The sequence below is a fragment of the Amblyraja radiata genome, chromosome 24 (assembly GCF_010909765.2).
Source record: "Amblyraja radiata isolate CabotCenter1 chromosome 24, sAmbRad1.1.pri, whole genome shotgun sequence".
NCBI lineage: Eukaryota > Metazoa > Chordata > Chondrichthyes > Rajiformes > Rajidae > Amblyraja > Amblyraja radiata.
This window is the reverse complement of record NC_045979.1, coordinates 34,624,454-34,687,619: the sequence shown is the minus strand read 5'-3', so window position 1 is coordinate 34,687,619 and position 63,166 is coordinate 34,624,454. Positions and strand designations below refer to the sequence as shown.

Here is a 63,166-nt window from a genome sequence, read left to right as displayed (position 1 = left end):
TGAGAAAGTGGTTACGTTTTGTTCAAGAAAGAACTGCAGATGCTGGAAAAATCGAAGGTAGACAAAAATGCTGGAGGAACTCAGCGGGTGAGACAGCATCTATGGAGCGAAGGAATAGGCGACGTTTCGGGTCGAGGCCCTTCTTCAGACTGTGTAACAGAACTAATGTTAACGGGTGGTACACAAAATTGCTGGGGAAACTCAGCGGGTGCAGCAGCATCTATGGAGCGAAGGAAATAGGCGACGTTTCGGGCCGAAACCCTTCAGTCTGAAGAAGGGTTTCGGCCCGAAACGTCGCCTATTTCCTTCGCTCCATAGATGCTGCTGCACCCGCTGAGTTTCCCCAGCAATTTTGTGTACCTTCGATATTCCAGCATCTGCAGTTCCCTTTTGAACACCTAATGTTAACGGGTGATTGATTGACGGTCGGTGTGAACATCTCTGGGCTCCAAACAAAGCCCACTGTGCCGCTAAGAGGGAGAGAAATCCTCAATGATATTTAAGAGCCCTGTCCCAAATAACAATAACAAGTTCAGATTTGTTACCTTTGCTTTCTCTTTGATGTATTTTGTTGCGGGATTAACTGGTTTATGCCAGTCAATGTGCCAACTGCATGGATAATGTTTCCCCATCTCTGCTAGACGCTACACATGAAACAACTTGCACAACTCTGAAATGGGACCCTCGATCTGTCACCTCCAAGCTAAACCTTGTACTCTGATCTAGTTTGCCTGCAGTCGGTCCATTTCACGGTCTAAATATAATACAGTAAACCTTTGTTGTAACGGGGAGAATGGTGTCCGGTATAGCTGATTGTCTGCTACAACAGAGTGTAATATGTGGCGTTTCATGTGTAGAGACCCAATAATAACATTTAGGCTGAGCAAGGACTGCACTGACAGAGGCGCCTGTTCTTCAGCGGCAACATTAAAGCACGGTGGCGCAGCGGTAGAGTCGCTACAGCGCCAGAGACCCGGTTTCGATCCTGACTACGGGGTGCTGTCTGTACGGAGTTTACAACTTCTCCCCGTGACCCGCTTCGGTTTCCTCCCACATTCCAAAGACGTACAAGTTTGTAGGTTAATTGGCTTGGTATAACTGTAATTCGTGTCGTGTCGCGTGTGTGTGTGTGTGTGATAGTGTTAGTGTGCGGGGATCGCTGGTCGATGCGGACTCGGTGGGCCGAAGGGCCTGTTTCCGTGCTGCATCTCTAAACTAACCTAAACTAAGCAAAGCTCCAAGGCCGAGGAAGTGGCATGGGGTGGCGTCGGCAGCCCGGCCTCGGTCAGTCTCTCCGCTATAATCGGTGCGATATAAAGAGAAGGGGATCTCATAGAAACATATAAAATTCCTAAGGGATTGGACAGGCTAGATGCAGGAACAATGTTTCCCCGTGTCGGGGGAGTCCAGAAACAGGGGTCATATTTTAAGAATAAGAGGTAGGCCATTTAGGACTGAGATGAGGAAAATCTTTCTCACCCAGAGAGTTGTGAATCTCTGGAATTCTCTGCCACTGAAGGCTTGGAGGCCAATTCACTGTTCTTGGTTCTTGGTTTCTTGGTCCTCCAAAATATTCCAAATGGAATTTAAACTGGAGGTGGATGTATTCACTGGATGTATTCAAGAGAGAGTTAGATATAGCTCTTAGGGCTAACGGAATCAAGGGATATGGGGAGAAAGCAGGAACGGGAACTGATTCTGGATGATCAGCCATGATCATATTGAATGGTGGTGCTGGCTCGAAGGGCTGAATGGCCTACTCCACCTGTTTTCAATGGTTCTATAAAGAGGTCTGTAAAAACGAGGTGTTTCCTGTAATTGTATCGGACTCCGCCACTCATTTCTCATTCAAGTCAGGATGTGTGTGACTTGATGGGGAGCTTGGTGACCCTGTGGTCCATCAACCACTTTCTTCAAATCAAATTAAAGAACAATTTTCAGGAACTTCATAAGTTCCCCAAATTCAAAACCAAATGACACGTCTTTAAAAAAAAAATATTCATAAGGTCATAAGTGCAAGGAGTAGAATTAGGCCGTTCGGCCCATCAAGTCTACTCCGCCATTCGATCATGGATGATATATCTCTCCTTCCTAACCCCATTCTCCTGCCTTCTCGTCATAACCTCCGACACCTGCACCTATTCCGCAGAATCAGAGTGAACATTAACAGCAGAAGAGCAGAGAACTCAGATGGTTAATTGGAAATTAGGGAGTTAGCTGTGGCCCTTGTGGCTAAAGGGATCAGGGGGTATGGGGAGAAGGCAGGTACAGGATACTGAGTTGGATGATCAGCCATGATCATATTGAATGGCGGTGCAGGCTCGAAGAGCCGAATGGCCTACTCCTGCACCTATTTTCTATGTTTCTATGAAATTATGGATGAAAGGAGGATGGTTAACTTTCGATGAAGGTCTGGTTAAAAAGGTAAGTTGGAAAACAAATGAGCACATTAACCACAGTGGTCTTTTTTTCTAAGAGTTCTTGAACAATTTATTTGTTGCTTTGCTGGTACATATGACAATTAAACACACAGGAGGATAAGGGGTGATTTTACAGAGGTGTTTAAAATCATGAGGGAAATTGATGGGATGAATACCCCGAGTCTTTTGCTCAGAGTAGAGGAATCAAGAACCAGCGGGCATGGGTTCAAGGCAAGGGTTCCCAACCTGGGGTAAAATTCGCCTACCCAGGGGGTAAATTTGTTGATTCTGGATATATTTGTACATATTTGTTCTCATTGACCGACTGTGTTTGGTTCTGGTATACCGGTATCTGTTCATCATTAGTTGTTCATAAATAAGTGAAATAACATTGTTATGTGCTATTAAAGTTGCCAGCGGGGTGGAAGATTGTAACCTTCACGTGATCCGCCCTGTTTCGACCAATGCAATCAACCTGGCGTGCACAATCAAATAAGATCAAATAGACCAAGTTGTCCTACAACTTTAGGATGTGCGTGCCATACACAAGTAGAAAAAAGTTGCCAGGGGTAAACGGGACGAAAAAGGTTGGGAACCCATGGTTTAAGGTGAGAGGGGAAAGGTTTAATAGGTACCCGAGTGGCAATTTATTCACTCAAGGGGTGGTGGGTTACATCGAACGAGCTGCCAGAGGAGATAGTTGAAGCGGGTACTAAAACCGGAATGGTACCATTCGGCGCCTCCGTTTCGGGGTGTTAGGATTAGGGTTAGGGTGCCACAGCGGTGGGCCAGTGCAAACCAATTTCCAAACCTGTTAACATAAAGCTGATCTCACTTGCAATATCCTTGGCATAGGAACTTATTGCAGAGGGCGATGAATCTCTGGAATTCACTATCCCGGTGTGTACTGACGCATGGAACACTTTAATTTATCTGGAAGTATTTACAGAGGTTAGGGTTAGGGTTCTGATGAGTACAGATATTATAAACGGAGGCACCGAAACAGCGGCGCCGAAAAGTACCCGACCCACTAAAACAACATTTAAAAAACACTTGGACAGGTACATGGACAGGGCAGGTTTAGAGGGAAATGGATCAAACACAGGCAAATTGGACTCGCTTCGATGGGGCATCATGGGCAAGTTGAGTTGCATGGCCTGTTTCTGTTCTTTAGGATTCTCGCACTTGAGTCGTGAGCACTCTGTTTTGTCTGCTCAAAACCTAGATTTATCATCAGGCTGGATATAGACAACTTTTGTAGCCTCTCCATACCTCTTAATTACAACCTGTTATTGCAGAGATCGCTTTGATCCTTGTGGAAATCTGTCTTGTTTAGTCATGTGATTGAACTTTGATTTCTTCCTGCTGCTCCTGATATTATCTCATGGTGTCAGAGTTGACCTTCCACGTGACAAATAGGGATGACCAAGGGTATGCTTGGCTGCCATTCTTGCATGATAGAAATAATCCTTCCTCGTATTTCTAAGCCTTTCATGTAGACCAGGAGTACTGCAATAGTGTGTATGAGTGAAGCGTAGAGTAGATGTCTTGGTTTATGCTCACGTGTACTGACTGAGATACAGTGGGGAACAAACGTTGTTTCCTTCCTCATGTTCCCCTCAAGTAGAATCGTTCATAAGTTCTCGGAACAGAATTAGACCATTCGGCCCATCAAGTCTACTCCGCCATTCAATCAACCGGGTTCGGTTCTGACTGTGGGTACTGCCTGAAGGGAGTTTGCATGTTCTCCCCATTGTCACACACAGCAGTCGTCATTATTTTATTTGTATCTTCTTTTCTCCAGCATTTCAGAGCCACGAGTTATATCGCTGTTTATTGTAATATATTTTTTTTTAAAACACTTTCTGTTTTGGGTAAATCCTCTTGTTTGTCAAAGTTATGCCTGAGATTTCAAGCAGGAAGTGCGTTATCCATGAGGCAATTGTTTTCATGTGGGTTTTTTCTCCGGGTGCTTGGGTTTCCTCCCACACTCCAAAGACGTGCGGGTTTGGCTTCTGTGTAAAAATTATCCCGAGTGTGTAGCTTAGAACAAGTGACCAAAGATGATCCATGCTCGGTGTGGATTTGGTGGGCTGAAGGGCCTGTTTCCACACTATATCTAAAACTAGAAAGCCAAACAAAGATTACCATCCAAGCAAACTTCAGTGATCTCGACTCTAGATCTTGGACATACTTATTTTTGCCTGTAAGTAATTTCTTAAGAACTCTGTTGAAATGTGAACGGGTGACCGTGGCTGACGTGGACTCGATGGGTCAAAGGGCCTGTTTCCACGTTGCAAATGTAAATGTTTACGAGAATGGCGTTAACTTGAGATGTTTATGGAAGATGGAGCAATGACATTAAGATCGGAACACCAGAGCAGAATATTCCACCGATTCTACCGAATGGATCTTGACGTCTTCATTTTGCTCTTTTAGATCCTTAATATTGGAATAAATTGCAGGGCTTGCTTCGGTCTGAGCTGACGACTGAATGGTCACGGTGGAATATGCAATCGTATCTTCAGTTTCTCCTTCAGACTGAAACGAAAAAACGTCAGTTAGATGTTTAAGTACAAAAGCAAAATACTGTGGAAATCTGAGAATAAGGGTGGCGCAGCGGTAGAGTTGCTGCCTCACAGCGCCAGAGACCCGGGTTCAATCCCGACTACAGGCGCTGTCTCTACGGAGTTTGTACGTTCTCCCCGTGAGCCGCGTGGGTTTTCTCTGAGATCTTTGGTTTCCTCCCACACTCCAAAGACGTACAGGTTTGTATGTTGTGTTTAAGAAAGAACTGCAGATGCTGGAAAATCGAAGGTACACAAAAAAGCTGGAAAAACTCAGCGGGTGCAGCAGCATCTATGGAGCGAAGGAAAACGGCAACGTTTCGGGCCGAAACCCGCGGATTTCTCCAGCTTTTTTGTGTACCTCAGGTTTATATGTTAATTGGTTTGGTGTAAATGTAAAATTGTCCCTAGTGTGTGTAGGGCCGTGTTAATGTGCGGGAATCGCTGGTCGGCACGGGCTCGGTGGGCCGAAGGGCCTGTTTCCCCGGTGTTTCTCTAAACAAATAAACTAACTGCAGGAAATGTTCCCAATGTTGGGCGAGTCCAGAACCAGGGGCCACAGTCTTAGAATAAAGGGGAGGCCGTTTAAGACTGAGGTGAGAAAAAACTTTTTCACCCAGAGAGTTGCGAATTTGTGGAATTCCCTGCCACATAGGGCAGTGGAGGCCAAATCACTGGATGGATTTAAGAGAGAGTTAGATAGAGCTATAGGGGCTAGTGGAATGAAGGGATATGGGGAGAAGGCAGGCACGAGTTATTGATTGGGGACGATCAGCCATGATCGCAATCAATGGCGGTGCTGGCTCGAAAGGCCGAATGGCCTCTTCCTGCACCTATTGTTTATGTTTCTATGTGTCTATGAAATGCTCAACAGGTCAGGCAGCAAACGTGGAGAGAGAAACCGAATCAAAGGGCAGTATTGCGTTGTAATTTGTTAAAGGACAGGACACAAAGTGCTGGATTAACTCAGCGGGTCGGGCAGCATCTCTGGAGAATATGAATCGGTCAGGACCCTGCTTCAGGCTCACAGGTCCCGACCTGAAATGTCACCTATCCATGTTCTCCAGAAATGCTGCCTGACCGGCTGAGCTACTCCAGCCCTCTGTCTTGTTCTGTAAATCAGCCTCTACAGTTCAACACGTGTAAAGAAGAGATGTATCGTGTTCAGAATTTGTAAAGAGAAATAATACAGAATGGTTTCATACAGCTCTACATTCTTACCTTGGCTGTGGTGGGAGTTTCTGAGTTTTTGCAACCATCTGCAAAACAGGTAACAGCATGTAATTTAGAATAACAATAGTTCTCATATTTCCCCGAGTAGCAGAAAAAACATTGAACAATACAGTACAGGAAACAGGCCCTTCGGCCCACATTGTCTATGCCCGACATGGTGCCAGGTTAAACTAATCCCCTCTGCCTTCAAGTGATCCACATCCCTCCATTCCCTGCATATCCATGTGCCTATCTAAAAGCCTCCTAAACACCACTATCGTATCTGCCTCCACCACCATCCCTGGCATCACGTTCCAGGAGTCTCCGAATCTCCCCGCACTTGCCCCTCGCGTCTCCTTTAAATGTTGCCCCGCAGTGCTGGCCATAAAGCTATGGTAGAGTTGCTGCCCTCACAGTGCCAGAAACCCGAGTTCGATCTTGACTACGGGTGCTGTCTGTGTGGAGTTTGTACGTTTTTTACACAGAGAGTGGTGAATCTGTGGAATTCTCTGCCACAGAAGGTAGTCGAGACCAGTTCATTGGCTATATTTAAGAGGGAGTTAGATGTGGCCCTTGTGGCTAAAGGGATCAGGGGGTATGGAGAGAAGGCAGGGATGGGATAGTGAGTTGGATGATCAGCCATGATCATATTGAATGGCGGTGCAGGCTCGAAGGGCCGAATGGCCTACTCCTGCACCTATTTTCTATGTTTCTATGTTCTCCCTGTAACCATGTGGGTTTTCTACGGGTGCTCCGGATTCCACCCACACTCCAAAGACGTACAAGTTTGTGGGTTAATTGGCTCCTGTAATATTGTACCTTGTCCCTGGTGTGTAGGATAGTGTTCGTGTACAGGGGTGATCGCTGGTTGGCGCGGATTCAATGGGCGCAAGGGCCTGTTTCCATGCTGTATCTATTCCTCCCACGTTACAAAGTCGTGCAGGTTTGTCGGTGAATTGGCTTCTGTAAATTGTCCCTAATGTGTAGGATAGAACTAGTGTGTGGGTGAGTGTTGGTCGGTGTGGACTCGGTGGGCCAAAGGCCCTGTTTGCACACGGTTTCTCTTAAAAAAATAAATACTGTAGCTCTGGGGAACAAGGAGATGGTGGGCGTCTTGATGGATGTGGTTGGAAGCAGGTTTGTTCCGCTTGTGATGAGGTGCCAACCGCAGCACACATCTCAGTTCCCCACTCTCTTCCGCAACTCATGCTCCCTCCCCCCTCCCACTAACCAACCGAGAACTTTACCAGAAGCTGCAACCACATGTTACTTTCCGGTCTCAGCAACCGAGTACCACTTCCTTTTCACACTCATACACTGAGGAGACGCTCGTGGATGTGGGTTCAAGACCCACCACTGAAACCTGATTCTTCAGACTGAGAGTCAGGGGAGAGGGAAACGAGAGATATGAAAAAGTACAGAAAATAAAGGCATGAAAGGCTCGTAAAAAGACGGATCAAAGCCAGCACCGATGATCAAGGAAATGTGGAGCCCACAATGGTCCATTGGTGGCTGTGGGGAAAGTGACAATGAGAGGAGATCTTATTGAAACATATAAGATTGTTAAGGGTTTGGACACGCTAGAGGCAGGAAACATGTTCCCGATGTTGGGGGAGTCCAGAACCAGGGGCCACAGTTTAAGAATAAGGGGTAAGCCATTGAGAACGGAGACGAGGAAATACTTTTTCTCACAGAGAGTTGTGAGTCTGTGGAATTCTGCGCCTCAGAGGGCGGTGGAGGCGGGTTCTCTGGATACTTTCAAGAGAGAGAGATAGATAGGGCTCTTAAAGATAGCGGAGTCTGGGTATATGGGGAGAAGGCAGGAACGGGGTACTGATTGGGGATGATCAGCCAAAATCACATTGAATGGCGGTGCAGGCTCGAAGGGCCGAATGGCCTACTCCTGCACCTATTGTCTATTGATACAAACAGTGAAACTCAGCAGGACAACAGTGAAACTAGTGCGACAACCAGATGGGGAGAGAGAAGGAATGCAAAAGTTACTTGAAGTTAGAGAACTCAATATTCATACCGCTGGGGTGTAAGCTGCCCAAGCGGAATATGAGGTGCTGGTCCTCCAATTTGCATTTGGCCTCACTCTGACAGTGGAGGAGGACCGGGACAGAAAGGTCAGTGTGGGAATGGGAAGGGGAGTTAACTAATGGCAACTGGGAGATTGCGTGGGTCAACGCCGACTGAGCGAAGGTGTTCAGCGAAACGATCTCCCAGTCTGCGCTGGGTCTCGCCGATATCTTGCAGATCGGCGTATAGCATCCAGCGACACTATTTGGAATATGTCTCGGTGGCCTCTGGTGTCCCGGCCTTCCATCACTCGCACGGAACATGTTTAGTTTAGTTTCGCGATACAGCGCAGGAACAAGCCCTTCGGCCAGCGATCACACGTACACCAGTCCTGCACGGTGGCGCAGTGGTAGAGTTGCTGCCTCCCTGGCTGTCCCACTTAGGAAACCTGAACGGAAACCTCTGGAGACTTTGCGCCCCACCCAAGGTTTCCGTGCGGTTCCCGGAGGTTGCAGGTGGTTGCCGGAGGTTGCAGGTAGTGGAAGCAGGTAGGAAGACTGGCAAAAACCTCCGGGAACCGCACGGAAACCTTGGGTGTGGCGCAAAGTCTCCAGAGGTTTCCGTTCAGGTTTCCTAAGTGGGACAGGGGTTACGGCCCAGAAACCCAGGTTCAATCCTGACTGCGGGTGCTGTCCGTACGGAGTTTATACATTCTCCCCGTGACCTGCGTGGGTTTCCTCTGGGAACTCCGGTTTCCTCCCACACTTCAAACGTCTTCAGGTCTGTAGGTTAATAGGCTTGGTAAAATAGCAAATTGTCCCTAGTGTGTGAAGGATAGTGCTAGTGTAAGTGGATGGCTTGTTGGTGCAGACCCAGTGGGCCGAAGGGCCTGTTTCCACGCTGTATCCCTAATCTAAACTAAACTAAACCTCACACTGGGGATAATTTATTGCAATTTACGCCTCTTTGCAGTCCTTGGACATGTTTAGTGGCATTGTCTCCGACGCTGTAACATCATATTATTTTATGCACCTGATGTACTCGTGTACAGAAGATAGACACAAAAAGCTGGAGTAACTCAGCGGGACAGGCAGCATCTCTGGAGAGCAGGAATGGATGACGTTTTGGGTCGAGACCCTTCTTCAGGTGGGTCGAACATCCGACTCGAAACATCACCCATTCCTTCTCACCAGAGGTGCTGCCTGTCCCGTTGAGTTACTCCAGCTTTTTGTGTCTATCTTCGGTTTAAACCAGCATCTGCCGTTCCTTCCTACACGTACACGTGTTCAGTGTGATTTGACTGGGTGACATGCAAAACAACATTTTTTCACTGCACGACAATAATAAATCCATACGCAGTTATTGTTCAATTATCATTTTAACTGTAAAATAAATATTTTGTTGGCTACTTACTTTCACGAGGGATCGTTTCTGACTGTTTCCTCTTCTTTACAAGTAGAACTATCGGTATTACAATCAATAGTCCCAACACGAGTGGAAGTATAATGTGCCATATCTGTGGGGTGCCGCTATTAAAACATGATTGAGAAACATTCAATGAGACAAGGAACAATATCTCTAACAGTAAATTGAACCAGAATGAGGAAGGACACAAAGCGCTGGAGCAGCTCAGCAGGTCAGGGCAGCATCCCTGGAGAATGGGAACAGGTGATGTTTCGGGTTGAGACCTTTCTTCAGATCAAAGAAGGGTGTCGACCCGAAACGTGAATCTGAGGAAGTGTTTTGACCTGAAAGGTCACCCATCCATGTTCTCCAGCGATGCTGCCTGACCCGTTGAGTTACTCCAGCACTTTGTATCCCTTTTCTGTATTCACCAACTTCTGCAGTTCTTTGTGTTGACAAACTAGAATGTGGATGAAACTGGAAGCAAGATGCGAGGAACTGCAGATGCTGGTTTAGAATAATAGACGGGGTGGCACAATGGCGCAGCGCCAGAGACCCGGGTTCGATCCTGACCACGGGTGCTGTCTGTACGGAGTTTGTACGTTCTCCCCGTGACCGCGTGGGGTTTTCTCCGAGATCTTCGGTTTCCTCCCACACCCCAAAGTCGTGCATAAATATATTGGCTTGGTATAAATGTAACTTGTCCCTGGTATGTTTAGGATACTGTTAGTGTGCGGGGATCGCTGGTCCGTACGGACTCGGTGGGCCGAAGGGCCTGTTTCCGCACTCTATCTCTAAACTAAACATGACGTATTGAACCAATACCAACAACAATCAGTAAATAATGATTAGATTGAGGATGACTGCAGAAATCTTACCTTGCTTTGTTGCTTGGTGCCTCTGGTTTTGTTATCGTTCCTGAGGTGGGTTGTTAAAATCAAACATATTATACCAATTCATATCAATTACAACACAATATAACGTAATCTCAAGGAACTGCAGATGCTGCAAATTGCCCTTTAGTCTGTAAGGAGTAGGTGCAAAAATGGACTAACATAAATCTAGTGTGAATGGATGATGGATGGTTGGCATGGACTAGATGGGCCGAAGAGCCTGCTTCCATGTTGCATCTTTCAATTCAATCAATATGTATATTAACAAGAGGGTTAGAAAGTCTGTCTCAGAGTAATAAACATAAGAGTGAAATATTTAGTAATAAATTCCATAATCAGAGCTTAGAAAGGAGGTAAAACTCAGGTGAATATCAGGAATATTAGGGAAAGCTTTGAAGATATGAGGTTGGGAGAGATGAGAAGAATTAGAAGGCTGTGGAGGCCAAGTCAATGGATATTTTTAAGGCAGAGTTTGAGGGATTCTTGATTAGTACATGTGTAAGGGGTTATGGGGAGAAGGCAGGAGAATGGGGTTGAGAGGGAAAGATAGATAGGCCATGATTGAATGGCGGGGTTGACTTGATGGGCCGCATGGCCTAATTCTACTCCAACAATTTACGAGAATGGAGAGAGATACATGGAATATAATATCAGTAAAGACAGTTTGCTGCTGAATATCTACATAAATGTTGAATCATTGTAATTTTATGTTGATTTATACCTTTAAACATCACGGTTTGAACCTGTGAGATCTCAAAGTCGACTGGTGTCCTGGCCCCACACCAATATTCCCCCACATCTCCTTCATCAGTGTGCCTGATCGTGACAGCAAAGTTGTTGACTTTGTCCGCACTGATTGATAATTTGCTGCTGTTGTAGTCGTGAGGCACCGCTATGATGCTGCAACTATTCACAGAGACGACTTTACACAAGAATTTCTCATATGCTTTAAATTGCGCTTTGTACCGGCAATGTATAGTGGTGGCATTGCCCTTCACGCCCTTGACTGTGGTACGGTTTAGTATCCGTAAATCTGCTGTAATTAAAACAAAATGAGGGTATGAGAGATCAGAGATGCTGACTGTTGGCTTTAGTAGGGAAGAGCCAAGGATGCACAAGCCTTACTTTAGATTAAAGAAACAGTCCACCTAGTCTGCACCGACCAGCGATCCCCGCACATTAACACTTTCCTACACACACTAGGGATGAGCTATAATTTTACTGAAGGCAATTAACCTACAAACGTTGGAGTGTGGGAGGAAACCGGAGAACCCGGGGACAACGTACAAACTCCGTACAGACAGCACCCATGGTCAGGATCGAACCCGGGTCTCTGGGGCTGTAAGGCGGCAACTCTTCCACTGTGCCACAGGCTTGCACCCTCATTAATGGGATGTTGAAGATGGAGAGATAACGAGGCGAGACCAAACGTAGACTTGGTGACCGTTTCGCCGAACACTTGCGCTCGGCCCGCCAAGGTCTACGGGATGTCCCGCTTGTCAACCATTTCAACTCCCCTTCCCATTCCCACATTGATCTTTCTGTCCTGGGCCTCCTCCATTATCAGAGTGAGGCCATGTGTAAATTGGAGGAACAGCACTTCATATTTTGCTTGGTTCGCTTACAACCCATGGGTATGAATGTTGAATTCTCTAATTTTAAGTAAATTCTACTAACACTCCACTCCATTCCACCCCCTTGCCCCCTTCCACCCTATTTCCACCAGCTCTTCCCCATCTCCCTACTTACAGTCTGAGGAATTGCCCCGATCCAAAATGTCAAGTATTCAATTTCTCCTGGGATGATGCTCGTCCCGCTGAGTTATTCCAGCATTTTGTGTCTATGTTGGGTGTAAACCAGCATCCTTCGTACACACCTTTGTAAGTTAAACTCGCTTAACAATCGGCAGACACATGGAACTGCAGATGCTGGAATCTTGCGTAGAAAGTGCTGGAGTAACTCAGCAGGATGGGCAGCACCTCTCCATAACAATCAGTATGCTCATTATGGCACAGCAGTCCAAGTGTATATTATCTGTGAAGCATATTATCGGTCTTAAAATCTTCGTAAAAACTCTTACCTGTGAAAACATCCAGCATGACAATGTCTGATGCAAGGATTTCATGTGCCTGAATTGTTCCACACCAGTATGTTCCTGTATCAATCTTCTGAAGTTGACTTGTTACAAAAACAGACCCGTTGATTCTTCTCATAGATATCCTTCCACTACTGTCCTCTTCATTCTTAGTGTTGACTATTATATGGCACCTCTCTCGAGAATAGGCTTTGCACCAGCTGACGTGTCCTGTTTTCGGAGCGTGTGGACATTCTATAGTCACTGTTTCTCCCTCGCCAGCTCTTATCACCATCAAGTGAAACTTTGCTAAGGAACCTGTTGGGTGAAATTTAATGCTGGAAATTTTACAGAATCACATCAAAATATTCCCATAACCTCCTGAGTTATAAGAGAACATTTAGGCCATTTGGTTCATCGTCTGCCCCACCATTCAATCATGGCTAATCTATCTCTCCCTCTCAACCCAATTCTCCTGCCTTCTCCCCATAACCCCTGACACCCGTACTACTCACCAAGAATCTGAGAATCTCTGCCTTAAAACTACCCAATGACTTGGCCTCCACAGCCATCTGCGGCATCTTCACTAAAATCATATAACAGTACAGCACAGGAACAGGCCATTTGGCCCACAATCGCCATGCTGAACATGATGCCACAACCAACCCCTATCTGCCTGCTCATCATCCATATCTTTCCATTCCCTGCATATCCATCTGCCCCTGCCAACGACTCTTAAAAACTGATTGAGGTAGCGGGGCAATCCCCCCACCCCCCTCCCCCCACCACAATAAGTCTGAAGAAGGGTCCCAGCCCAAAATATCACATATCCATGTTCTCTAGAGATGCTGCCTGACCCGCTGAGTTACTCCAGCACTTTGTATATTTTTCCTCTTACATGCATGTGCCAGTCTGAATGTCTCTTAAATCCTCTGCTAAATCCCATGCTCTTGTCACAGTTCATTTTAACCCTTGCTAAAATGTAAAGTTAGTTGGTTCCTTTCTCGGCTCCTGGTCCTTTGGCTGAACAGCAGTGTATCATCACTGATTTAATTAACAAGAGCTAATCTTCACGTTAACATATAACTGCGCTATGGTCCATGACCATAAGTTAATGGGGCAGAATTAGGTTGGTCGGCTCATCATGTTTACTCCGCCATTCAATCATGGCTGATCTATCTCTCCCTCCTAACCCCATTCTCCTGCCTTCTCCCAATAACTCCTGACACCCGTACTAATCAAGAATCTGTCCATCTCAGCTTTAAGTGGAAAAACTTACTTGAAGTCACAGTCAGAAACAGCAGAATATAAAACATCGTGGTCCCAGAGAGCGAGAGGTCCATGTTTGCCGATGAAGCGGTCTCCAATTCATGCTGTTCACGACTTGCTCTTGTTTGATTTAACCACTTGTTCCGTGTGCAAACTTCCTCGCGAATGAACAAATGCTTTGCAATGTGACATAGAATAAGGAACATTGACCCATATCCTGTTTTGCAATCTGTTGCGTGCACATTGTCAACGGTTCCACTTTGGGGGATGAACTGTGGTTAGCTGAGTTTTGGGCAGAAGACAAGCTGAACTGTAGCAGGTTCCCAGTGAGGGTATCCACAACTTGCATGGTCATATCCCAATCCTGTCCTCCTTGAAGATCAGTGTTGGGAGATGCACTTTTTAAAATTAATACTTTGCAATCCAATGTAGAATAAGGAACATTGACAAACATCCTGTTTCACAACGTGCTGGACTTACAGCACCAGAGACCTGGGTTCAGTTGTGACTATGGGCGCTGTCTGTACGGGGTTTGTACGTTCTCCCCACGACCGCGTGATTTTCTCCGTGTGTTCCGGCTTCCTCGCACCATCCAGAGACTGTGGATTTGTAGGTTATCTGGCTTCGCTAAGTTGTAGATTATCCCTAGTGTGTCGGATAGTCCTAGCGTTCGGAATTGTCTCATTGGGATTCAATAGGAACCTGAGGGGCAAGCTTTCCACTCAGAATGTAGTGGGTATATGGAATGAGCTGTCAAAGGAGTTAGCTAAGGCAGCTACTGTTACAACATTTAAAAGACAATTGGACAGGTACATGGATAGGAATGGTTTGGAGGGATATGGATCAAATGCTGCCAAATGGGACTACTCAGGTGGGGCATTTTGGTCAGCATGGATGAGTGAAGGGTCTATTTCCGTGCTATATAACTATGAGTCTATGATTCTAATTCATTACCATAATAACCTCTATGATTCTGCGGAGACGTGCTGCACAATGGTCAAATCCTACGACTAGGAAGATGAGAGTCAATGTGATCTTGACCTCCATGGATGGAGTAGACCAGGTATGACGGTCCTCATGTATCTCACTGTAGACAGACTTGGAATATCATGAGGTATCATAATATCTTGGGGCGCAGTGGTAGAGTTGCTGCCTTACAGCACTTGTCTGTATGGAGTTTGTACGTTCTCCCCGTGACCTGCGTGGGTTTTCTTCGAGATCTCCAGTTTCCTCCCACTCTACAAAGACGTGCAGGTTTGTAGGCTAATGGGCTTGGTATAATTGTAAATTGTCCCTGGTGTGTAGGATGGTGTTAGTGAGCGGGGATCGCTGGTCGCCGTAGACTTGGTGGGCTGAAGGGCATGTTACAATAGACAATAGACAATAGGTACAGGAGTAGGCCATTCGGCCCTTCGAGCCAGCACCGCCATTCAATGTGATCATGATTCAGTACCCCGTTCCTGCCTTCTCCCCATATCCCCTGACTCCGCTATCTTTAAGAGCCCTATCTAGCTCTCTCTTGAAAGTATCCAAAGAACCGGCCTCCACCCCTACTGTTCCTCTAAAGTAAACCAAACTTAGAAATGCCAGTGTTAGCTGAGTGGTCTTTCAGTAATAACGAGAGTACTGTGCCTTAAATTTCAATGAGACAGTTTGGGTTTGGTTTGCAGTTTTGAGCTATTTTTTATTGTTATGAGTAACAATGGTGGTTGTGCAATGAATGCAATCATTTACTGCATGTCAGCGATGCTGGGAAAGTGTCAAGCATAGTGTGACCAGGAACACAAGCTCCAATTGCAGAACTTTACATGGCGAGGATTGTAAGCATGATTGACTCAGGGTAAGAGAGTCAAAGGTTACGGGGACCACTCGAGAATGTGAAAATGAGGAATTATAGACCAGTTAGTCTTACATTGGTCGTGGGGAAGTTGCTGGAATCAATTATTAAGGATGTTATAGCAGCACATTTGGAACGCAGTGACAGGATCGGTCAAAGTCAGCATGGATTTATGAAGGGGAAATCATGCTTGACTAATCTTTTGGAATTTGTTGAGGATATTACAAATAGAATGGATAAGTAAGGGAGAGCCAGTGAATGTGGAGTATCTGGACTTTCAAAAAGCCTTTGACAAGGTCCCACACAAGAGATTAGTGAGCAAAATTAGAGCACATGGTATTGGGGGTAGGGCATTGACATGGATAGAGAACTGGTTGGCAGACAGGAAGCAAAGGGTAGGAATTAATGGGTCCTTTTCAGAATGGCAGGCAGTGACTATCGGGGTGCTGCAAGGCTCGGTGTTGGGACCCCGCTTATTTACAATATATATTAACGATTTAGACGAGGGAATTAAATGTACCATCACTAAGTTTGCGGATGACACAAAGCTGGATGGCAGTGAGAGATGCAAGGAGGATGCTTTAAGACTGCAGGGTGACTTGGACAGGTTGAGTGAGAGGGCAGAAGCATGGCGGTTATAGTATAATGTGGATAAATGTGAGGTCAACCACTTTGGTGGCAAGACCAGTGAGGCAGATTATCATCTGAATGGTGTCAGATTAGGAGAAGGGGAGGTGCAATGAGACCTGGGTGTGCTTGTACATCAGTCACTGAAAGTAAGCATGCTGGTACAGCAGGCAGTGAAGAAAGCCAATGGCATGTTGGCCATCATTGTGAGAGGATTTGAGTTTTGGAGCAAGGAAGTCCTACTGCAGTTGTACAGGGCCCTGGTGAGACCACACCTGGAGTATTGTGTCCAGTTTTGGTCTCCTAATTTGAGGAAGGACATTGTTGCTATTGAGTGAGTGCAGTGTGTGTTCACCAGGTTAATTCCCAGGATGACAGGACTGACATATGATGAAAGAATGGTTCGACTGGGCTTGTATTTGCTGGAAGTTAGAAGGATGAGAGGTTATCTATAGAAACATATAAAATTCTTAGAGGATTGGACAGGTGAGATGCAGGAAAAATGTTCTCGATCTTGGGGGGAGTCCAGAACCAGGGGTCATAGTTTAAAAATAAGTGGTAGGCCATTTCGGACGGAGATGAGGGAAATCTTTTTCACCCAGGGAGTTGTGAATCTGTGGAATTTTCTGCTACTGAAGGCAGTGGAGGTCAATTCACAGGATGGATTCATGAGAGAGTTAGATTTAGCTCTTAAGGTTAAGGGAATCAAGGGATATGGGGGAAAAGATGAAACGGGGTACTGATATCAAATTGGTTCATTAATTGGTGCATGTGACAATAAATATGACCTTGAACTTGATTTAGGATGATCAGCCTCAAAGGGCCGAATGGCCTACTCCTGCATCTATTGTCGATGTTTCGATGTTTCTATATACTGTTCAGTACAAGTATCACTATACATAGGCACTTGGATACATCTTAGATAAGCATCTCAGATGCAGAACAAGTGTAAAGGACTGGTACATTGAGACAGTGTGCAGAGTTAGCTCCCATACCTGCAGGAAAACCACAGTGAGGGTGCTTTGCAGAAGTGCTGCACTGATAGTGAGGCATTTTTTAAATGTTTTGAAAACATGAAAAACTGTTAAATGCAACTAAATGTGTCCGTTCTCCTTCTGTTAGACGAACAAGAACAATGAGAATTGCCAGCGGAAATGTGTGTGTTGTTTAAATATTTAATGTTGATTTGGATGGTCAGTAATCAATAATTGCATTCAATCAACCCCCCCCCCCTCCTCTCCTCACCTGTATCCACCCATCACTCGCCACATTTTGTGCCGCCCCCACATCTCTTCCAGTTTAATAACCAGAGGCTTTTTCACGAGGCAGCACGGTGGCGCAGCGGTAGAGTTGCTGCTTGGAGGACATTGCAATTGAAACAACTTATATTTCCACATGCGTTGTGAATCTCGATTGTACACCGATTGTCCTCTGATGCAGCTGACTTTGCTTCAGCTATTGATTTATCCCATTCCCCATCTAATATGTAATGCTTTAGTTGAGTTTAGTTTAGAAATACAGTGTGGAAACGGGTCCTTCGGCCCACTGAGTCCACATCGACCAGCGATCACCCACACACTAGTTCTATCCTACACACTAGGGACAATTTACAGAAGCCAATTAACCTGCACGCCTTAGGAATGCAGGAGGAAGCCGGAGAAAACCCACGCGATCACAGGGAAAACGTACAAACTCCACACAGACAGCATCCGTGGTCAGGATCGTACCTGGGTCTCCTGCGCCATGAGGCAGCCAATCTACCGCTGTGGCACTCTTTGCTTTAGACTTTGGAGATAGAGGCCCTTCGGCCCACTGAGACTTTTAGATAGTATGGTATGGAACTTTATTTGTCATGTAACGAGGTGCAGTGAAATTCATTTTTGTATACATTTCAGTATAAGTATAATATAGGCACAGAGATATGCAGGGGGTGGAGGGATAGTGGACTATGTGCAGGCAGATTCAGATTCAGATTCAATTTTAATTGTCATTGTCAGTGTACAGTACAGAGACAATGAAATGCATTCAGATGAGATCAGTTTAACTTTGCCTCATGTTTGGCATGGACAATGTGGGCCGAAGGGCCTGTTCCTGTGCTGTTCTGTGTTCTACGTCCATCCGCAAAACAACCTTCGACAAAGTCGGGAAGATCTTGGGCTCACCAGGTATTCAGAGGACCAGTGTACTTTATTGTATGCTTACAACACCTCCCATGTCATCTGTAGATGTTTCATTACAAAACGTTTGTACTCAAAAACAAGATTGAACACATTTTATCCAAATATATCCCACATTTGTGATAAATGTTTATCCCAAAACGCAACTATAACACACTCTTTTGTTTCCTGCATAAAACATTATAGATTTTGGAGTGATATTTTTGAAATATTTACAAAATTATTTAAGATAAGAATGGAACCTAATACTGAAATTATTATATTTGGAATAATGGAAGATGGGAATAAATTGAACACATCTCAAAATTTATTTTTAAATTATGGTTTAATAATCGCAAAAAAATTAATACTTAGATTTTGGAAAAATACATCAATACCAACGCTTAAAATGTGGATCGCAAGCATGTTGGACACCGCACATCTTGAGGAAATGCGATTCCTCCTAATGGATAAATCAGACCAATTCATAACGAGTTGGTCTCCATTTGTCGTCTTTTTGGAATCATATGGTGCAACACAATTGTAAAAGCTAACTGTTTCAGGACTGGACGAGGGATGGTCAAGACTATAAACAATTATCTCCTTACTTCTTTTCTTTATATCTTATTCTCTTTTTCCTATTTTCTTTTCTTCAACTTTCTTCATTCATTTGTCTTTTTTCTTTTTCTTCACACACTATATATCTCACGTCTTTCTATCCCTTACGATCTCATTTATTTTTCTTATTCTTATCTTTCTTTATTATAACAAAAAAAAATAAGAAGCTGTACATAAAATGTATTATGAAAATATATATTAGGCACTTTGGTGCCATATGATTGTACTTACTTCCAATAAAATGAAATATTAAAAAAAACAACAAAAAAAACGTTTGAACATATTTACACAATCTCTCACTTGCGATTCCTGTTCCTCAGACACATATTTGCAAGCCACTGTGCTTCGCGTAAACATTCACAAAATACAAGGAAATGAAAGCAATTGGCTCGAAAGCACGTGGAAACCTTCCCAGGAGCAGTACAAGAATAGGTCCACAACCCTGCAACTGACTTCTCAAACAACTGTTGATCTAGTCTGGGATCTTGGGAGGAGTTGAAGGAACTTTTAGTTTCGAGATACAGGGCAGAAACAGGCCCTTCTGCCCACCGGGTCCGTGCCGACCAGCGATCCCCGCACACTAATCTACACACACTGGGGGCAATTTACACCCTGCTAATTATCTTGTAAAGCTGTAAAACTGCAGAGTGTGGGAGGAAACCTGAGCACCAGGACAAAACCCACGCAGGTCACGGGGAGAACGCATGATCCCCTTGCTACACATGACCGTATCTTTGATACACATGATATTAAAAAACCCATCGGAGATGGTCTACAAAAATGGACAGAAATATATCGCAGATGGTTTAGTTTAGTTTTTTAGTTTAGAGATGCAGCGCAGAAACAGGCCCTTCAGCCCACAGAGTCCATGCCGAACAGCGATCCCCGCACATTAACATTATCCTACACACACTGGTGACAATTTACATTTATACCAAGCCAATTAACATATAAACCTGTACGTCTTTGGAGTGTTGAAGGAAACTGAAGGTCTCGGAGAAAACCCATGCAGGTCACGGGGAGAACATACAAACTCCGTACAGACAGCACCCGTTCTGGATCGAACCAGTGTCTCTGGCGTTGCAAGTGCAGTAAGGCAGCAACTCTACCGCTGCGCTACCATGCTCCCCTCATGGTGCTTAATCCAAGCATGTGTGAGTTGCCTGGAACGTGCTGCCAGGGATGGTGATGGCAGCAAATGAGATAGTAGCATTCTTTAGAGGCTTTTAGATTGGCACGTGGATATGCTGGAAATGGGGATGGGAGGGATGTTATGGATCATGTGCAGGAAGATGAGTTTAGTTCATCTTGACATTATGTTCAGCACCCGCATTGTGGGTCGAAGGGCCTGCTCCTGTGCTGTACCTTTCTAAATTCCATACTCTATATAGTAGGTATGTTGCAAAGCGTACCTGAAGCGTCTTTGAAAATCTGCCGTTGCGGGTGTGCGCGATTTTGGCGCCGTTTAGAGGGGGCGGGTTTAAAACGCGATTTTCTCTAGGCTGTTCAAATCGAAGATGTTCAGCCTAGTTAATTATTAACGAAAAATCGCTGGAAGACCCCGTCGCAAAAGCTATTATTAGGTTTAAAGGCCTCGTATAATAGTTATAGTAGTTTAAAAATCAATCTCTAAACCCGCGACCGCCAGCAACCGCAGAGTCTCATAAAGCAAATAGCAGAAGTTAGGTTGTATATTTTTACATTAAAAAGGGCTTCTAAAGATCCCTTTATACAAAGTTTAATATTGCGAGTAGCTCAATTTGGCCCCATTATATCGCGCAGTATTTTTCTGGGCATTTGGGGCACAAATCTACCGCAATGTGAACGTTCTAAACCAGCGCGTTCCACAGGGACCCACTAGAAAGCTGATTTAAATGGGCATTTATTTACAGCAATTGAACACTGAATTCCTTCCATTTGGTCTATAAATTAATGTAAATGAGATTTAAAAATCATGTTTTATTGTGAATTATTTGTGAATATTATTTGGACATTTAGGCTATTTAAAAATGTTAATAATTTATTAAGAAATGGATAGATGTTTAGATCTAGTAATTGAAGTCTGAAATTAGCTACAATTAGGTAACTAACTAATTATATGCTTTAATTTCAGGTCATCCAAGTAAGATTATTTTATATTTGTTTCAGAATGCTTCAATCTATGATAACTGAAAATTTCATTCAGTTCTCTTAATTTTTAAGAAAGTTATGGGCTTTTGACTGTTCACGATCACAACTTTTTTGTTATGTCCATAGAAAATCAATAGGGAACAAGATGCTCATTTCCGAGTATGAAAATGGCCATAACTTTTTAAATACTTGAGATATGAAAGTGAATTAGGTGTCAAATTAAACTTATTTTTATGCTTTATCTGATGGGATAAATTACAGACTTGATTTTTAAAATCTCAAAATTTTGTAACATTGCTATATATAGGTCTGACAATCACGCACAGTGTGGTGGGTGGAACAAGCTGCCAGAGGAGGTAGTTGAGGCGGGGACTATTGCAAAGTTTAAGAAACAATTAGACAGGTATATGGATAGGGCAGGTTTACAGGGATATTGGCCAAACATAGTCAGGTGGGACTAACGTAGATGGGACATGTTGGTTGATGTGGGCAAGTTGGGCCGAACGGCCTGTTTCCACACTGTATGACTCTATGACTTAGTAACAGAACTGTTTTTCTTGGTAAACTGGATGGTGGAAAGTCAACCACGGAGTTTTAACAACAAGCCGGCAGTTTGTGTTCAACAGTACATAGACATATTTATTTTTAAATCACAAATTAATAACAGAGTTCAAATTCCACAGCTGTTCTAATTGAGGCAAAAGAAAAATGGTGGAAAATCTCAACATGTTCGGCGGCAATTGTGGAAAGCGGAACGGAGTGATGAATCCCTGGAATAACTTGCTACTGGGGGGTTATTGAGGCTGGATCATTAGGGGTATTTAAAGACAAGTTGGAAGGGGCAGGGAGTCGAGGGCATTGAGGAACTGGCACAGGAGAGGAGATGAGGTTGGAGGCAGATCAGCCATGATTGTATTGAATGGCAGAATTGGCTTGTAGGGCTGAATGGCCTATTTCTGCTCTTATTTTCTTATGTTGAATACAAAATAGAGTCTAAGAGACATACAGCACGAACTAGGCCATTTGGCCCAATTTGTCCTTGCCAACCCATCTATGAGAGTCCCACCTTCCCGCATTTGGCCCATATCCCTCTAAACCTGTCCTATCCATGTACCTGTCCAAAAGTCTTTTCAATGTTGTTATAGTACCTGCCTCAACTACCTCCTCTAGCAGCTTGTTCCTTACACCCACCACCCTCTGAGTGGAAAAAGTTGAACCTCGGGTTTCTATTAAATCTTTCCCCTCTCACCTTAAGGTCATCGAACTATCATGTTATCTCTGTTTCTATCTCCACAGGTGCTGCCTGACCTGCTGAGTGTTTTTGCATTTTTCATTTTCGGCATGGATATTGTGGGCCGAATGGCCTGTTGTACTTTCCTATGTTCTATCTTTATCAGATTCCAAAAATCTCCAGTTATCTAGATGACCATGCACTGTTCTTGGTGAGATCTGAACGCAAATGCCTGGATTAGTGGGTAAGCAAAGACAATTTTACCAGACTGTCCGTTTCCAATGTATTCTTGGTGTTCTCCGGTCCTTGAATTAATTATTATCAGTGAGAATTGTTGCGTACACAATTTCTGCGGCACCTTGCCTCTTGGCTTGTCCTTGTGTGTTCAGATCCTGAAGGTTCATGTAAGTATTATCCGTGCTAGCTGGAGAACGGGTAGTCACGGTGGTATAAATGACAGGGGTTTCCTTTGGAGTCAAGTGAGAAACATAATTACTTAAAGATAGTGTCAGAAGGTGGACAAAAATGCTGGAGAAACTCAGCGGGTCAGGCAGCATCTATGGAGCGAAGGAATAGGTGACGTTTCGGGTTGAGACCCTTCTTCAGACTGATGTCAGGGGAGTGGTAGGTACAGAGATAAAATGTAGTCGGAGACAGTAAAACTGGTGGGAGAATTTGGAAGGGGGAAGGGATGGAGAGACAGGGAAAGCAAGAGCTGCTTGAACATTGACGTCACCAACCCGAAACATCACCTATTCCTTCGCTCCATAGATGCTGCCTCACCCGCTGAGTTGCTCCAGCATTTTTGTCTACATTCGATTTTTACAGCATCTGCCGTTCTATGGAGGGCAATTCACTTAGAAATCCGCCCGTCTTTGGGGTGTGGGAGGAAACCGGAGCATTCAGACAAAACCCAGGTGGTCACAGGAAGAACCTGTGAACTCCACACAGTCAGCACCCGTGGTCAGAATCGAACCCAGATGTTGTGCTTTGAGTTTGTGCCTGGCCTCACCAAGGCAGTGGAGAAGGCCAAGGATGGGCACTCGATCATTTAGGTGCCATGTTAGGAGCGGTCAAGTGATCGATATGTCATGTGATGTGCGACCCTTCAGGGATGACTTCCAGTAAGGTTGTTTTATTTCCCTGGAGCTACAACATGCTGTGGCATTGCCTTACCTTGAAACTTTCTGCTGGGTTTTCCTGACTCATAATTCTCTGTTCCTTTGAGCCTGAAAAATATAATGATAATTAATTCTTATATGGACTTCATTGAAGTCAAACACGCAAAGGATAATGTTGCTTTTTAACCATTGATGACATACTTGGTGCACTTTCATGAAACTTATGGGCCTGTCCCACTTAGGCAAACTTTTAGGCGACTTTTTAAACTATGCAGTTGCCACATGTTTGCGGGTGGTTGCCGGGGAGTCGCCTTCATGGTCGTGAGGAGTTCCCGCATTCTGGGAACTAGTCGCGGCCTCATTATGGTCGCCGTGAATTTTTACTTCACGATTTCTAGGGCCGCCTCCTTGAGTACTCTGGGATGCAGACCATCAGGCTCTGGGGATTTATCTGCCTTCAGTCCCAACAGTTTACCTAACACCATTTTCTGACTAGTGTGGATTCCCTTCAGTTCCTCACTCCCACTAGATCCTCGGTCCCCAGTATTTCCAGGAGATCGTTTGTGTCTTCCTTAGTGAAGACAGAACCAAAGTACTCGTTTAACTGTTCTGTCATTCCCTTGTTTCCCATTATAAATCCACCTGTCTCTGACTGTAAGGGACCTACATTCGTCTTCACTAATCTTTTCCTTTTTACATACCTAAATAAACTTTTACAGTCTGTTTTTATATTCCCCGCAAGCTTTCTTTCATGCTCTCCCCCCCCCCCCTTAATTAACCCCTTTGTCTTCCTCTGTTGAGTACTAAGTTTCTCCCAGTTCTCTGGTTTGCCACTTCTTCTGGCCAATTTATATGCCTCTTCCTTGGGTTTAACACTATCCTTGACTTCCCTCGTCAGCCACGTTTGAGCCGCCTTCCCAGTTTTATTTAGTCGCCAGACAGGGATGAACAATTTCTGGAGTTCATCCTTGCCGTCTTTAAATCTTTACCATTGCATCTCCACTGTCAACCCTTTAAGTATAGTTTGCCAGTCTATCCTAGCCAATTCCCATCTCATACCTTCAAAGTCTCCTTTAATGAAGTTTAGGACCCTAGTCTCTGAATTAACCGTGTCACCCTCCATCCTAATGCAGGATTCCACTATATTATTGTCACTGTTGCCCAAGGGGCCTTGCGCAACAAGATTGCTAAACCTTCCTCATTACACAATACCCAGTCTAAGAGAGCCTGCCCCCTCGTCGGTTCCTCTACATATTGGTTTAAAAACCCATCCCGTATACATTCCAGGAAATTCTCCTTCTCAGTGTTGTTACATAGAAACTTAGAAACATAGAAAATAGGTGAAGGAGTAGGCCATTTGGCCCTTCGAGCCTGCACCGCCATTCAATATGATCATGGCTGATCATCCAACTCAGTATCCTGTACCTGCCTTCTCTCCATACCCCCTGATCCCTTTAGCCACAAGGGCCACATCTAACTCCCTCTTAAATATAGCCAATAAACTGGCCTCAACTAACTTCTGTGGCAGAGAATTCCACAGATTCACCATTCTCTGTGTGAAATATGTTTTTCTCATCTCGGTCCTAAAAGATTCCCCCCTTATCCTTAACCAATTTGGTTGGCCCAATGCATGAACAGCACAGGCAAGTGGGACTAGCATAGGGAAGCACCTTGGGCGTCAGTAAGGACGAGTTGGGCCAAAGGTCCTGTCTCTCTGGTGTAAACCCACGCGCTCACAGGGAGAATGTACAAACTCCATACAGACAGCACCCATAGTCAGGATCGAACCCGTGTTTCAGGCGTTGTAAGGCAGCAACTTTCCCGCTTTGCCACTGTGCTGCCCTGAAATGTCACCTGCCCATGTCCTCCAGAGATGCTGCCTGACCCGCTGAGTTACTCCAGCACTTGGTGTCTTTCCCTGCTGTTACACGGTAGGTGAATGGTCTGAGTTTGTGAAAGGCACCTCAGAGAGAAGTGCCAAATCTTTGTTAATCAACAAGAGTGGCCCCTTGATATTTACGTACATTCAACGCAACTTACCAGTTTTCTTTTTCTGCCTCATTTTTACACTTAGGATAATGGCAGCGATGAACAGAAGAAAGACAATTGTCAAGGTGATCGGTAGAACAACCTGCCATGTATCTGTGTCCCTGCAAAATACATGAAAAAACAATGACGAGCTCATGGTAATAGGACTGATTCCCTCCCCAGTAACGAACCATGCGTTTCGATCCGGAAAGTAAAAATGTGGATCTAGACTTGAATGCAGTGCAGGTTAAATTCTAGAACATTATGAATAATTCTATTGGTATTTAAGGAACTATAAAGTAGTTTAGAGTTTAGAGATATGACATGGGAACAGGCCCTTTGGCCCATTGAGATCATGCTGACCATTTAGGGACGGCACGGTGGCGCAGTGCCTCACAGCGCAGGAGACCCGGGTTCGATCCTGACTACCGGTGCTGTCTGTACAAAGTTTGTACGTTCTCCCTGTGATCGCAAGAGTTTTTTCCAGGTTCGCCGGTTCCCTCCCACATTCCAAAGACTTGCGGGTTTGTAGGTGAATTGGCTTCTGTAAATTGTCCCTAATGTGTAGAACAGAACTGGTGTATGGGGTGATCGCTGCTCAGAGCGGACTCGGTGGGCCAAAGGGCCCATTTCCACGCTGTATCTTTAAACTGAGCTGAACTGAACTTAACTAATTTGTTCTCACGTGAGGCTGAGTTGGCTCTTCGAGTTACTAACCTTTTTGGAGGTGTTGAACCATGAGACTCTGTGGAACTTGCTGCCTTGGTGGTTGGTGTACTTTGTGGCATGGTGGTCAGAGTGGTTGTGGTGGAAGCCTTTGTGCTTACTGTTGTAGAGGTGGTGGTGACCATATCCGGGCGGCTTGTTTGAGACCCTTATGGAGATAAAGAAAATGAAGTTTTTGAACATAAAATGTCTGAAAGCACGTTCTGTGCCACCTTAGTGATGTGTGGGAGATGCTTTAGTTGGGAGCGCTCTTGCTCTGTGTGGGGAGATTCCTGGGTTCAAATCCCAATCCAGAGATTTGAGCAAGGATCCTTCGGAAGCCACCATAGTTGGACCAAGCCTCTTGATCTAGACAGGAGGCTCGCCCATTAAGATGCCACCAGATGGTCGCAAGCATTCAGAGACTTCTTTCATGCCCTTCAGAGTCCCACAGGCTGTGTTATCTGCCTGCAGCTAGAGTTAGGCCCATGTCTTCTACGTTGGAGAAGAATTTGGGAGCGGGAGGATCTATGGACTATTTTCATTACGCGGGCTGTATTGGAAATAATGCAATTTGGTTGGAGGTATCTACCTGAAACATTAACTCTCGTTCTCTCTCCACAGATGCTGCCCGACCCGTTGAGTATCTCATCTTGTACAGTTTGTGTGGCTAAGTGTAAAGTCTATATCACTCATCTCATGAGGATTCTTAGTTCAAAAGTTCATAAGTGATAGGTGCAGAATGAGGCCATTTGGCCCATTGAGTCTATTCCACCTTTCAATCAAGACTGATGTATCTCTCCCTCTCAACCCCATTCTCCTGCCTTCTCCCCATATTGCTTGACACCCGTACCAATCGAGAACCTGTCAATCTCCACCTGAAAATACCCAATGACTTGGCCCTCATAGGAAACATGGTAAAAGCTTTTCCCTGTACCTTAGTACAGACGACAACAATAAACTGAGCTCATGAATCACCAAAGTTTGTGAGACACAAGGAATTGCAGGTGCTGGAATCTTGAGCAAAACACAAAGTGCTGGAGTAACTCAGCAGGTCAGGCAGCATCCGTGGAAGGAATGAACTGACAATGTTTAGTGTTGGGACCCTTCTTCAGATGTTGTGTGCGTGGTGGGTGTGACAGTGATGGGCAGGGGGAGAGGGTGAGGGGGCAGATCTACCCCCCCCCCCTCCCACCGACCCCCGGGGATGAGGCACCGAGTCACCGTCAGGACCGAGGCCGGGAATTCCCAGGCTGGAGTTTTCACATCTGGGAGAGTGAGGAGTGATCGTCAACGTACCTTCAGAAACCTTCAATGAGATGGAGGTCTTTTCACTGAAGTTCCATCGTACGCGTATGGCACACCAGTAGCGTCCTTCATCACTCTTCTCCAGGTTGTCGATGGTGACTGAAACTATCCGTTGTGTTTTGTTATCAGTCATCGATGTTCTCCCTCGTCGTGGGTGATCAGTAGAAACCACGGTAGAAGATATTTTGTAAAAATAACCTTTACTCCATAGCTTCCTGTCGTCACTGTATTCCTGACCATACGGACATTCCACAGTGACCGACTGCCCCAACTCTCCCCTCACCTCCTCGGGTCCAGTTATTCCCCTTGACCCTGTTGGCACATTAATGATGAAAGATCACTCACACTGCAGCAACACAAGCTGAAGTTTAACAATAAAAAACATGTCATTTGTGCTGTTCAGACAGGTTCATGGTTTCGCATAGATCATGTGTAGCAAGGAACTGCAGGTGCTGGTTTACACCAAAGAAAGACACAAAGTGCTGGAGTAACTCGGCGGATCAGGCAGAATCTCTGGAGAAAATGGATAGGTGTCCTTTTCGGGTCGGGACCCTTCTAGATCTCCCGGTTGCCAACCCTGTCCACGTCCCTTCCCATTCCCACACTGACCGTTCTGTCCTGGGCCTCCTCCATTGCCAGAGTGAGGCCACATGCAAATTGGTGGAACCGCACCTCATATTACGCTCAGGTAGTTTACAACCCAACGGTTTGAACGTTGGTTCTCTAATTTTAAGTATCTTCTACTAACCTGCCCCCTCCCCCATTGACTCCTATCTCCACCCGGGTTTCCCACCACCTGCCCCAGTGAGGGGGCGGCAGAGGTTCTGGTCCCGGAGCGATCGTCTTAGTGGAAATGAGCCGTCAGCAACAGAACCGCTGGTAGATGGGACCTTCCGTGGGGCTGGTGTCTGACAGCCCCCCCTCCCCCCCCCCACATACTGCTCCTGGGACAGTGAGCTCTTGGTGTGGCCCCACGGGCCGGGACCCCAGTAAGTGAGTTAGCCACCCCCACCCCCTTACCCCGACCCCCGGGCATGTGGCACCGAGTCACCGTCAGGACCGAGGCCGGGAATTCCCAGGCTGGAATTTTCACATCTGGGAGAGTGAGGAGAGATCGTCAACGTACCTTCAGAAACCGTCAATGAGATGGGGGTCGATTCAATGGGTGAATGTTTTCCCCTTACTATCACACACCAGTAGAGTCCTTCATCAGTCTTCTCCAGCTTGTCGATGGTGACTGAAACTATCTGTTGTGTTTTGTTATCAGTCATCGATGTTCTCCCTTGTTGTGGGCGATCAGTAGAAACCACGGTATAAGCTTCCCGGTAAGAATCACCTCTCCTCCATAGCTTCCTGTTGTCACTGTATTTCCGATCGTACCGACATTCCACAGTGACCGACTGCCCCAACTCTCCCCTCACCTCCTCGGGTTCAGTTATTCCCCTTGACCCTGTTGGCACATTAATGATGAAAGATCACTCACACTGCAGCAACACAAGCTGAGGTTTAACAATAAAAAACATGTCATTTGTGCTGTTCAGACAGGTTCATGGTTTCGCATAGATCATGTGTAGCAAGGAACTGCAGGTGCTGGTTTCCACCGAAGATAGACACAAAGAGCTGGAGTAACTCAGCGGGACAGGCAGCATCTCTGGAGAAACCGACGGGTGATGTTTCCTCGCCCATTCCTTCTCTCCAGAGATGCTGCCCGTCCCGCTGAGTTACTCCAGCATTTTGTGTCTCTCTTCTTTTGCATAGATCTTGTTGCACTTTAATGCTTTTCCCGCTGGTGTTAATTCCCATTTCACTGGGATTGTTCCCCAAGTTCCAGTGAAAGCAGAACTGAGTTCCTTCTTGAACACTTTGTCTACTCCACTGCGATATCTATCTTCCAGCATCTGCAGTTCCTTCTTGAACACTGCTTCTGAATCTACCTGGCGCCCAGATCCTCCTTCCCTGTGGGCGGGGCTTGAACTGAGTGGTGGTCATGTGGCAGGAAGCCAACCTGTCACTCACTCTGACCCACCCTGTGTTCAATCTCACTACAACCCACTTCCCCATTGAACTAGTAGAAACATGGAACTGCAGATGCTGGTTAATGCACAAAAGGACACAAAGTGCCGGAGTAACACAACGGGACAGGAACTATCTCTGGAGAAAGAGGAACTCTCTGGGTGAAAAGATATTTCCTCATCTGAGTCCTCAATGGCCTACCCCTTATTGAGGTCACAACTTTAAACTGGACAGGAACTATCTCTGGAGAAAGTGGATAGGTGACGATTCATAGAAACATATAAACATAGAAAATAGGCGCAGGAGGAGACGATTCGGCCCTTCGAGCCAGCACTGCCATTCAATATGATCATGGCTGATCATCCAAAATCAGTACCCAGTTCTGCTTGCGCCCGTTATCCCATTATTCCATTAGCCCTAAGAGCTAAATCTAACTCTCTCTTGAATACATCCAGTGAATTGGCCTCCACTGCCCTCTGTGGCAGAGAATTCTACAGATTCACAACTCTGGGTGAAAAGGTTTCTACCCCATCTTAACTTAGTTGTGTGTGTTAGTTGTCTGTGTGTTATGTGTGTGTGTGGGAGGGAGGGAGGGAAGTAGAGAAAGACATGATGGAGCAAATGAGAGAAAGGAAAAGAGCGGAAGGAGGGAGGGAAGGAGAGAAGGGAGGGAGAGGGATGCCGGGGTCCGGGCGGACGGGTGTGAGCTGAGGCCGATGTTTGTAAACGTTGCTCCAACCCCCGGCCCAGCCCTCCGTGTATTGTTCACCACCTCTCCCCGGGGAGAGAGAGAGGTGGAGCCGGGGCTGTGTGCGTGAAGCACGGCGACTGGAGGGGCGGGAGCGCTGCCGTGAGCGAACGACCCACCTCCCCCTTTCCCCCTTCTCCATTCCCCCTCACACCCCCCTCCCCGTCTACCCCTTTCTTCGCCCTCCACCCCTCTACTCTCTCTCCACCCAGGGTAGATCTACCCGTCGAGAGTAGATTACTCTGGCACGGGGCCCCCTTACTCGCGGGGTACAATTGGGAGCAATCGGTCCAATCGGCTTAAGGCCGGCCCTGGGTATTCAGTATTCAGTATTTACTTTAATGTAATTTTAACTTACATACACAGAAGAAACGAAAAATTGTTTCTCAATCAGTTCCCGTCAGTGCAGTTAATAAAAACAGAATAAATGCATATAGATTAAAAATTAAAATTAACATATCTAAAATAGGCCTAAAAATTGAAATAAAAACAGGCATTCAGACCGAACAGTGGCTTTGCTTTGACAGGTGCCTAGCTGTCAAAGTATGGGCGAGGTTAGATGTGTTGGTGTATGATGTATGGGGAGGGGACACAGTCCGTTAACCAGTCTTATTGCCTGTGGGAAGAAGCTGTGTAGCATCCTGCTGGTTTTGCAGCTGATGCTCCTGTACCTCTTCCCAGATGGCAGAATGGAGAAGATATGGTGTGATGGATGATAGGGGTCCTTAATAATGGAGATGGCTCTGCTGATGCTCCGCTTCTGATAGATCTCCAACAGGAAAGGGAGTGGAGCACCAATGATCCTACTGGCTGTCTTCACTATCCCGTTAAGTTGTTTTTGTTCATAAGCCTTGCAGCTCCCAAACCAGGAAGTGATGCCGTAGGTCAGTATACTCTCGATGGTGCCCCTGTAGAAGGACCTTAGGTGAACAGTAGGGAGACCTGCTTTTCTTAGTCTCCGGAGAGGGTGGAGCCCTCTGGATACATGGATAGGACAGGTTTGAAGGGACATAGACCGAACGTGGACAGGTGGGACTAGTGTTGCTGAGACATGTTGGCCGGTGTGGGCATGTTGGCCGAAGGGCCTGTTTCCAGACTGTATCACTCTATGACTCTAACACATGTGAAACTCTGCAGATTCAGGAGCTGGGGTGGAGACACATCATCACATCAGTCCAGGTCAGCTCACAAGCCACAAGACAAATGCCTTGAAGGAGAACTCAGAGGCTGGGGAAAGCAAAGTGTGTAGAACAGCTTGAGCAGCTGAGTCTGTTGTAAGGCAGCTGGTTTTTCTCAGAAGGGAGAGATTACCACAACTTCTCCAAATGCTAAATTGGACAGTCACTCTGGTGCTTCCTCATTTGAGATGCTCGCCTGTTCTCAATGGCTTGCTTTCACATGTTTTTTCTTTGAATGTGCTAAGGTTTGGGTTCAACATTTCCCATTGCAGTGCGTGGAGGGAGTGCCGTGTGTCTTTGATAGACACTAAATGCTGGATTAACTCAACGGGTCAGGGGGCATCTCTGGAGAGAAGGAATGGGTGGCGTTTCGGGTCGAGACCCTTCTTCAGACCAACAGTCAGGGAGGGAGGAAGTCAAGAGAAACGCAAGGGGTAAAGCATTTAGCTGATCTGCTGTCAAGTCACTGAGAAAGTTCACCTGGAGATAGTTTGCACCAGAATAGTGGAGCAAACTCTCTGTTCTGGGGGCAAGAGTTACCCCTACACCCATAATCAACAAGGCCAGCTGTGGGGTCATTTTCTACAGGGAGTTAGCTGTGTGCAATTTGGCTGCACACAGCATCACAACAGTCATTAGTGCAGGGAAGCACAAGTGTGCAAGCACTTTATCTTTAGCAGCTCGTAGCCCAGTAGTCTGCTCTGTGGATCAAAATAATTCACGGTGCTAGTAAATAATTCTGAAGAACAGATCATAAGTTCATTAGTACGAGGAGCAGAATTAGTCCATTTGGCCCATCAAGTCTACTCTCCTCCATTCAGTCATGGCTGATCTAGCTTTCCCTCTCAACTAAATCCCCCTGCCTTCTCCCCAGGACTCCTGACACCAGTACTGATCAAGAATCTATCCATCTCTGCCTTAGAAATATCTATTGATGGCCTCCACAGCCTTCTGTGGTAATCAATTCCACAGTTTCACAAGACTTGACTAAAGAAATTTCTCCTCATCTCCTTCCTAAAGGAAGGTGCTTTAATTCTGAGGCTGCGACCTCTGGTCCTAGACTCTCCCACTAGTAGAAACATCCTCACCCCATCCACTTTATCCAGGCCTTTCACTATTCAGTAAATTTCAATGAGGTCCACAAGGCAAGGCAAGCTGTAGATAGTTATCTCCCTTCTCCACAGGGAGCTAGCTGTGTGCAACTTGGCTGCACACAACACGACAACAACCGCTGATGGAAGTCTCTACAGGAACTAACGAGTGTTGAGCAATTTATCATCAGCTCCCCACACAGTACAGAGAGGCCTGTGGTTACAAATAATTCAAGTCGCGGGTAAATAATTCTAAAGAACAGAGCATTTTGTAAAACAACGATTTACCTGGTGTGAGACCAACAGCGACAAGAACCAACAGAGCGACTGTTCCCCTGGATCTGGGCCGTTTCTGGTGGGTGAATTCTCCCTGTCCCACCGCCATGTCTCGGCTACGTTGGATCGGTTTGGTCCCTGCACTGTGTTTGAGTTGTCCTCTTCCTCATTCACAACAGAAGTCAAACAGTCAATTTCCGTTTACACAGGAAACGACTTTGCAGTGGTTCAAGACTAACTTGGTGACTCACTTGCCACCTCCCCCAGCCTCCTCACCACGGACAATGCCCCTATCAGGAGTGAGGCTGCAACACTCTCCAGTTGCCTGGATTGGAGCATCTCCTCGAAGCTCTGCTTCATCCTGGTGACATTTGCCCGCTTGACTGGCGCTCTGTCCACCACCGCAAACATTCCCTTGCCCACCCCCTCAATCCCCTCCCCCAAATGCGGGCACATTGTGTCTGAACTTGTACGCGATTAGGAGGCAGAGATCAGCCATGTTTGAATGGCGGAGTAGACTCGATGGGCCGAATGGCCAAATTCTACTCCTGGAACGTGCGTACTTGTGATCTGTTTGCCCACCTCAAAATGCGCGTCACTAATTTGTCCAGCCTTCCTCAGCTTCTCATGTGTTGAAACGTTACCCAGGAGAAATAAGACACCAACGGAACGGAGATGAGGAAACACTTTATCACCCAGTGAGTTGTGAGTCTGTGGAATTCTCTGCCTCAGAGAGCGGTGGAGGCAGGTTCTCTGGACACTTTCAAGAGAGAGCTAGATAGGGCTCTTAAAGATAGCGGAGTCAGGGGATAAGGGGAGAAGGCAGGAACGGGGATTATGGATGATCAGCCATGATCACATTGAATGGTGATGCTGGCTCGAAGGGCCGAATGACCTACTCCTGCACCTATTGTCTGTTGTCTATTGTCAAATGCGAACTGATAAGTCAACTCACGTCACCAGATAAACTCCTTGAAAGACAATTCACATACCTGAGCATCGGAGACCGGGTAAAGCTGAGTTTGAGGATCTGATTCATAAAATCATAGAGTGATACAGCAGGGAAACAGCTTGCCCAATGCTGATCAAGATGTCCCATGTACACTAGTCCCTCTTTAGTTTAGTTTAGTTTAGAGATACAGTGGGGAAACAGGCCCTCCGGCCCACCGTGTCTGCACCGTCCAGTGATCCCCGCACATTAACACAAATGTTTACATTTACACCAACCTAATTAACCTACAAACCTGTACGTCTTTGGGGTGTGGGAGGAAACTGAAGTTCTCGGAGTAAACCCACGCAGGTCACTGGGAGAAAGTACAGACTATGTACAGACAAGCACCTGTAGCCAGGATTGAACCCGGGTATCTGGCGCTGTTATACAATGTAAGGCAGCAACTCTACTGCTGTGCCACCGTAAAAACCAGGCCTGCATTTGACCCCTGTCCCTACAAACCTTTCCTATCCACGTACCTTGTACTATTGCTTTTCAATGTTGTTACTAGTACCTGTCTCCACTACCTCCTCTGGACATGTTCCTTCCATGTACCCATCAGCTTCTGTGAGATAACATTGTTGAGGTAGGATTAGGGTTGTGTGAGGGAGAAGACAAAGGAGATTGCATATACTAGAATCTGGAACAATAGGCAGAACTCCTGAAAAACTCAATGGGTCAAGCAGCATCTGTGGAGACAAAAAGTGTATGTTTGTATTCCGGACGAGACACTACCTCGGGACTGAAGGTAAAAACTGGATGTTTACCGATATAAGAGGAGATGGGTCAAACGGGGGCAAGTGGGACTGGTGGACTAGGGCGGCACGGTGGCGCAGTGGTAGAGCTGCTGACTTACAGCGCTTACAGTCGGGTTTGATCCCGACTACGGGTGCTGTATGTATGGAGTTTGTACATTCTCCACGTGACTGCCTGGGTTTTCACCGAGATCTTCAGTTTCCTTCCACACTCCAAAAACGTATAGGTTTGTAGGTTATTTGGCTTGGAATAAGTGTAAATAGTCCCTAGTGCGTGTAGGATAGTGCTAATGTGTGGGGATTGCTGTTTGGTGCGGACTCGGTGGGCCGAAGGGCCAGTTTCCACACTGTATCTCTATACTAAACTAGTGTAGGTGGGCAGTTTGGTCAGCATGGTCAAGTTGGGAAGAAGGGACTGTTTCTGTGCTATATGACTCTATGAGTTTAACTCTGGTGCCAGTGCCCCGCCCTGCTCTGCCCCATTCACCCTTTACCCTGGCACTGTGACATGTGGGTGGATTTGGACTTGACCATAGTTCTCCACACCTCACAGACCTGATAACCCTCCCTGCATAGTCATAACAACACTAACCCGTAGAACCAATGACTTGGTTTCAAAATATTTACACTGGTGTTCAAATCTTCTTATCAACTTCACAACTTCCTATTTCTCAAAAACAGACATGTAATGCTGGAGTAAATGGGCCAGGCAGCATCTCCAGAGAACAAGGATAGGTGACGTTTTGGGTTGGGACCCTTCTTCAGGCTGATTGTAGTAGGGGGGAGAAAGCTGGGAGAGACATGGGGGAAGGATGATGCCTGGCAAGTGATAGGTGGATACAGGTGAGGGAGGGAGGGTTAATGGCTGATGGGTGGATGAAGGTCAGAGATGGAAAGAAGATAAAAGGCTGTGAGATATGGAGAGAAGAGGCATGAAATGTGAAGCTGGAAGAGAGGATATATATATGTGGAAAGGGACGGAGGTTAGGGGAAAGGATTGTTGTGGGTTAATTACTTAAAACTAGAAAATTCAATGTTCCCACCATTGGGTTGCAAGCTACCCGAGCGGACTATCAGATATTACTGCATCTGTACTTCCTTGTGGCTTCCTGTTTCTCAACCTATTTTGACGTGAGTTGCTCACATTGTGTTGTAACACTGCTACACTGGAGATGGAGAGGCTCGTTCTGGGTGATATTTGTGGGGTTGTGTTAGCTGTAGGTGGAGCTGCAACCGCCCCCAGAGACCCAGGTTCGATTCTGAGCTCCGGCGCTATCAGTGTGGAGTTTGCACGTTCTCCCTGTGACAGCGTGGGTCTCCTCTGGGTGCTATGGCTTCCTCCCACATCCCAAAGACGTGTGGCTCTGTAGGTTAATTGGCCCTCTTGTCGAATTGCACTCAATGTGTAGGGAGTGCATGCAAAAGTGGTGTAATGTGGGACTAGTGTGAATGGGTGATCGATGGTCAGCATGGACTCGGTGGGCCGAAGGGTCTGTTTCCATGCTGTATATCTAACCAGCATGTGATTCGATGCCAAATTCCACCTGACAATGGTGCTGTGAAGAATCTCGAGACTTTTACATCACCTTTAAGGCACTGTTGATATGCAAGTTGCAGATGCATTATTGCAAAGAATTGCTCAATAAACCTTTAGTCAGAGGGTGATGAATCTGTGGAACTCAATAGACAATAGACAATAGGTGCAGGAGTAGGCCATCCGGCCCCTCGAGCCAACACCACCATTCAATGTGATCATGGCTGATCATCCCCAATCAGTTCCTGCCCTTTCCCCAGATCCCCTGACTCTGCTATCTTCAAGAGGCCTATCTAGCTCTCTCTTGAAAGTATCCAGAGAACATCTGTGGATATTTTTAAGGGAGACATAGACAATAGACAATAGGTGCAGGAGTAGGCCATTTGGCCCTTCGAGCCAGCACCGCCATTCAATGTGATCATGGCTGATCATCCCCAATCAGTACCCCGTTCCTGCCTTCTCCCCATATCCCCTAACTCCGCTATGTTTAAGAGCCCTATCTAGCTCTCTCTTGAAAGTATCCAGAGAACCTGCCTCCACCGCCCTCTGCGGCAGAGAATTCCACAGACTCATCACTCTCTGTGACAAAATGTGTTTCCTCGTCTCCGTTCTAAATGGCTTACCCCTTATTCTTAAACTCTGGCCCCTGGTTCTGGACTCCCCCAACATCGGGAACATGTTTCCTGCCTCTAACGTGTCCAAGCCCTTAACAATCATATGTTTCAATGTGATCTCCTCTCAACCTTCTAAACTCCAGAGTGTACAAGCCCAGCTGCTCCATTCTCTCAGCATATGACAGTCCCATCATCCCGGGAATTAACCTTGTAAACCGACGCTGTACTCCCTCAATAGCAAGAGTGTCCTTCCTCAAATTAGGGGACCAAAGCTGCACACAATACTCCAGGTGTGGTCTCACTAGGGCTCTGTACAACTGCAGAAACGCCTCTTTTTTCCTATTTTCGATTCCTCTTGTTATAAAGGCCAACATGCCATTCGCTTTCTTCCCTGCCTGCTGTACCAGCATGCTTACTTTCATAGACTGATGTACAAGGACCCCCAGATCCCGTTGTATTTCCCCTTTTCCCAACTTGACACCATTTAGATAGTAATCTGCCTTCCTGTTTTTGCTACGAAAGTGGATAACCTAACATTTATCCGCATTAAACTTCATCTGCCATGCATCTGTCCACTCCTCCAACCTGTCCAATTCACCCTGCATTCTCATAGCATCCTCCTCACAGTTCACACTGCCACCCAGCTTTGTGTTATCTGCAAATTTGCTAATGTTACTTTCAATCCCTTCATCCAAATCATTGATGTATATTGTAAATAGCTGCGGTCCCCGTACCGAGCCTTGCGGTACCCCACTAGTCACTGCCTGCCATTCTGAAAGGGACCTTTTAATCCCAACTCTCTGCTTCCTGTTGCCAACCACTTCTCTATCCATGTCAGCACTCAACCCCCATTACCATGAGCCCTAATTTTATCAATCAATCAATCAATCAAGCACTTTATTCATCTCCGAGGGGCAATTTAAAGGGCGCATTACAGTAGCTTTTTAAAAACGTCTGAAGAAGGGTTTCGGCCCGAAACGTCGCCTATTTCCTTCGCTCCATAGATGCTGCTGTACCCGCTGAGTTTCTCCAGCAATTTTGTGTACCTTCAAAGCTACTCTCTGCACCAACCGGTCGACCGCAGTGACCCGGCAAGGATTGGGTTGTCAGCAGCGATACAATAATAAAGAACACACAAAATGTAACACAAACATCCACCACAGCATTCATCACTGTGGTGGAAGGCACAAAAATTTGGCCAGTCCTCCTCCATTTCCCCCCCGTGGATAGGACCAGAGTCCAGAGTCAGTCCAGGATCGGCTCTTCCTCACCGGAGACCGCGGCTTTAAGTTGCTGTAGGCCGCAGGCCGGCGGTCGAGATTTAAAGTCCCCGCCGCAGCCAGAAGCACCGTAGACTGCAGGGCCGGCGGTCGAAGCTCCCCTCCAGGGGTGATAGTAAGTCCATGCCGGCTCCGCGGTAGAAGTTGGCCGCGGGCCGGCAGTGATGGCTTCTTCTTCCCCCGGGTCCCCCCACGAGGGATCCCGGGCTGTAGACGCCGCACCAGCTGGAGCTCTGCAGACTGCGGCTTCAGGCTGCGACTTCAGGCTGCCGGCTGCCCCGGGTCAGCGAAACGGAGCGCTCCCCTCCAGCGAGGGTTCACCCGCTCCACGCCGAGAGTCCACGCTGCGCCCGCCGCTGAAGCCCCGGGCGCGTCTCCGGGAAAGGCCGCGCCGATCCTTGATGTTAGGCCACGGGGGAGGCGACCTGGAAAAAGTCGCCTCTCCATGGAGGAGGCGACCGAAGCGGTTTCCCCCTTACCCCCCCACACCACCCCCCACACAAAATACACGAAGGAACATTAAATACATACTTTAAAACAATCTAAAAAAATAAAAAAGGTTGAAAAAACTGACGCGCTGCTGACATGGCTGCTGCCAGAACAGCGCCCCCGGATATAGAGGATGGCCGGATATTTTGCCCACTAATCTCCTATGTGGGACCTTATCAAATGCTTTCTGAAAGTCCAGGTACACTACATCCACTGGCGCTCCCTTGTCCATTTTCTTAGTTACATCTTCAAAAAATTCCAGAAGATAAGGCAAGCATGATTTCCCCTTCGTAAATCCATGCTGACTCGGACCGATCCTGTTACTGCTATCCAAATGTTCGGCTATTTCATCTTTTATAATTGACTCCAGCATCTTCCGCACCACCGATGTCAGGCTAACTGGTCTATAATTCCCCGTTTTCTCTCTCCCGCCTTTCTTAAAAAGTGGGATAACATTAGCTACCCTCCAATCCACAGGAACGGATCCTGAGTCTATAGAAAATTATCACCAATGCATCCACGATTTCTAGAGTCACTTCCTTAAGTACCCTGGGATGCAGACCATCAGGCCCTGGGGATTTAGCAGCCTTCAGTCCCATCAGTCTATCCAACACCATTTCCTGCCTATTGTGGATTTCCTTCAGTTCCTCTGTCACTCCCAGATCCTCTGGCCACTACTATATCATGAAGATTGTTTGTGTCCTCCTTAGTGAAGACAGATCCAAAGTATCTGTTCATCTCATCTGCCATTTCCTTGTTCCCCATAATAAATTCACCTTTATCGGTGGATAGATGGATTCTTTCGGATTAATTAGTCTGAATTTAATTAGTACAGGTGTCAGAGGTTATGGGGAGAGGCAGGAAAATTGGGTTAGGAGGAAGAGATGGATCGGCCATGATTGAATGGCGGAGTAGACTTGATGGACCGAATAGCCTATGTCCTACAGTGGTATAGGACAGGCAGCACACCCTCCCCACTGACGATCAAGGAACCTCTGTGTGAAGATAGATGAGCAGATCAATCCAGGTCATGTTCATAAGTTATAAGAGCAGAATTAGGACATTCGGCCCATCAAGTCCACTTCGCCTTTCAATCAATCATGGCTGATCTATCTTTCCCTCTTGACCCCATTCTCCTGCCTTCTCCCCGTAACCCCTGACACCCGTACTAATCAAGAATCTATCAATCTCTGCCTTCAAAATATCCATTGACTTGACCTCCACATCCTTCTATCGCAATGATTTCCACAGATTCACCACCCTCTGACTAAAGACATTCCTTCTCATCTCCTTTCTCAAAGAATGTCCTTTTATTCTGAGGCTAGGGCACAGATTCATCACCCTCTCTCTCTCGAGGATGTCTTGGGTGACTTTCACAGGCTAACTGAGCCACACCATGGGCCAGTGTAGACATCCAGCGAAAGGTCAGCTTGTGGCAGGGTGTGGTGGAGATGCACCTCAAAATAAGGGAAGGTATCCCACGCCAGTGGTCCATGAGTGGCGAGGTGTAGGGTTAATTTGTGTAAACAGTATTGCATGTACGCATAGCAACCGAGAATGTTGAATGGAGTTTTGTAAGGATCATGTATGGCATATATTTATTTTTTGAATAAAGTATATTTTGAAATTTAAAAAAAAATCTGAGTCAGAGAGTTGTTGGTTTAACTCCCACTCCTGAAGCCCGAGGACTGAGGGGGTGCAGTACTGAGGGAGCTCGCCACTGCTGGAGGTGAAGTCACTTTGCCGAGGCATTTAGCTGATCTGCTGTCTGCTCTGTCTCAAGTCACTGAGAAAGGTCACCTGGAGATGGTTCGTGCCAGAATAGTGGAGAGACTCCTTGTTCTGGGGGCAAGAGTTCTCCCTCCAAACCAAGATCAACAAGGCAAGCTGTAGGTAGTTATCTCCCTTCTCTACAGGGAGCTAGCTGGGTGCAATTTGGCAATTTGGTAAGTAATTCTAAAGAACAGAGAATTTTATAATGGTTCGCACCAGAATAGTGGAGGATCTCCTTGTTCTGGGGCAAGAGGTATCCCATCATTCAAGGACACCAAAGTAATCTGTATGATAGTTGTTGTTTTTTAAAGGGAACTTGTTGTAGAAACAAGGAACTGCAGATGCTGGTTTATACCAAAGATAGGCACAAAGTGTTGGAGCATCTCAGCGGGTCAAGCAGCTTCTCTGGACAAAAAGGATGGGTAACATTTCTCGATGGGACCCTTCAGAGTGTTCCTGACCTCCCAACTACCCCATTCGAGACCTTGGAACTATCTTTAATCGGATTTTACTAGACTGTATCTTGCATTGAACATTATTCCCTTTATCCTGTACCTGTACCCTGTGGACGGCTTGATTGTAATCGTGTAAAGTGTTTTCACTGACTGGATAGCATACAACAGAAAAGCTTTTCACTCCACCTCGGTACACGTGACTATAATAGGTTAAACTAAAGAGGTTGCCACAGATTCCTTGAATGCAAACATGAAAAGTCATCGTGGTGTTTCCACATTTCAGAAGCGGTTGGGTTTCACATCTTTTTTCCATGTGTGACCTGTGGTCTAGATTCAACATTTCCCACGCTGTTTCTAGCAGGAGTCCTGTGTGACTTTACCACGCTAACCGAGCCACACCAAGGCCCAGTGTTGGGTTCTGCAGTGCAAGCTCAGTGGGTGAAAACTATTGAGTGAGTTAGAGAGATGTTGGTTCAGTTCCCACTCCAGAACGCCGAGCACGGAGGGAGAGTTGTACCGAGGGAACTCTGCTATGGAAACATAGATGCATAGAAAATAGGCGCTGGAGTAGGCCATTCGGCCCTTCGAACCAGCACCGCCATTCAATATGATCGTGGCAGATCAACATAAATCAGTACCCAGTTCCTGCTCTCTCCCCATATCCCTTGATTCCGTTTGTTCTAAGCACTGTGTCTAAAGTTGCTGGGGGTGCTGTCACTCTGATGAGGCATTTAGCTGGCCTGCTGCTCTGCTGTCTGCTCTCACAAGCCTGCTCTCTCTCTTCAGAGCGGAACGGTGGTGCAGCGGATTGCTGCTGCCTCACAGCGCCAGAAACCCGGGTTCGATCCTCTCTACGGGTGCTGTCTGTGTGGAGTTTGAATGTTCTCCCTGTGACCTCATGGCTTTCCTCCAGGTGCTCCGGCTTCCTCCCACATCCCTAATCCATGCGAGTTTGTAGGTTAAATACCTCTGCAAGATTGTCGCAAATGTGTAGGGAATGGATGAGAAAGTGGGATAACAGAACTAGTGTGTACAGGTAGACAAAAATGCTGGTGAAACTCAGCGTCTTTGTCTACCTTCGCTTTCCCAGCATCTACTGTTCCTTCTTAAACAGAGTGTGTACAGGTGATCAGTGGTCGACGTGGACTCGGTGGGTCAATGGGCCTGTTTCCATGCGCTATCTCTAAACCAAACTAATTCTACTCTTATCACTTATGACTTTATGACAAAAATTCAGCCATCCTTTATTACATTGGATTATTTTAATCATTATTCAATGTGCAGGGTTTCACACAGCAATTCAATTGGTAGTAAAGTTAAACGTTCACATTCTGGAAAGCCAGCTTTGAGTTCTAGGCTATGTTCTGCTGTCTTTTGGGTGAATGTCAGGATGTACAGACCTGCCTGCAAACATAGGTACAGAATTCGGCCATTTGTTCCATCGAGTCTACTCCGCCATTCAATCATGGATGATCTATCTTTCCCACTCCATCCCATTCTCCTGCCTTCTTCCCACAACTTTTGTCACCCTGAGTAAACATGTCAATCTCCAATTTAAAAATATCCATTGACTAGGCCTCCACAGCCGCCTGTGACAATGAATTCGGCAGATTCATCACCCTCTGGCTAAAGAAATTCCTCCTGTAGCGGTCAAGGTAGATTGGACATAGGTGGGGTGTGGTGATGCTGTAGGGTCAAGGTGATGAGATTTGTACATCTCCAACTGGTGAACACCCTCTCTGGCCCTGAAAAGCTAAACGATGATTATTGGGCGTCATTCCATCAGAATAACAATATTGATATAACGATTACCCTTAATTTTTATCTTATTCTTCTAAAGCGTGTCCACAGTTCAATACATGTAATCATTTAACCGTTTTTATATCCCCATTGTTCAATGGTTCAATGATACTTTATTGTCTCATGCACATGCGTACAGTGAAATTTCTTTTGTATAGAATTCAGTAAAAATCTTACTTTATATAAGCACAGCTGAAGCTAAGGACAAGAGTATTAATAGCAGATTATATGATGCAGTACACAAGAGTTGCCACATTTCTGGCAGTATCTTATATTCTTAAAGATCAAAGTTGTCAAAAAGCAGAGTCTTAATTTGGGCTTACAGGCCCGTTGTCATGGAGACGGCACTGGGTGGGAGTTGCAGGGGTCGACCTGGCCTGGCGATGTTGTCGGTGTCGGCCCCACCCAGCCAGCTCACCGGCGCTGTTCCTCTCCTTCCTCCACCACTGCCGACCCCATCTCCAAGGTCTCGGCTGTTCTTTTCCTTGAATAACAATTAAAACACAGTTTATAATCTCTACCATCAAATTTTACCCGAGGAAATGACCCAGGGCGGCACAGTGGCTCAGCGGTAGAGTTGCTGCCTTACAGCGCCAGAGACCCGGGTTTGATCATGACTACGGGTGCTGTCTGTACGGAGTTTGTATGTTCTGCCTGTGACAGCGTGGGTTTTATCCGGGTGCTCCGGTTTCTTACCACAATCCAACGACGTGTAGTTTTGTAGATTAATTGGCACCTATATAATTGTAAATTGTCCCTCGTGTGTAGGATAGTGCGAGTGTACGGGGTGATCATTGGTCGGCGCGGACTTGATAGGCTGTGTACCCTTTAATAAAATCTGACAATGTGCACTTTAACCACATGTGATTTTTTTCTATTACTAATCTCAAATTGTGGAGTACAGAGGCAAATAAATAAATGAAGGGTCTTTGTCCCAAACATTATGGAGGGCACTGTATGTCCACACTTTATCTCTACAATTCTAAAGTAAATTCCCATCATTTCCAATTGAATTTAATGTGAACACCAGAGTGAAGAGATTGCAAACTTTTACCTTTTAAAAGTTGTCACACAGCTGATGGAAACCGGGAAGAGAAGCAGAACTCCAAAGATTACCCAGCGTAACACACCCCAAACACGGCGAACATTCAGCACGATGTCCCTGGAAATCCAAGGAAATATTATTACTTCCACACAGAGTTATCAAAGATCAACGCTGGGAATTTTCTTTCATCATATTGCACACGGAATCATCCAGTGTGATCCAAGGTTGTGGCGTAGACATTGGTGAGATGTTTATATCGCAACATGCACCCATTCCTTGGAGGTGTTCCATGACTACATACCTTAACAACTTAGATGTTCATGTTGGTGGTCAGACATAGAGCACGAAAACATGTCCTTTGACCCAATTTCCCCACGTCGACCAAGATGCCTTTATCTACACTAGTCCCATCTGCCGACCTTAGATGTTAATGTTGGAAGTATGATTAACGAGTTTACAGATGACACCAACATTGTATCATTTTGGATAGTGCGATAATCATAGGCCACAGAGGGATAAGAAGCAACTGGTATGTTGGGCAGAGCAATGCCAGCAGGTATTGAACCGTGATAAGTGTGAAGTTATTTGTTTTTGGCATCAAATAAAGGTAGACATTCACAATGGTAGGGCCACTGGGTGTACTAAGGACAGATGGACTTTAGTCAGGGCCAAGGAGTATTTATCAATGGACTAGAATGTGATCAGCCACGCTTTCTCAAAGTACTGGGACTTTGAGTCACTAACCTGTGTCGAGGCGATGAACCACGAGTCCCTGGTGGTCGATGCTTCCGGAGGCAGAGTGGGTGTGGTGGTTCCTGAGGTGGTGGTGACCATATTTTAATCCAGTTTAGTTTAGTTTTGAGATATAGCGCGGAAACAGGCCCGACGGCCCATGGAGTCCGCACCGACCAGCGATCCTCGCACACTAACACTAGCCGACACACACTAGGGGCAATTGACACATACGCCAAGCCAATCTACTTACATACCTGTACGCCTTTGGGGTGTTGGAGGAAACCAAAGATCTCAGAGAAAACCCATGCGGTCACGGGGATAACGTACAAACTCCGTACAGGCAGCACCTGTAGTCGGGATGGAATCTGGGTCTCCGGCGCTACAAGCGTTGTAAGGCAGCAACTCTATCACTGCACCACTATGCCCCCCCCCCCCCCACACCAAATAGGTGAGGATATCTGGGTGACATGTCTGTGACCCTTGTGAAGATAAAGTGAATGAAGACTTTGAACACTAAATGTTTAAAATCACGTTCTGTGCCACTTTAGTGATGTGTGGGAGATGCTTCAGTTGTGACTGATCTTGCTCTGTATGGGGAGTTTCTTGGTTCGAATCCAAATCCAGGGATTTGAGCAAGGATCCTTCCTAGGCCACCATAGATGGACCAAGCCCCTTGATCTAGACATGAGGCGCGCCCATTGAGATTCAATTCAATTCAACTTTAATGTCATTGCACAGATACAAGTATGGGTACAACGAAATGCAGTTTAGCGTCAGTCTGTAGTAATAGTGCAATATAGAAATAAAAATACAGAAATAAAAATACAGAATAAGCAAATAATGTGGACGGAGAGACTGGAGAAATCGTTCGGCGGGACTCCGAGTTCAGCAATGTGATAGTGTTGTTGTAGAAGCTGTTCCTCATCCTACTAGTACGAGACCTGAGGCTCCTGTACCGCCTCCCTGATGGGAGGAGGGCAAACAGTCCATGGTTGGGGTGGGAGGGGTCTTTGATGATCTTCCCGGCCCGTCTCAGACACCGTTTTTGGTGGAGGGCATCCATGGCAGGGAGCAGGGCACCGATGATGTGCTGCGCGGTTTTCACCACCCGTTGTAGTGCCTTCCTGTCCGCTACGGTGTCAGCACAGCGGTAGAGTTGCTGCCTCACAGCACAGGAGACCCGGGTTCGATCCTGACTACCGGTGCTGTCAGTGCAGAGTTTGTAGTTCTCCCTGTGATCGCAAGAGTTTACTCTGGGTTCTCCAGTTTCCTCCCACATTCCAAAGACGTGCGGGTTTGTAGTAAGTTTCCCCTAGTTTGTAGAACAGAACTGGTGTATGGGGTGAGCGCTGCTCAGAGCGGACTCGGTGGGCCAAAGGGCCCATTTCCACGCTGTATCTTTAAACTGAGCTGAACTGAACTTAACTAATTTGTTCTCAGGTGAGGCTGAGTTGGATCTTCGAGTTACTAACCTGTTTGGATGTGATGAACCAGAAGCCTCAGTGGAACTTGCTGCCTTGGTGGTTGGTGCACCTTGAGGCATGGTGGTCAGAGTGGTTGTGGTGGAAGCCCTTGTGCTTATTGTTGTAGAGGTGGTGGTGACCATATCCGGGCGGCTTGTTTGAGACCCTTGTGGGGATGAAGAAAATGAAGTTTGAACATTAAATGTGTGAAAGCACGTTCTGTGCCACTTTAGTGATGTGTGGGAGATGCTTCAGTTGGGAGCACTCTTGCTCTGTGTGGGGAGATTCCTGGGTTCAAATCCCAATCCAGAGATTTAAGCAAAGATCCTTCAGAGGCCACCATAGATGGACCAAGCCTCTTGATCTAGACAGGAGGATCACCCATTAAGATGCCACCAGATGGTGGCAAGCATTCAGAGACTTCTTTCATGCCCTTCAGAGTCCCACAGGCTGTGTTATCTGCCTGCTGCTAGAGTTAGGCACATGTCTTCTACATTGGAGAAGAACTTAAAGTGGGAGCGGGAGGATCCATGGACTATTTTCATTACGTGGACTGAATTGGAAATAATGCAATTGGGTTGGAGGTATCTACCTGAAACATTAACTCTCGTTCTCTCTCCACAGATGCTGCCCAACCCATTGAGTATCTCATCTTGTACAGTTTGTGTGGCTGAGTGTAAAGTCTATATCACTCATCTCATGAGGATTCTTCGTTCATACGTTATAGAAACATAGAAAATATGTGCAGGAGGAGGCCATTCAGCCCTTCGAGCCTGCACCGCCATTCATTGTGATCAGGGCTGAACGTCCTCAATCAATAACCCGTGCCTGCCTTCTCCCAATATCCCTTGATTCCACTAGCCCCTGGAGCTCTATCTAGCTCTCTCTTAAATCCATCCATTGATTTGGGCTCCACTGCCCTCTGTGGCGGGGAATTCCACAAATTCACCTATCTGGGTGAAAAAGTTTTTTCTCACCTCAGTCTGAAATGGCCTCCCCTTTATTCTAAGACTGTGGCCCCTGGTTCTGGACTTGCCCAACATTGGGAAATTTTTTCCTTCATCAAGCTTGACCAGTCCTTTTATAATTTTATAAGTTTCTATTAGAAACCCACTCATCCTTCTAAACTCCAGTTTTGAGCCTAGTCTTTTCAATCTTTCCTCATATGACAGTCCCGCCATCCCAGGGATCAATCTCGTGAACCTATGCTGCACTGCCTCAATCACAAGGATGTTCTTCCTCAAATTAGACCAAAACTGTACACAATACTCCAGATGTGGTCTTACCAGAGCCCGATACAACTGCAGAAGAACCTCTCTACTCCTATACTGAAATCCTCTTGTTATGAAGTTCATGTGATAGGGGCAGAATGCAGCCATTTGGCCCATTTTTGTCTACTCCGCCATTCAATCATGGCTGATCTATCTCTCCCTCTCAACCCCATTCTCTTCCTTCTCCCCATATCGCTTGACACTCATACTAATCGAGAACCTGTGAATCTTAAAAATACCCAATGACTTGGCCCTCATTGGAAACATGGTAAAGGTTTTTCCCTGTACCTCAGTACAGACGACAACAATAAACTGAGCTCATGAATCACCAAAGTTTGTGAGACACAAGGAAATGCAGGTGCTGGAATCTTGAGCAAAACACAAAGTGCTGGAGTAACTCAGTAGGTCAGGCAGCATCTGCGGAAGGAATGAATAGACGATGTTTAAGGTTGGGTCCCTTCTTCAGGTGTTGTGTGTGTGGTGGGTGTGACAGTGACGGGCAGGGGGAGAGGGTGAGGGGGCACCAGAGGTTCTGGTTGTTCCCCTGCTCCAGTGAGGGGCGGCAGAGGTTCTGGACCCGGAGCGATCGTCTTTGGGGAAATGAGCCGCCAGCAGCAGAACCGCCGGTCCTCATTGACGAGCTCCCCCCCCCCCACCCACCCACACACACACACACTGCTCCTGGGACAGTGGGCTCTTGGTGTGGCCCCATGAGCCGGGACCCCAGTAAATGTGCTCCCCCCTCCTTCACCACGACCCCCGGGGATGTGGCTCCGAGTCACCGTCAGGACCGAGGCCGGGAATTCCCAGGCTGGAATGTTCACATCTGGGAGAGTGAGGAGAGATCGTCAACGTACCTTCAGAAACCTTCAATAAGATGGAGGTCTTTTCATTGCTTGAAAATGTTCCCTTTACAATCACACACCAGTAGCGTCCTTCATCACTCTTCTCCAGGTTGTCGATGGTTACTGAAACTATCCGTTGTGTTTTGTCATCACTCATCGATGTTCTCCCTTGTTGTGGGCGATCAGTAGAAACCACGGTAGAAGATGTCAGGAAATATTCACCTTTAGTCCATAGCTTGTCGTTGTCTCTGTATTCCTGACCATACGGACATTCCACAGTGACCGACTGCCCCAACTCTCCCCTCACCTCCTCGGGTCCAGTTATTCCCCATGACCCTGTTGGCACATTAATGATGAAAGATCACTCACACTGCAGCAACACAAGCTGAGGTTTAACAATAAAAAACATGTCATTTGTGCTGTTCAGACAGGTTCATGGTTTCGCATAGATCATGTGTAGCAAGGAACTGCAGGTGCTGGTTTACATCAAAGATAGACACAAAGAGCTGGAGTAACTCAGCGGGACAGGCAGCATCTCTGGAGAAACCGACGGGTGATGTTTCCTCGCCCATTCCTTCTCTCCAGAGATGCTGCCCGTCCCGCTGAGTTACTCCAGCATTTTGTGTCTCTTCTTTTGCATAGATCCTGTTGCACTTTAATGCTTTTCCCGCTGGTGTTAATTCCCATTTCACCGGGATTGTTCCCCAAGTTCCAGTGAAAGCAGAACTGCTCCTGAATCTACCTGGCGCCCAGATCCTCCTTCCCTGTGGGCGTGGCTTGACCTGAGTGGTGGTCATGTGACAGGAAGCCAACCTGTCACTCACTCTGACCCACCATGTGATCAATCTCATTACAACCCACTTCCCCATTGAACTGGTAGAAACAAGGAACTGCAGATGCAGGTTAATACACAAAAGGACACAAAGTGCTGGAGTAACTCAACGGGTCAGGACCTATCTCTGGGGAAAGTGGATAGGTGACGATTCATAGAAACATATAAACATAGAAAATAGGCGGAATAGTAGGCACCTAATAGGCAATTCGGCCCTTCGAGCCAGCACTGCCATTCAATATGATTTTCAATCAAAAACTTTATTGTCATTCAGAAATACACTAACAAATACAAGTCGGAACACAATTTTGTTGCATCTGGCTCACCGTGCCACATAAAATAACAAAAGGATTAAATATATAAAAAGATAAAATAGATAAAAAGATAAAATAGATAATAGTGGCGGCACATTATATGGAATTCAAGAGTCTGATGGCTCGCGGGAAGAAACTGTTGCAGAACCTGGCCGTTCTGCTCCTTATACTGCGATACATTTTGCCCAATGGCAGCAGAGTGAACAGTCCATGATGGAGATGTGTGGGGTCTTTTATAATGCTGTTGACCTTGGACAAGCAACGTTTGCACGCAATGTCCCGGATTGAAGGAAGATAAGTCCCGATGATTTTTTCAGCCATCCTCACCACTCTCTGCACGGATTTCCAGTCGGAGGCTTTGCAGTCCCCAAACCAGACAGAGATGTAGCTGGTCAAAATGCTCTCTATGGTGCCCCTGTAGAAAGCGGTGAGGATGGGATGGGGGAGGTGAGCTCTTCTCATCCGGCGCAGAACGTGCAAACGCTGCTGTGCTCTCTTAACTAATGATGCGATGTTTTGTGACCAGGTCAGACTGCTCATGGCTGATCATCCAAAATCAGTACCCCGTTCTGCTTGCTCCCCATATCCCATTATTCCATTAGCCCTAAGAGCTATATCTAACTTTCTTGAATACATCCAGTGAATTGGCCTCCACTGCCCTCTGTGGCAGAGAATTCTACAGATTCACAACTCTGGGTGAAAAGGGTTTTCCTCATCTGGCCTACTCCTTATTCAGGTCTCAACCCAAAACGTCACCTATCGATGTTCTCCAGAGATGCTGCCTGACCTGCTGACTTACTCTAGCACTTTGGTCATTACTAAAGCTGAATATCCAGCTGCCTGTGATGCCAGTGGTGACTCAGCAGGCCAGGCAGCATCTGTGGAGAACATGGATAGGTGACGTTTCAAGTCAAGACCATGAGATACTGCCTGACCTACTGAGTTACGCCAGCACTTTGTGCCCTATTGAACTAAACCTCCCGGCCTTTGGTGGAAGCTGGATCTGCCACTGATGTTTCAAATTCCACGTCCACCTGGAATAATCATGAGGTGTCTTTTTCACACAAAGGCTGGTGGGTGTATGGAACAAGCTGCCAGAGGAGGTAATTGAAGCAGGGACTATCCCATTGTTTAAGAAACAGTTAGACAGGTACATGTGGGGCCGGCTTAGGAGTTGCGGGCTGCAATTGGGAACAATTTTGGTGAGCCCCAGGTTCCCAGCCAAGGTTTGTAGATTCATAGAAATATGATTAAAGTCTATTCTGGACTTTATATCTCCATGGTAGAATGGAAAGTAATCAAAATGTGCGCTTAAAAAGTGCCTGCGAGTTAATGGACCAAACTGATCTAAGCTACATTTTAATATAAAATTGCATACATGTAAGCCTACAAGTAACAAACAAAATGTGTAGATCACCTCTGAAAAGTACATAGTTATAATATCACTTGTTTTAGTGACTGTGAAATGATTAAAAAAAGTAATTTAATTAAATAGATCCTGGAAAACCAATAACCATTGGTGAAAAAACAATCCAGGCATTAAATTTTGGGCTTCAGCCCCATCCTACCCTTTGGTCTTCTACCCCATCCTAACTTAGTTGTGTGTGTTAGTTGGCTGTGCGTTATGTGTGTGTGGGAGGGAGGGAGAGAAGGGAGGAAGGGAGGGAGGAAGGACAGGAGGAAGTAGAGAGGGAGGGAAGGAGAGAAAGAAGGGATGGAACGAATGAGAAGGGAAAAGAGTGAGGAAGGAGGAAGGGAAGGAGAGAAGGGAGGGAGAGGGATGCCGGGGTCCGGGCGGACGGGTGTGAGCTGAGGCCGAGGTTTGTAAACGTTGCTCCAACCCCTGGCCCAGCCCTCCGTGTATTGTTCACCACCTCTCCCCGGGGAGAGAGAGGGGTGGAGCCGGGGCTGTGTGCGTGAAGCACGGCGACTGGAGGGGCGGGAGCGCTGCCGTGAGCGAACGATCCACTTCCCCCTCACCCCCTTCTCAATTCCCCCTCACACCCCCCTCCCCGCCTACCCCTTTCTTCCCCCTCCACCCCTCTACTCTCTCTCCAGCCGGGGTAGATCTACCCGTCGAGAGTAGATTACTCTGGCGCGGGGCCCCCTTATTCATGGGGCCCAATTGGGAGCAATCGGTCCAATCGGCTTAAGGCCGGCCCTGGGTATTCAGTATTCAGTATTTACTTTAATGTCATTTTAACTTACATACACAGAAGAAACAAAAAATTGTTTCTCAATCAGTTCCCATCAGTGCAGTTAATAAAAACAGAATAAATACATATAGATTTAAAATTAAAATTAACATATCTAAAATAGGCCTAAAAATTGATATAAAAACAGGCATTCAGACCGAACAGTGGCTTTGCTTTGACAGGTGCCTAGCTGTCAAAGTATGGGCGAGGTTAGATGTGTTGGTGTATGATGTATGGGGAGGGGACACAGTCCGTTAACCAGTCTTATTGCCTGTGGGAAGAAGCTGTGTAGCATCCTGTTGGTTTTGCAGCTGATGCTCCTGTACCTCTTCCCAGATGGCAGAATGGAGAAGATGTGGTGTGATGGATGATAGGGGGTCCTTAATAAGATGACTCTGCGGATGTTACGCTTCTGATAGATCTCCAACAGGAAAGGGAGTGGAGCACCAATGATCCTACTGGCTGTCTTCACTATCCTGTTAAGTTGTTTTTGTTCATAAACCTTGCAGCTCCCAAACCAGGAAGTGATGTCATAGGTCAGTATACTCTCGATGGTGCCCCTGTGGAAGGTCCTTAGGTGAACAGTAGGGAGACCTGCTTTTCTTAGTCTCCAGAGAGGGTGGAGCCCTCTGGATACATGGATAGGACAGGTTTGAAGGGACATGGACCAAACATGGACAGGTGGGACTAGTGTTGCTGAGACATGTTGGCCGGTGTGGGCATGTTGGGCCGAAGGGCCTGTTTCCAGACTGTATCACTCTATGACTCTAACACATGTGTAACTCTGTAGATTCAGGAGCTGGGGTGGAGACACATCATCACATCAGTCCAGGTCGGCTCACAAGCCACAAGACAAATGCCTTGAAGGAGAACTCAGAGGCTGGGGAAAGCAAAGTGTGTAGAACAGCTCGAGCAGCAGAGTCTGTTGTAAGGCAGCTGGTTTTTCTCAGAAGGGAGAGATTACCACAACTTCTCCAAATGCTAAATTGGACAGTCACTCTGGTGCTTCCTCATTTGAGATGCCCGCCTGTTCCCAATGGCTGGCTTGCACAGGTTTTTTCTTTGAATGTGCTAAGGTTTAGGTTCAACATTTCCCATTGCAGTGCGTGGAGGGAGTGCCGTGTGTCTTTGATAGACACTAAATGCTGGAGTAACGCAGCGGGTCAGGGGGCATCTCTGGAGAGGAGGAATGGGTGACGTTTCGGGTCAAGACACTTCTTCAGACCAACAGTCAGGGAGGGAGGAAGTCAAGAGATATGCAAGGGGTTAAGCATTTAGCTGATCTGCTGTCAAGTCACTGAGAAAGTTCACCTGGAGATAGTTAGCACCAGAATAGTGGAGCAAACTCTCTGTTCTGGGGGCAAGAGTTACCCCTACACCCATAATCAACAAGGCCAGCTGTGGGGTCATTTTCTACAGGGAGTTAGCTGTGTGCAATTTGGCTGCACACAGCATCACAACAGTCATTAGTGCAGGGAAGAACAAGTGTGCAAGCACTTTATCTTTAGCAGCTCGTAGCCCAGTAGTCTGCTCTGTGGCTCAAAATAATTCAAGATGCTAGTAAATAATTCTGAAGAACAGATCATAAGTTCATTAGTACGAGGAGCAGAATTAGTCCATTTGGCCCATCAAGTCTACTCTCCTCCATTCAGTCATGGCTGATCGAGCTTTCCCACTCAACTAAGTCCCCCTGCCTTTTCCCCAGGACTCCTGACACCAGTACTGATCAAGAATCTATCTATCTCTGCCTTAGAAATATCTATTGATGGCCTCCACAGCCTGTGGCAATGAATTCCACATTTTCACCACCTTCTGGCTCAAGAAATTCCTCCTCATCTCCTTCCTAAAGCAACGCCCTTTAATTCTGAGGCAGCGACCTCTGGTCCTAGACTCTCCCACCAGTGGAAACATCCTCACCCCATCCACTCTATCCAGGCATTGCACTATTCAGTAAGTTTCAATGAGGTCCACAAGGCAAGGCAAGCTGTAGATAGTTATCTCCCTTCGCTACAGGGAGCTAGCTGTATGCAACTTGGCTGCACACAACACGACAACAACCGCTGATGGAAGTCTCTACAGGAACTAACGAGTGTTGAGCAATTTATCATCAGCTCCCCACACAGTACAGAGAGGCCTGTGGTTACAAATAATTCAAGTCGCCGGTAAATAATTCTAAAGAACAGAGCATTTTGTAAAACAACGATTTACCTGGTGTGAGACCAACAGCGACAAGAACCAACAGAGCGACTGTTCCCCTGGATCTGGGCCGTTTCTGGTGGGTGAATTCTCCCTGTCCCACCGCCATGTCTCGGCTACGTTGGATCGGTTTGGTCCCTGCACTGCGTTTGAGTTGCCCTCTGCCTCATTCACAACAGAAGTCAAACAGTCAATTTCCGTTTACACAGGAAACGACTTTGCAGTGGTTCAAGACTAACTTGGTGACTCACTTGCCACCTCCCCCAGCCTCCTCACCACGGACAATGCCCCTATCAGGAGTGAGCTGCAACACTCTCCAGTTGCCTGGATTGGAGCATCTCCTCGAAGCTCTGCTTCATCCTGGTGACATTTGCCCGCTTGACTGGCGCTCTGTCCACCACCGCAAACATTCCCTTGCCCACCCCATCAACCCCCTCCCCCAAATGCGGGCACAATATGTCTGAACTTGTATGGGATTAGGAGGCAGAGATCAGCCATGTTTGAATGGCGGAGTAGACTCGATGGGCCGAATGGCCAAATTCTACTCCTGGAATGTGTGAATTTGTGATCTGTTTACCCACCTTAAAATGCACGTCACTAATTTGTCCAGCCTTCCTCAGCTTCTCATGTGTTGAAACGTTACCCAGGAGAAATAAGACACCAACGGAACGGAGATGAGGAAACACTTTATCACCCAGTGAGTTGTGAGTCTGTGGAATTCTCTGCCTCAGAGAGCGGTGGATGCCGGTTCTCTGGATACTTTCAAGAGAGAGCTAGATAGGGCTCTTAAAGATAGCGGAATCAAGGGATAAGGGGAGAAGGCAGGAACGGGGATTATGGATGATCAGCCATGATCAAATTGAATGGTGATGCTGGCACGAAGGGCCGAATGACCTACTCCTGCACCTATTGTCTGTTGTCTATTGTCAAATGCGAACTGATAAGTCAACTCACGTCACCAGATAAACTCCTTGAAAGACAATTCACATACTTGAGCATCGGAGACCGGATAAAGCTGAGTTTGAGGATCTGATTCATAAAATCATAGAGTGATACAGCAGGGAAACAGCTTGCCCAATGCTGATCAAGATGTCCCATGTACGTTAGTCCCTCTTTAGTTTAGTTTAGTTTAGAGATACAGTGGGGAAACAAGCCCTCCGGCCCACCGTGTCCGCACCGTCCAGTGATCCCCGCACAGCAACACAAATGTTTACATTTACACCAACCTAATTAACCTACAAACCTGTACGTCTTTGGAGTGTGGGAGGAAACTGAAGTTCTCGGAGAAAACCCACGCAGGTCACTTGGAGAAAGTACAGACTATGTACAGACAAGCACCTGTAGCCAGGATTGAACCCGGGTATCTGGCGCTGTTATACAATGTAAGGCAGCAACTCTACTGCTGTGCCACCGTAAAAACCAGGCCTGCAATTGACCCCTGTCCCTACAAACCTTTCCTATCCACGTACCTTGTCCTAATGCTTTTCAATGTTGTTATTAGTACCAGTCTCCACTACCTCCTCTGGACATGTTCCTTCCATGTACCCATCAGCTTCTGTGAGATAATATTGTTGAGGTAGGATTAGGGTTGTGTGAGGGGAGAAGATAAAGGAGATTGCATATACTAGAATCTGGAACAATAGGCAGAACACCTGAAAAACTCAACGGGTCAAGCAGCATCTGTGGAGACAAAAAGTGTATGTTTGTATTCGGGCCGAGACACTACCTCGGGACTGAAGGTAAAAACTGGATGTTTTCCGATATAAGAGGAGATGGGTCAAACGGGGGCAAGTGGGACTAGTGGACTAGGGCGGCACGGTGGCGCAGTGGTAGAGCTGCTGACTTACAGCGCTTACAGTCGGGTTTGATCCCGACTACGAGTGCTGTCTGTATGGAGTTTGTACGTTCTCCACGTGACTGCCTGGGTTTTCACCGAGATCTTCAGTTTCCTTCCACACTCCAAAAACGTATAGGTTTGTAGGTTAGTTGGCTTGGAATAAGTGTAAATAGTCCCTAGTGCGTGTAGGATAGTGTTAATGTGTGGGGATTGCTGTTTGGTGCGGATTCGATGGGCCGAAGGGCCAGTTTCCACACTGTATCTCTATACTAAACTAGTGTAGGTGGGCAGTTTGGTCAGCATGGTCAAGTTGGGAAGAAGGGCCTGTTTCTGTGCTGTATGACTATATGAGTTTAACTCTGGTGCCTGTGCCCCGCCCTGCTCTGCCCCACTCACCCTTTACCCTGGCACTGTGACATGTGGGTGGATTTGGACTTGACCATAGTTCTCCACACCTCACAGACCTGATAACCCACCCTGCATAGTCATAACAACACTAACCCGTAGAACCAATGACTTGGTTTCAAAATATTTACACTGGTGTTCAAATCTTCTTATCAACTTCACAACTTCCTATTTCTCAAAAACAGACATGTAATGCTGGAGTAACTCAATGGGCCAGGCAGCATCTCCAGAGAACATGGATAGGTGACGTTTTGGGTTGGGACCCTTCTTCAGGCTGATTGTAGTAGGGGAGAGAAAGCTGGGAGAGAGGTGGAGGAAGGATGATGCCTGGCAAGTGATAGGTGGATACAGGTGAGGGAGGGAGGGTTATTGGCTGATGGGTGGATGAAGGTCAGAGATGGAAAGAAGATAAAAGGCTGTGAGATATGGAGAGAAGAGGCGTGAAATGTGAAGCTGGAAGAAAGGATATATATATGTGGAAAGGGACGGAGGTTAGGGGAAAGGATTGTTGTGGGTTAATTACTTAAAACTTAAAAATTCAATGTTCCCACCATTGGGTTGCAAGCTACCCGAGCGGACTATCAGATATTACTGCATCTGTACTTCATTGTGGCTTCCTGTTTCTCAACCTATTTTGACGTCAGTTGCTCACATTGTGTTGTAACACTGGTACACTGGAGATGGAGAGGATCGTTCTGGGTGATATTTGTGGGGTTGGGTTAGCTGTAGGTTAACTGCAACCGCCCCCAGAGACCCCGGTTTGATTCTGACCTCCGGCGCTATCAGTAAGGAGTTTGCACGTTCTCCCTGTGACAGCGTGGGTCTCCTCTGGGTGCTCCGGCTTCCTCCCACATCCCAAAGACGTGTGGCTCTGTAGGTTAATTGGCCCTCTTGTCGAATTGCACTCAATGTGTAGGGAGTGCATGCAAAAGTGGTGTAATGTGGGACTAGTGTGAACGGGTGATCGATGGTCAGCGTGGACTCGGTGGGCCGAAGGGTCTGTTTCCATGCTGTATATCTAACCAGCATGTGATTCGATGCCAAATTCAACCTGACAATGGTGCTGTGAAGAATCTCGAGACTTTTACATCACCTTTAAGGCACTGTTGATATGCAAGTTGCAGATGCACTATTGCAAAGAATTGCTCAATAAACCTTTAGTCAGAGGGTGATGAATCTGTGGAACTCAATAGACAATAGACAATTGGTGCAGCAGTAGGCCATCCGGCCCCTCGAGCCAACACCACCATTCAATGTGATCATGGCTGATCATCCCCAATCAGTACCCCGTTCCTGCCTTCTCCCCATATCCCCTAACTCCGCTATGTTTAAGAGCCCTATCTAGCTCTCTCTTGAAAGCATCCAGAGAACCTGCCTCCACCGCCCTCTGCGGCAGAGAATTCCACAGACTCACCACCCTCTGTGACAAAATGTGTTTCCTCGTCTCCGTTCTAAATGGCTTACTCCTTATTCTTAAACTCTGGCCCCTGGTTCCGGACTCCCCCAACATCGGGAACATGTTTCCTGCCTCTAACGTTTCCAAGCCCTTAACAATCATATGTTTCAATGTGATCTCCTCTCAACCTTCTAAACCACAGAGTGTACACGCCCAACTGCTCCATTCTCTCAGCATATGACAGTCCCGCCATCCCGGGAATTAACCTTGTAAACCTACGCTGCACTCCCTCAATAGCAAGAATGTCCTTCCTCAAATTAGGGGACCAAAGCTGCACACAAGGACCCCCAGATCCCGTTGTACTTCCCCTTTTCCCAACTTGACACCATTTCGATAGTAATCTGCCTTCCTAAAATCTTTCCCCTGCACGGAGAACCCGACCTTTTCCCTGTCGGGTCTCCGTTGTCATTGGGGCTGCAACTTGGAGCGGCCTCCAGCAGGAACGACCTGGGTCTCCAGTCGCGGAGCAGCGGACCTACTCACCATCACGAAGCTGGCCGAGTTCGGAGCGGGTGGAGCTGTGGTGGCGCGCTGCTGCGACCCGACCCTCGGAGCTTCGGAGGCTTACCGCAGGTCCGGTGGACAGTAATATCGGGAGCCCGCGGGTCCCTGCTGGGAGACCGCTTTACGGGGCTTCCGCAACGGCGACTTCTCCCGCCCGAGTCGCGGGGTCGAGGAGTACCGGGAGCGGGGCCTGACATCGCCCGGCGTGGCTTCAACGGCTGCGGGACTTTGCTAGCGCCCGCCGGGGGCTCTAACAACAAGACCCGGAGCGCGGCCTTGCATCGCCCGGCGCGGCGTTAATGGCCGCGGGACAATTGCTATCGCCCGCCGGGGGCTTTGACTCTGACATCGGGAGGGGAATGGGGAGTGCAGGGGAGAGATAAGTTTTTTTGCCTTCCATCACAGCGGGGAGATGCGCTGTGATGGATGTCTGTGTAAATTGTGTTGTGTCTTGGGGTTTCTTTTCTTGTGTGTATGACTGCAGAAACAACATTTCATTTGAGCCTCTATGAGGTTCAAGTGACAAATAAATTGTATTGTATTGTATTGTATTGTATGTTTTTGCTACGAAAGTGGATAACCTAACATTTATCCGCATTAAACTTCATCTGCCATGCATCTGCCCACTCCTCCAACCTGTCCAATTCACCCTGCATTATCATAGCATCCTCCTCACAGTTCACACTGCCACCCAGCTTTGTGTTATCTGCAAATTTGCTAATGTTACTTTCAATCCCTTCATCCAAATGATTGATGTATATTGTAAATAGCTGCGGTCCCCGTACCGAGCCTTGCGGTACCCCACTAGTCACTGCCTGCCATTCTGAAAGGGACCTTTTAATCCCAACTCTCTGCTTCCTGTCTGCCAACCACTTCTCTATCCATGTCAGCACTCAACCCCCAATACCATGTGCCCTAATTTTGCCCACTAATCTCCTATATGGGACCTTATCAAATGCTTTCTGAAAGTCCAGGTACACTACATCCACTGGCTCTCCCTTGTCCATTTTCCTAGTTACATCTTCAAAAAACTCCAGAAGATAAGGCAAGCATGATTTCCCCTTCGTAAATCCATGCTGACTCGGACCGATCCTGTTACTGCTATCCAAATGTTTGGCTATTTCATCTTTTATAATTGACTCCAGCATCTTCCCCACCATCGATGTCAGGCTAACTGGTCTATAATTCCCTGTTTTCTCTCTCCCGCCTTTCTTAAAAAGTGGGATAACATTAGCTACCCTCGAATCCACAGGAACGGATCCTGAGTCTATAGAAAATTATCACCAATGTTATGTTCTGCTGTCTTTTGGGTGAATGTCAGGATGTACAGACCTGCCTGCAAACATAGGTACAGAATTCGGCCATTTGCTCCATCGAGTCTACTCCGCCATTCAATCATGGATGATGTATCTTTCCCCCTCCATCCCATTCTCCTGCCTTCTTCCCACAACTTTTGTCACCCTGAGTAAACATGTCAATCTCCAATTTAAAAATATCCATTGACTAGGCCTCCACAGCCGCCTGTGGCAATGAATTCCGCAGATTCATCACCCTCTGGCTAAAGAAATTCCTCCTGTAGCGGACAAGGTAGATTGGACATAGGTGGGGTGTGGTGATGCTGTAGGGTCAAGGTGATGAGATTTGTACATCTCCAACTGGTGAACATCCTCTCTGGCCCTGAAAAGCTAAACGATGATTATTGGGCGTCATTCCGTCAGAATAACAATATTGAAATAACGATTACCCTTCATGTTTATCTTATTCTTCTAACGCGTGTCCACATTTCAATACTTGTAATCATTTAACCGTTTTTATAACCCCCTTTGTTCAATGGTTCAATGATACTTTATTGTCTCATGCACATGCGTACAGTGAAATTTCTTTTGTATAGAATTCAGTAAAAATCTTACTTTATATAAGCACAGCTGAAGCTAAGAACAAGCGTATTAATAGCAGATTATATGATGCAGTACACAAGAGTTGCCACATTTCTGGCAGTATCTTATATTCTTAAACATCAAAGTTGTCAAAAAGCAGAGTCTTATTTTGGGCTTATAGGCCCGTTGTCATGGAGACGGCACTGGGTGGGAGTTGCGGGGGTCGACCTGGCCTGGCGATGTTGTCGGTGTCGGCACCACCCAGCCAGCTCACCGGCGCTGTTCCTCTCCTTCCTCCACCACTGCCGACCCCATCTCCAAGGTCTCGGCTGTTCTTTTCCTTGAATAACAATTAAAACACAGTTTATAATCTCTACCATCAAATTTTACCCGTGGAAATGACCCAGGGCGGCACAGTGGCGCAGCGGTATAGTTGCTGCCTTACAGCGCCAGGGACCCGCGTTTGATCATGACTACGGGTGCTGTCTGTACGGAGTTTGTATGTTCTGCCTGTGACAGCGTGGGTTTTATCCGGGTGCTCCGGTTTCTTACCACAATCCAAAGACGTGTAGTTTTGTAGATTAATTGGCCTCTATATAATTGTAAATTGTCCCTCGTGTGTAGGATAGTGCGAGTGTACGGGGTGACCATTGGTCGGCGCGGACTTGATAGGCTGTGTACCCTTTAATAAAATTTGACAATGTGCACTTTAACCACATGTGATTTTTTCTATTACAAATCTCAAATTGTGGAATACAGAGGCAAATAAATAAATGAAGGGTCTTTGTCCCAAACATTATGGAGGGCACTGTATGTCCACACTTTATCTCTACAATTCTAAAGTAAATTCCCATCATTTCCAATTGAATTTAATGTGAACACCAGAGTGAAGAGATTGCAAACTTTTACCTTTTAAAAGTTGTCACACAGCTGATGGAAACCGGGAAGAGAAGCAGAACTCCAAAGATTACCCAGCGTAACACACCCCAAACACGGCGAACATTCAGCACGATGTCCCTGGAAATCCAAGGAAATATTATTACTTCCACACAGAGTTATCAGAGATCAACTCTGGCAATTTTCTTTCATCATATTGCACACGGAATCATCCAGTGTGATCCAAGGTTGTGGCGTAGACATTGGTGAGATGTTTATATCGCAACATGCACCAATTCCTTGGAGGTGTTCCATGACTACATACATTAACAACTTAGATGTTCATGTTGGTGGTCAGACATAGAGCAGGAAAACATGTCCTTTGACCCAATTTCCCCACGCCGACCAAGATGCTCTTATCTACACTAGTCCCATCTGCCAGCCTTAGATGTTAATGTTGGAAGTATGATTAATGAGTTTACGGATGACACCAACATTGTATCATTTTGGATAGTACGATAATCATAGACCACAGAGGGATAAGAAGCAACTGGTATGTTGGGCAGAGCAATGCCAGCAGGTATTGAACCGTGATAAGTGTGGAGTTATTTGTTTTTGGCATCATATAAGGGTAGACATTCACAATGGTAGGGCCACTGGGTGTACTAAGGACAGAGGGACTTTAGTCAGGGCCAAGGAGTATTTATCAATGGACTGGAATGTGATCAGCCACGCTTTCTCAAAGTACTGGGACTTTGAGTCACTGACCTGTGTCGAGGCGATGAACCACGAGTCCCTGGTGGTCGATGCTTCCGGAGGCAGAGTTGGTGTGGTGGTTCCTGAGGTGGTCGTGACCATATTTTAATCCAGTTTAGTTTAGTTTTGATATATAGCGCGGAAACAGGCCCGACGGCCCATGGAGTCCGCACCGAGCAGCGATCCTCGCACACTAACACTAGCTGACACACACTAGGGGCAATTGACACATACTCCAAGCCAATCTACTTACATACCTGTATGTCTTTGGAGTGTTGGAGGAAACCAAAGATCTCAGAGAAAACCCATGCGGTCACGGGGATAACGTACAAACTCCGTACAGGCAGCACCTGTAGTCGGGATCGAACCTGGGTCTCCGGCGCTACAAGCGTTGTAAGGCAGCAACTCTACCGCCGCGCCACCGTGCACCCCCCCCCCCCCCCCCCCACCCCACCCCCCCCCCCCCCCCCCCACACACACACACACACCAAAGTGGTGAGGATATCTGGGTGATATGTTTGAGACCCTTGTGAAGATAAAGTGAATGAAGTCTTTGAACATTAAATGTTTAAAATCACATCCTGTGCCACTTTAGTGATGTGTGGGTGATGCTTCAGTTGGGACTGATCTTGCTCTGTGTGGGGAGTTTCTTGATTCGAATCTCAAACCTGAGATTTGAGCAAGGATCCTTCCTAGGCCACCATAGATGTTACCAAGCCCTTGATCTAGACATGAGGCTCGCCCATTGAGATGTCAGCTCAGCTGTAGAGTTGCTGCCTCACAGCGCAGGAGACCCGGGTTCGATCCTGATACCGGTGCTGTCAGAGCAGAGTTTGTACGTTCTCCCTGTGATCGCAAGAGTTTACTCTGGGCTCTCCAGTTTCCTCCCACATTCCAAAGACGTGCGGGTTTGTAGTAAGTTGTCCCTAGTGTGTAGAACAGAACTGGAGTATGGGGTGATCGCTGCTGAGCGCGGACTCGGTGGGCCAAAGGGTCCATTTCCACGCTGTATCTTTGAACTGAGCTGAATTGAACTTAACTAATTTGTTCTCAGGTGAGGCTGAGTTGGCTCTTCGAGTTACTAACCTGTTTGGAAGTGTTGAACCCTGAGACTCAGTGGAACTTGCTGCCTCGGTGGTTGGTGCATCTTGAGGCAGGGTTGTCCGAGCCCTTGTGTTTATTGTTGCAGAGGTGGTGGTGACCATGTCTGGGCGGCTTGTTTGAGACCCTTGTGGAGATAAAGTGAATTAAGTTTTTGAACATTAAATGTGTGAAAGCACGTTCTGTGCCACTTTAGTGAGGTGTGGGAGATGCCTCAGTTGGGAGCGCTCTTGCTCTGTGTGGGGAGATTCCTGGGTTCAAATCCCAATCCAGAGATTTGAGCAAAGATCCTTCAGAGGCCACCATAGATGGACCAAGCCTCTTGATCTAGACAGGAGGCTTACCCATTAAGATGCCACCAGATGGTCACAAGCATTCAGAGACTTCTTTCATGCCCTTCAGAGTCCCACAGGCTGTGTTATCTGCCTGCTGCTAGAGTTAGGCCCATGTCTTCTACATTGGAGAAGAACTTAAAGTGGGAGCGGGTGGATCCATGGACTATTTTCATTTTACGGACTGAATTAGAAATAATGCAATTGGGTTGGAGGTATCTACCTGAAACATTAACTCTCGTTTTCTCTCCACAGATGCTGCCCAACCCGTTGAGTATCTCATCTTATACAGTTTGTGTGGCTCAGTGTAAAGTCTATATCACTTATCTCATGAGGATTCTTCGTTCATACGTTATAGAAACATAGATAATATGTGCAGGAGGAGGCCATACAGCCCTTCGAGCCTGCACCACCATTCATTGTGATCAGGGCTGAACGTCCCCAATCAATAACCCGTGCTTGCCTTCTCCTCATATCCCTTGATTCCACTAGCCCCTGGAGCTCTAT

The 63,166-nt window shown here is 46.6% G+C and overlaps 2 protein-coding genes and 1 long non-coding RNA gene across 3 annotated transcripts in view; all 3 read right to left on the bottom strand.

Moving 5' to 3' along the window:
• Window positions 1-3,905: 3,905 nt before the first annotated feature.
• LOC116987015 (polymeric immunoglobulin receptor-like) lies at window positions 3,906-14,010 on the bottom strand. The gene is made up of 7 exons (XM_033042893.1): window positions 13,872-14,010; window positions 12,599-12,910; window positions 11,240-11,554; window positions 10,504-10,543; window positions 9,635-9,750; window positions 6,209-6,246; window positions 3,906-4,961 (listed from the first exon to the last, which is right to left on the bottom strand). The coding sequence occupies exons 1-7, from the start codon at window positions 13,933-13,935 to the stop codon at window positions 4,782-4,784; spliced, it is 1,065 nt and encodes a 354-aa protein (XP_032898784.1). The 5' UTR covers window positions 13,936-14,010; the 3' UTR covers window positions 3,906-4,781.
• Window positions 14,011-22,647: 8,637 nt separating this feature from the next.
• On the bottom strand, window positions 22,648-33,065 carry LOC116986636 (CMRF35-like molecule 3). Its single transcript, XM_033042214.1, has 7 exons — window positions 32,941-33,065; window positions 28,749-29,072; window positions 27,614-27,934; window positions 26,327-26,483; window positions 25,622-25,731; window positions 23,637-23,689; window positions 22,648-22,692 (listed from the first exon to the last, which is right to left on the bottom strand). The coding sequence occupies exons 1-7, from the start codon at window positions 33,035-33,037 to the stop codon at window positions 22,648-22,650; spliced, it is 1,107 nt and encodes a 368-aa protein (XP_032898105.1). The 5' UTR covers window positions 33,038-33,065.
• Window positions 33,066-60,421: 27,356 nt separating this feature from the next.
• The window catches only part of LOC116987014, an 8,717-nt gene continuing 5,972 nt past the window's right edge, over window positions 60,422-63,166 (bottom strand). The window contains exons 2-3 of the long non-coding RNA XR_004415620.1: window positions 62,313-62,454; window positions 60,422-60,611 (exon numbers count right to left, since the gene is read on the bottom strand). This is a non-coding gene — a long non-coding RNA (uncharacterized LOC116987014). The remainder of the gene's footprint in view (window positions 60,612-62,312; window positions 62,455-63,166) is intronic.

Bases quoted from the DNA above. Each gene is read 5' to 3' on its own strand.
- LOC116987015 (XM_033042893.1), bottom strand. From the start codon at position 13,935: ATGGACCTCTCGCTCTCTGGGACCACGATGTTTTATATTCTGCTGTTT. The intron at 9,751-10,503 runs GTAAGATTTCTG...ATGTTTTAATAG, and splicing joins GCACCAAGCAACAAAGCAAG to CGGCACCCCACAGATATGGC. The intron at 6,247-9,634 runs GTAAGTAGCCAA...CCTGTTTTGCAG, and splicing joins AGAAACGATCCCTCGTGAAA to ATGGTTGCAAAAACTCAGAA.
- LOC116986636 (XM_033042214.1), bottom strand. From the start codon at position 33,037: ATGGCGGTGGGACAGGGAGAATTCACCCACCAGAAACGGCCCAGATCC. The intron at 27,935-28,748 runs GTACGTTGACGA...ATGTGCCAACAG, and splicing joins CTCATTGACGGTTTCTGAAG to GGTCAAGGGGAATAACTGGA. The intron at 22,693-23,636 runs GTAAGGCAATGC...CCACTAATCCAG, and splicing joins ACCCAGCAGAAAGTTTCAAG to GCATTTGCGTTCAGATCTCA.